Raw genomic sequence first — 60,948 nt, forward strand, 5'->3', positions numbered from 1 at the left:
ACAGTACGCTATCATAAAAAATAATAAAAGAAAGCAAGGCAGTCAAGGATAGGAAGAAATGAGAAGGGGAAATTGTTCACATGAGCTGGATGAGCATCTAAGTGCAGGTAAGAGTGAACGAAATGAGTAAAATGGGGTCGGCACACTAGGGATACAAGGAACAGCTAAAGCAGCTTTTGCCAGCCTGATGCCACCCAGATGGTTTGGACCAGTAAAAAACATCTGGAGGGCACACAGTTGACAAAGGTTGTACTAAAGCATTTTTGACAGAGGCGGAGAACCTTTTTTTCTAATGAGGGCAACGTCCTGGGCAAGGAGAAAACTTGCCAGGGTCACATGAGGGTGGAGTTGGCACCAAGAAAAATGGGAAGGATACCCCTTTCTCTCTTTTTCCACCATCTCCTTTCCTCTCTCCCTTTTACCACCCCATCCATCCAATTTTCCCCCACTGCCACCTGCATGAAATTAGACCAAGGGCCAAATGTGGCCCTCAGGCTGCCTCCACCCTCAATTTAGTGCTGTGTAGCTTAGAAAGAGACAACAGGGAGCAGGGAGAGGGAGAGATAGATCTTGGGTCACCTAATAAAGTTTGACAGGCAGCACATTGAGAATGAGACACTTCTTTGCACAGCATGTTTAACTTAGCAGAAACTCCAGCCACAAGATGTTGCAATGGCAGGGACCACTGCCCAAAATGGCTGGGGTGTGGGGAAGACGCAATAAATTCCGAGTTGGGGGGGTTATCAGAGGCTATGAGTCAGGATTGTTAAATAGAACCTCCCCGTCTAAGAGAGAAATAGCAAGATATAAAGCGGGAAAGGGCTGTTGAATTTGCACCCTGTTATCAGGATTATCAGGGAGATCTGAGCAGCATCTGTCAGGAATAAGACTGGGGTCGTCCTCACGTAAAAATAAGGCCCACTCGACTCAACGGGTCTTCCTTCCGGATAGATATGTACAGGATAGTATCACTGGTTGACCTTTTTGCAAGTTTTCTGCGACCCTCCTTAGATCCAGTTGTTGTTGCTGCTGCTGCTGCTGCTATAGACACAGGAGCAGAGGCTGCCGGATGCAAAGTGAAGTTCTCTGCTTCGCACTCCCCCCTGGTTGCTCAGGGAGGGGCTAGGAAGTAAGCAAACCCCACCGGCCGCTCTCCGCACTCCTTCCAGTAAACTCTCGTTCTTATGGCACACGCTGAATGTTGGATCCCCGGAGGGGAAGCTGGGAGATCCCGGAGCCAAGCTCTGTATCCTCCTTAGACACCCCGCGCCCGCCCCGCCGCGTGGCTCCCTAACCATTGCGCGCAGCGCCCGCCGCAAAAAAACACACACACACATCCCGTTCTAATTCATCTAGAATGATCTCAAACCCGCCAACTCTTGACATCTCCAAGGGGTAAGAAGCAAGGAAGTGAAGGCACCTCTAACGACTCAGGAGCAGCTAACCCAAAACAGCACCCCAAAAAACTTTCCACCCCGCCCAGTATATCTCTTTTAAAAAACGGTGTTCATACTTCGCGATTGGGTCTGTGCTGTAGAATGTGGAACGATCAACGCGAAAGAAGGGTCGGGGGTGAACAGAGTCGGGTACAAGGAAGAGATCCCCCGGTTAGATTTTCACCAGGTAGGAACTGCAACCCTGGGACCTCTGAACATGTGCAGAGTGCCTTCCCCAAATACTGCAAATCCTCCTCTCCCTACAACACCAGCAGCATAAGTTGGGCAAACCCTGAACCCCGGCATCTCTTCAGGGCGTTGTCAATGGGATGGATCCCCACCCAAGAGCCCACAATGATCTGGATCCCCATAACAAATACAGAGCCCCCCTAAAGATCTTGCGGGTCAGGGACGCGGCTTTTAACTAGGTCTCCCTCCCACCCCTGAACACTCCGTATTTTTAAAGGCAGTTTCCTCATTCTCCGCTCCCAATGCGAAGCCGTTTACTCACCCCAGGCTCGCAGCTGGGCGGCGCCGGCTGTTCCTTTTCCTGCGGCAACTGACGAGCAAAGAAGGAGCGAGCTCCACTAGCCTGCAATTGCCACCCACCACAAAGCCCCGCCTCCCCGAGACCACCAGCCAATCCAAGGCGGCTGCTCTGAGCCGCAAGCCCCGCCCTTCTCTCAGACTCCTCCCCTCGTCGCTTTTCTGCTTTTTTTCTTTTTTAAATTGCATATTGCAACAGTCTTTTAAGGAAGCGAAACCCCTAGGCTTGTTGTGACCCAAGAGCCCCTGAGCGTGTGCAGAGGAACTTTGATTTTCACTGCAGCCGAAGAAGGCTACAGTACAGTGGTACCTTGGGTTACATACGCTTCAGGTTACAGACTCCGCTAACCCAGAAATAGTACCTCGGGTTAAGAACCTTGCTTCAGGATGAGAACAGAAATCATGCAGCGGCGGCGCAGCGGCAGCAGGAGGCCCCATTAGCTAAAGTGGCGCTTCAGGTTAAGAACAGTTTCAGGTTAAGAACAGACCTCCAGAACAAATTAAGTACGTAACTAGAGGTACCACTGTACTTACAATCCCAAACTTTCCTCCAGAGGAAAGGACGATAGTTCAGCGCTGACCGCAGGGGCTTTTTGGGTTGCAGAAAAACCCAAATTCAAGTTCAGGAATCTCAAAATAGAAAATTATCAAGCAGCCTGTGATGGGAAAGACCCGTCTCTGTGATCCTGGATAGCTGCAGCCAGAAAGAGTGGAAAATCCTGAGCTATATAGCTTCCAGTGTGTCCTGTAGAAATACCAGCAGCTTGGAAATTCAAGAGGAGGTATTTATTTTCCTGCTTTCATGGGGTTTTAAGTTGCCTTCTTCAGCTGTAGTCAAAGTTCCTCTGCACATGCTCAGGGGCTGTGATTTGTTAAGCAGTAACAACCAAAACAAGATCCTTGAAAAAGCGTGGCACCCCCCCCCCCCAAAGTAATCACATCCTGGGTTGTTGGTTTGAGCTCCACGTTGGGCAAAAGATTCCTCCATTGTAGGGGGCTGAACCCTCATGGTCCCTTCCAACTCTACAATTCTATGAACTCCCACAAACATGAAATTCGGAGTCCAATCAGAATGCACTATTCTGGGTAGACGACATCCCTGATACGGCTCTTTCTAATCGGCTCTTTCTAATCGTTGTTCCCTTAACACAGGTGCCCTGCACCAGACACCTGATTCCTGTCCAGGAAAGAAAGGGAGCTCTGAAAACCCAAAAGCGGATACAGTGGTACCTCGGGTTACATACGCTTCAGGTTAAAGACTCCGCTAACCCAGAAATAGTACCTCAGGTTAAGAACTTTGCTTCAGGATGAGAACAGAAATTCTGCTCTGGGGGCGCGGTGGCAGCAAGAGGCCCCATTAGCTAAAGTGGTGCTTCAGGTTAAGAACAGTTTCAGGTTAAGAACGGACCTCCGGAACGAATTAAGTGCTTAACCTGAGGTACCACTGTACAATGAGGCAGCCTCACCCATGTTAAGTCAGGTTCAGACCAGGAGCCCTTCCACACTTCCACTTCTCCTATGATTTCACATGATGTCAAGTTACAGATCTGTTCGAGAGGGTTTGGGGTTTTTTTTTTGTTTGTTTTGTCCCACTGCTTTTGCCAGGAAAATCCGTTGTTTACTGCTGAATTGGAACAAATGTCAATCTGCAGAAAACCCGATGGACATTTGTTCCAATTAGGCAGTAAATAGCGGGTTTTCCTGGGGAAAGCGGTGGGACAAAAAAAACCAACCCTCTCGGACCCATGACTTGAAATCACGCTGGGATAGCTCAGTTGGTAGAGCTTGAGAGTCTTCATCTCAGAGTTGTGGGTTTGAACCCCACATTGGGCAAAATATTCCTGTGTTGCAGAGGGTTGGACTAGATGACCCTGAGGGTCCCTTCCAACTCTACAAATCGATGATTCTATGACAAACGGAAGCGTAGATGGGCCCTGAGTCATGCAACCTGTGCTCTAGCCGCTGACCGTGTTTCATCACACGGCAGGTTACTGGAACACCAAGGTGATCTGTGTCAATGGCTCACAGCTCACCATTCATTCAGCAGTGACACAAATGCCTCGGCAGGAGTGCCACCTATGTCTGCTGGAAAATCCCCTGGAGCATTCAGGAATCCATCAGGTTCCATCAAGGTTCTGTCCTTGCAGAATTGAAGTAGCTACATTCAGCACAAACATCCTCAACAGGCAACGGCAAGAGACTCACAGGAGCCTCCTGATCAGCAGAGCGTTTCAAGGGTTAAGTATATGCCCAGCTAGGTTTGTTGGACCGTTGATGTACTGAGAGAGCCCCATGGTTGACATAGAGGCCAGGAAGTCCCACGCTAGCCCATTTGAGGCAGCCTTGGGGGCCCCATTAACTACGAACCCCTAAATCTGGGATCTGCTCTAAACCTGTGCCAGAGTTTTGCAAGCGTTTTGCAGCAACCCCCCCCCCCACACACATTTTGCAGTGAAAACCCCGCAGCCTGGTCACCACAAAGCCACCCAGCCCACCTATATCCTCCTTCCATTGTCAGAGTCACAGGTACAGAAGCACCTTGAACTTTTGCAGAAGTGGGGAATTAAACTGGAGTTCCTGGATTCAGTACCGTACTGTGTTATTATCAGTTTAAGCCCCGATGCTATAGAACTGTGTTGGATTCAGAAGTGGGAAACTCACATTCAGATCCTCATAGTTATGCAACTCAGTGGGTGGCCTTTGGGGGAAAGTCCGTTTCTGGGCTAGACCACCCTCACAGGGCTGTTGTGAAGATAAAATGCAATTAAGGGATATGTTTTTAAAGCCCTCAGGATATTGGGTGTGGAAAGATCGTCTCCGTAAATAATATTTGGGTGTGTCTGAAGTTGCAGCTTTGTGGATCTAGAGTTGGTAACTTATAATCTTTCAAGTTAAGAATGGATAGGGTGGAAAATTACTGCATAGTGGAATCTAAGAGTCCGAGCCTGCAATTCTACACACACTTATATGGGAGTAAATCGCATTGAACGCCACGGGACTCACGTCTAAGTAAACATGCATAGTACACAACAGTGGTGCTTTTTCAACCTCTATTTATTCTTATGTAGATAAAAGCATTTATAAACCATTTAATATTTTTTCAAAATCCAAACCTCTCCACTTTCATTTTTGAAATTATTTTTATTAACAACTTCTAATAATATACATATGTACATACATATATAAAGAAGGAATATAATAATAATACAATCTATTGCTTTAATTCACAATCAGTGCTTATGAACAAAAAAAAATGAGTAACTATTAATAATTAATTTGCAAACTTATTATAATGCTATTTCTACAAAATTCCTAATAGACTATATGGTTCAACGTCTTGTATTTTGTTCCACTAGTACATAATAAAGATATTCCATTTTTGAATGTTTTTATCATGTTGTCTTCCTTTTCTCTGATTAAATTTGTCAGCTTTATAATTTGAACAATCTCCCATGCCCCAGCTGTTGGGGGACTGGATTCCCCCACCCCAGTTATAACTAATTACCACATTAATAAACGTGAAACCAGATGTCTGTCTTACAATAAAAACAAATCCTTAACAACAAAAAGGAAAGCTAATGGGTTAATTACACAGGAGGATGCTTGAAACTAAATATGGAATAGGCATGCCCATAAAACTGTATCTGCCAATGTCAGGGAGCTAACTTTAAAACTATTGCACAAGTGATACACCACCACACTGAGGAAACTGTTCTTTATGTGTCTTAGAACATTTTCTTCCTTTTTGGAGGGGGTGCCAACTTATTGGTACATATGTGATGGGAATGCTCTTGTGTACCAACATTTGGGGTGAGAGTGGTCCAGGAAATGTGCTCCATCACTCTTCACAGGGAGCACTGGAAGGATTTTCATGGGGTGGCATAAAATCCATAGCATCAGAGAATAGGGAAAGCTGCTCTTTCGGGAGGGGGGGATAATGCCAAAGTTGAGGGTGGCCTGTAGGCAGAAAAGGACACTTTTGAATCAGTTTGATTTCTGTATATTAATTTTGGTAATGTAGTGGAACACAGTTGCTTGCTGTCAAAAGCGTATGCTACCCTATTTTTCCTCCCTTACCCCCAAAACACAAGAGCCCTGCTGGATGAGGCCAAAGGCCCATCTAGTCCATCATCGTGTTCTCACCAAATGCCAGCCAGATGCCCCGGGAAGCCTGCAAGCTGGAGATGAGGAAACAGCACTCTGCCCACCTGCGATTCCCAATAACGGGCATTCAGAAGCCTCTGACAGTAGAGGTAGAGCATTGCTGTCATGGCTAGTAGCCACGCATGGACCTCTGAGGCATCTAGACTAAACCTCTGAACCTCCAAGCCACCAGAAAGCTACCTCATCTCAGGTCAGATCGCTGGTTCATCTGCTGTAATTTTGCCTGCTCCAGGGGTAGCCAACATAGTCTCTTCCAGATATTGTGGGCTACAGCTCTCATCAGCTCCAGCCAGCATGGCTAATGGCCAGGGATGAGATCTCTATGCATGGAAAAGGGAGAAAAATAGAAATGGTCCAATAGTGTGTGTGTTAGCTGTACATAGTCTTAAATTGACTGTGCTCCAACTTTTCACCTCCAGACAACTTACTTGCATTGTCTGTATGCTTTTGTACACAGATATGGTAAAGCGGTAATGTCTGGTTTTGTTTTGTTTTTGGTTAACCAGGAGAGCAGAGTTTAGTTTTCTTTTTTGTTCTGCTTGAGTTTAGTCGTATAATTTATTTAAAAATCCAATTAAAAGTTTAAAATTGGCAGGATATATACCCTTGTAACCCTCCTCCATTTCTCAGATGACTGTCATTCAGATGGTCAGCATCCCAGTATATGTTCAGCATCCCAGTGCAAATCCCTGAGCTCCTCATTCATTTCAAGGGGGCAACTGCTCAGTGGATTGGGCCACTAATCTTTGCATATTTCCCACACTGTTTACCCAGATGGCGGGAGGAGGGAAGGTGGAATTAAAATTGCTTTTTGCCTGCTTAATCAGCCGCCTGAAACCGATTAAGAGGCTGTTAATGCACATATTCACAGGGAGTAAAGGAGAAAGTGAGAGAGTTCTAATTAAAATGCTGCACGTTTTAAACCTGTGGTTAATGCATTGACCTGCTGCTGGTTCGCTGCCATCTCTTCTTGGTGTGTCAGTACAATAGAGGGAGTCAATGTGAATGTTGATAAACAGGCCCGGCCATGAGCAATAGGTGGATTTCCACTAGCTTGCCTGCTCTCTGTGGTTTCTCCTGCTCTCTTCCTTTTCAGCAGGGAGGGTCAATGTTTAATTGCATTTCAAAATTTCCCTTCCTCATTACAATTTCCTAAACTACCTAAAATGACCTTGTTGGGTCAGGCTCATGCTCCGTCTAGCTCAGCAACTACACACACTGCATGAGACGTAGCAGGGCAGGATGGCAATATCCTATTGACTAACTGTGTGAACTCAGTCCTCTGAGCATGGGTCCTTCTGCAGAATCGGGACAGACAAAAGAAAGTTATTCTTCACACAACTGTGGAATTTGCTCCCACGGTTAAAGAGAGGCTCTGTATAACAGGGAGGTGTGGTTTGCTAATCTTGTTTGTGTTTTTCCTTCTATTTATGATGGAACTTGGGAACCTGCTCCCAGCAGAGGCAGTGATGACCATCAATTGAGTGGCTTTAAAAGATGATTAGACAAATTCACAGTGGATATTAGGCAATCAGTGGCTATTAGCCACAATGGTTGTTTTCCCTCCACTGTAAGAGTGGGGATCATAAGTGGGAAGAGTGCCGCTGCACTCAGGTCTTGCTTGTGGGCTTCCTATATAGGGCATCTAATTGGCCACTATGAGAACAGGATGCTGGTGTAGATGGGCCTTTGGAATGATTCAGCAACACCCTTTTTATGTAGCCAAAATGGAAGTTCCCATTCTTAAGAGGAAGGTAACAGCAGGCTAGGGGAAATCCCACAGTTGTAGTACATTTTTTATGAAAGGAGGGGAGGGGAAACCATCCTAAAGTGGTGCAGGGGACCCCAAATGATGACTAAGCATGCTCAGTGAGAGCATATTTGGGGGGGTGGATAGAATACAGGAGAGGAGAATGTAGTAGAGTAGCTTGTAAAGAGGCATGGGAAACTGGCTGGCTGGAATTCTGAACAAGGGGACTCCACTCTGCAACATTTTGTTGCAGTTCCGAATTGTCCATCTTTGAATATTAATCCCCAGGGACAGGAGTATGAACACTATCTATCATGGTCACTGAAAGACCCAGCGCACGATGAAATTCTATTTCATTTCAATGTTTGCACTCAAGCTTAACCTTCCAAAAGGGAGCCCAGACCAGCTAACAATAACAGACGAAAACACAGAGAATATCATGAGTCACCAAACAATATGATACTATTTAAGTTTTAATTCAATACCTACGGGGAAGGAGGAAATATCAATTTGCAATGCAATCCTTTGCATGCTTACTCAGAATGTCTCCTCTTAAATGGAGCCTGCACTCATGTAAGTGTGTATATTAATTGGAGCCACTGCTTAAATTAATTTCTGTCTCTGCATAATTCTTCTGACTGATCCAGATAATGAGCTTCTCCCCTTCTCTGAATCTTTTCCCCCCAAGGGAAAACAGAAAAATTATATTGGTGCCTCTGCCCAAACCACCTGAAGAGGCAACCTGGATGGAAGGTGGCTGAAATAGCTTAGCAGCATGAGCTAGAGTAATAAAATACTGGCATTTTGGACAACGCACTTTGAACCTCTGCTCTTTGAGTTGGGATGAGCAAATACGTCAGTTTTGGTTTCTGCTTCCTCTCTTAAGTTCGATACTCCACAATTCCACATCAGTTCACAACATATACAGTATATATTTTTCAAGTTCTCATAAAAATTCCTCAGCAGCTGGGTTCAAATTTCTCCTGATATACACATTTTTTGTATGCAGTGTTGCGTAATGCACACATTTCTGCAAAGCAGTTTATCCCAATATGATACGTTTTTGTACATTATCTTCACTTATGTGTGCAATGTCAACTCATAGAAAACCTGTCTGATGTTTGCTCCGATTCAGCTGTAAAGAGCAGGTTTTTGTGGGTGAAAGCAGCTGGACAAGCGGAAGCATTTGCGAGCCCTGAGTCCAGCCATTGGTCCATTTAGCTCAGTGCTGTCTACACCAGGGGTCAGCAAACTTTTTCAGCAAGGGGCCAGTCCACTGTCCCTCAGACCTTGTTGGGAGCTGACTATATTTGGGGGGGGGGGATGAACGAATTCTTATGCCCCACAAATAACCCAGAGATGCATCTTAAATAAATGGGCACATTCTACTCATGTAAAAACATGCTGATTCCCAGACCGTCCACGGGCCGGATCCGGCCCCCAGGCCTTAGTTTGCCTACCCATGGTCTACACCGGCCGGTAGTGTAGAGACTCTTTTACAGAGAAAGTGCCTTTCCCAGCCCTATCAAAAGATGCTAGTGACTCACCCTGGGATCTTCCACATGCTGGTGGCTTTGCGTCTGTGTTACACCCTTTCCCTATGTTACCCCTCCCCCTCATTTTGCAATCTCAGATAAGCGTAGGAAAACAAGTTTATAGAGGCACTGGCAGGACACCATACATAGCTAGCAGGCTGCACTTAGCTTTTGCAGGACTGTTCGATATGAAACACTGCCTGCTTTTCCATGCCTGCTGTTGAGGAAATCTGCTGTCGGATAGCTTCCACACTCCTGCATCAAACCTTAAGCTGTTCAAGTGAAATATATAATTTCACCATCTGTTCTGTTTATTTCATGGATCATTTATAATTTGCTTTCTGCTTTTACCCAGGAGGACTTTAAATAACAAACCATTTCTCTTGAGCAGAGATGGAGAGCTTAGTTGCAATTTAAGGGTGCAACAAAGGGAGCCCCCGCCTCCATTTTCGCTTGACATGATCCACAGGAGAGGCCATCAGAACTTGGAAGTTGAATCCATACTTGGTCTGAACTTTCCTCTCCCTAAAAGCAAGCCAAGCCTATAATTTTTAATAATCTGTCAACGTGGAATCCTTCAGACTCGGGAGAAGATTAACGTCTTCTGCAAAGCACTGCATCTCAAGGCAAAACAGACTGTTATTCGGAGCTGGAGGAATGTGACAAAGATTCCTTTTCTGACACAAGTCAGATGCAACACGCCTCGAGGTGGGGCAGATTTTTATCAGTTCTGCTTGGGAAGGGTGGGAAATGAAAGGCCAATTAGAAAGCAAAGGTGGCCTTTGGTTTTTCTCTTTTTCATGAGGAGAGCAAGACAGCGGTAAGAAAAGTTACCAGGCTTAAGCAAGAAAACTCATCCAGGTGTAGGCAGAGGCGGAAAAAGTAAAATATTTGTGCCACTCAGCTGCAGGGAGTTGCAGACACTTCAGGATCAGAGCACTGGGGGACCATGGGCTGGCCACTATCTCTTAGCCTAACCTACCTCACAGGGTTGCTGAGAGGATAAAATGGGGGGAACCACGTAGACCTCCTTGAGATCCTTGGAGAATAAAGGTGACATATAAATATAATAAATGAATAAATAATAAAACCGATAGAGCAACAATACTTGATGTGATGGCCATACACTAGCCACTTAGATAGCTTTAGAAGGGTATAAGACAAATTCAGGAAGGATGAGTCTACTGATAAGAATATATGCAACTATCTTAACCACTGAGTCAGGCGATTGGTCTATCTAGATCAGTATTGTCTACTTTGACTGGAAGTGGCTCTCTGGGGTTTCAGGCATGGGGCATTCCCAGGGGTGACGAGGATGGAGCCTGTGTCCTTAGAATCACAGAATTGTAGAGTTGGGGGGACCATGGGTCATCTAGTCCAACCCCTGCAATGTAGGAATCATTTGCCCTGCATGGGGCACAAACCCATGACTCTGAGATTAAAAGTCTCATGCTCTACTAACTTTCTGTGTGCGTAGCTAATGCTCTCTACCACTGAGCTGAGGTCCTTTCTCCATAGGTGGGGCGGGGATTGGGGAATCAACAGAACAGAAACAAGGAAGCGATGGAACGGAAAGAAGCAGCTTAAGTGAACTAGAAATAAAGTGACAAAAAGAGAGAGTAAATCTTCCCTTGAACGTTGTCCAAATCTTGGATTTTCAGACCACCTGACGAGAAACAACAAACTGGATTAGAGGAAAGTTGCAAAACAAAGAGGTGGTGTGGCCAGTCTTGGGAGGTAAAAGGCACAGCGAGGCCTTGTGGATTAGCCCAGGAAGAGAAGGGAGCTCCTTCCAAGATCTGTTGCACTTCCATATGTTTTTGGCGTTGGCAAGTACCTTTTCCACCAAGGACACACCCTGTGACTGTGGGGAAGCTGTGCCAGGGCCTGCATGGTGGGTGCTGAGAGAAAGGGAGCTCACTTTGGCCTGTAAAGTTTAGGGGCTGGAATGAGAGGCTTGGGATAAACCGCCTGGAGCTGAGGGATGAGAGGCAGTTCAAGCTCACAGCTGCTCGTCCATTAGGGCAAAGCAGGCCCTGCCCCACCAACCTCACTTCGCGCCTGCTTGCCTCCTTCATACCCTCCAACATTTCTCCGATGAAAATAGGGACGTCCTATTCCACCATAATGATGATAATATTTTTATTATTTACACCCTGCCCATCTGACTGGGTTGCCCCAGCTACTCTGGGCAGCTTTCAACATATCTGAAACATAATAAAAAATTGTACATTAAAAAACTTCCCTATACAGGGCTGCCTTCAGATGCAACTGCCTTCAGTTACTTATCTCGTTGGCTCGGGAATCATATAACTCTATACCCTCCAACATTTCTCTGATGAAAATAAGAACATCCTAAGGAAAAGCAGGACAATCTGGGATCAAATCAGACCCATAGGAGCCAACTGCTAGGGGCTGAGGCCCGTTCGTGCCACCCCCACAACCTGGGATGTCCTGTTTTTTCTGCGACACTTGGGGTATGATAGGATAGCAGGCCGCTTTATATTGAGGGACCATTTGGTCCATTTAGCTCAGTATTGTCTACAGCTGCTCTGCCTCTGAGAAACACAGGCTCCTCAAGTGCTGGGGCTCAAAGATTATAATATCCCTCTACATTTCCCTACAACAGCTGGTTTGAATTTCCAGCCATGGGGGGGGGGGGGAGAGGACGTACATACAGGTGTGCACTTGCACATGAGTAACAATAGGTTGCAGCCTATGTTAATCCTACTCAGAGTAGACTTATGGACATGACTAACTCAGGTCAGCGAATCTACTTCGAGTACAATTTAGCTGGAAAGAACCCATTGTCCAAAGATGGAAACTCAACACCAAAGGAACAATGTGTTTATTTTATACTTATTATTTAAAAGTATAAAATTGTGGAGTTGGAAAGGATCACGAGGGTCATCTAGTCTAACCCCCTATAATGCAGGAATGTGGGGCTCAAACCCACAACCCTGAGATTAAGAGTTTCGTGCTTTACTGAGCTATCCCACTTATTTATATTCCCTCTGCTTTCCTCCAAGGCAGTGTGCAAGGTTCTCTCCCCGCCTCACGCCATTTTATCCTCACAACAACCCTGTGAGGCAGATTAGGCTGAGGTCATAGGCTTGAAAAACTTTATGGTTTAGTGGGGATTTGAACACTGGTCTCCCTGGTCCTAGTCCTACACCCTTTCCAAGAAACCACCCACCCATTTCCAGAAAAAGGACCCAGGAAATCTAAGTCTTTTCTGGTTGATGGGGAATGTCACACAGGAAGAGGGAGGGCCTACTCCGTATCTTTACACACATAAACTCTTTTTTCCCATGCGTGATTCATTCTGCGAAGAAATAAATAAATGTCATCAGCTCTGCTATCTGGCGGGTGGCCAGAGGCTGAGTTTTCCCTATTGTGAAATGCATTTCAGCTGAAATCTAAAACAAATATCCCCTTAACAAAGGACAGCCTGCCCCCCCCCTCTGTTCGCCCCACAACCCGACTCCCACACCCTGCAGCAACATTTCTGGAGAAATGCAATCAGTTTTGTTTTGCTTTTAAAAAAAAAAAACAATTGGCAGCAAAAATGTGGAGATTTCCTCCTTTCCCTTTACTAGCTGTGGCTGGGACTGGAAATTTTATCCCAGGCTTCAGCTGGGATGGGATTGCCAGGGAGTGAGGGCTGAAGCATTCAGATTGGCCTAGGCCAAAGGTCAACCCTAACAGATTAAGCCTGGGCTGAGCTTCTGCCATTGCTGATATTACCTCAGGTTATCAGCATTTATGACAGGGAAAGGTTCCCTTTGGAGGCACGTCTTCAGTGACAGTCACAAACTGTATTGCACGCGTATAAACGTCAATAGAGAGAGGCCAAATGCTCAGTGAGATGAGCTATCGCTGACTGAAAGCAACTTTTTCTTGCCTCAGGCAGAAAATCCACAATGGCCATCTGCATTTCCCTCTTATAAATGTATTGATTTCATTTGTGTCCCGCCTTTTCTTCAAGGAGCTCAAGTTGCCATACAAGATTCTCTCCCTCTACAAGAGGAGTGGAGACACCCCCCCCCCAGCCCACAGGCTAAGTTTGACCCACCAGTCCTCCACATTTGGGCCACGAAGCCAATTTGGGGAAGCCACACACACCCATCTTCAATGCATCCAACATGACGTCGCACAGGGTGCTGAGACCCCAATATCTGCCAATATCACCATCAAAGGAAGAGTCCACCTTCTGAGGGAGTCCATTCTACTGTGGAATGGCTCTTACCCATCAGAAAAGCTCTTCCAGAGGTTTAGATGGAATATCCTTTCTTGTAATTGGAATCCCTCTGGAGCTGCAGAAAATGAGCTTGCTCCATCTTCCATGTGACAGCCCACCAGGGATTTGAAGATGGTTATCATATCGCCTCTAAGTCTCTCCTCTCTTCTCCAGGCTAATCATCCTCAACTCCCTCAACTGTTCCTCATAAGACTTGGTATCCAGGCCATTGAGCATCTTGGTTGCCCTCTTCTGCACATGTTCCAACTTGCCAATGGGCCGGTCCACACTTAACTTCCCCCCACCAATGCTTTCTAGGCACGGATCTGCACTTTAAAGTGCCGTATCTGAGCTTTTTTTCATTTTCATCCCCCCCTCTTTAATACTGAATTGGAACAAACAGCAATTTATGAGCAATGCCTTGAAACTATGCTGTCGTAGAACATGAGTGTTTTTTTAACCTTATTATGTCTGTATAGTTTTATCTCAAAGCATCTTCTTCTGTGAACAGATGCCAATTTTATGTTTTGATTCATGTATTCCTGTCTTCTCTGTATGCCAGAGAAGGTTGATTGAATTGAATTGAAACAGCAATTCAGGTTTTCTGCAGATTGCTGTTTGTTGTGATTCAGCAGTAAAACATCGGGTATGGGGGGAGCACTCGGATAAGGTGTTTGAAAGTGCAGACCTGGATGAATCCAATAGCCTTCTTAAACTGTGGTGCCCAGAACTAGACACGGGACTCCAGGTGGGGTCTGACGAAGTCAGCAGTTCGATTACTTTACTTGATCTGAAACACTAGACTTCAGTTGATGCAGCCTAGAATTGCATTAGCTCTTTTTACTGCTGCATCACAGTTGAATCATACTAAGCTTGTGGTCTCCCCCATTTTTTAGCTGGAGAAACAACCTGGGTTGACGCTGAGAACTTTTGCATGCAAAATGGATGGCTTGGCCATGAGACCTGTTCCTCACAAGCACCCCACACAAAACTGAGATTTGTCTGGGGAGGAGGGTGTTTTCCCTAACCGGAAAACATGCAGACCTTTCCGCTTCAGCAATAGAGCTCCTACTTTCAGAGCTCAATCCTATTTCCCAAAATTCGGAAGTAAAATAATGCAAAGCAGCCCTGGCTTAAAAGGGGAGAATGACTTTCTTAGAAAGGAATTCAAGGCGGTTGGCTTCAGAGACAGCAGGCAAGAGAATCCCCAGAAGGGAGGGAGGGGAAGGAAGAGGAGGAAAGGTGAGGATCTTGAGGAAAAGGGGGGGGGCAGTACAGTATTGTCTCTTTGGGTGCAAGACTTTTTGTACACTCAAAATGCTGGCTCATTAGCTGAACCTCTCCCCCTTCCCCAAAAGACTCCAGATTTCTAGCTGGGGGGGGGGGGTTGGGGGGCACAGAAAAGGAGAAAGAAAAGAGCAGCTAAGTGAGGAAAGCAGTTGTATACCCCAGTGGAAACTTTCAGAGGAAGCCACCTATTGCTTTCAGTCAAGGATGGTCACATCTGTCAATTCTGGTTTTAAGTTTCTCAGCCTTAAGGTCAATTCTCCACATTCTCACATCAGCTTGAGATTTTTTGAAAGGAAAGGTTCACATGAAAATTACCGGCATTTTAATGCAAATGTAAACTGCCCCGTGATCCTCGGATGAAAGGAGGTATCTTGAGGTGCTGAATTCCACCCAGCCATTGGGGGGGGGGGGAGGCTCGTCATGTGATGTCACACGTGCAACATACACGTTGTCACACATGTTGGGAGGAAGCCGCAAGGCCCGACGAGGCCCTCCACCACCGCGAGGAGGCCGGGTGGGGCCTGACCCCTCAAGATTGGGGGAGGGCTCAATCCCATCCCCTCATACTTGTGGTGGGCTTATTTCAAAAAGTCTGAATGGGGTGGGCATAGACACCAACTCCAGAGGGCCCTAGCACCCACAAGATATCTGCTGTGGCTGCCCGGCCTCTACCACTGCTGCTGCTCACCACATCATCTGTCAATTTGGGATGTGCCGGTTAAATTGGGACACTTGAGGGGTATTCAGTCACTCAACAATCCAAATGTTCCCACAGGCCTAAAAAGGTTGGCAGCCCTTGACGTGGATATTTCTGAGCTAGAAGGGTCAATGGTACAGCTGAGTATAAGGCAGCTTCTTAGGAGCATAATTTTATCACGAGTCGATTTGTGGGGTCATTTAAAGCACTGGTAACAATTGGGGGTGCGCTGCCAGCAGAGGAGGGCGGACAAAATGCTTCTGAGAACCAGCCATTGCGCTGGGGGGGTGGGGTGGCAGCAGGTGGTCATTCCTGAACGAAGCGATCATGATAGGCTTGGGGTGGGGGGCGGGGGGAAGCGGAGCCAGCCTCAAGTCTGAGGTATGCATGGCTGAAGGCATGGGGAGTATCATATGTTATATACAGCATTTTGGACTGCACCTCAAGCGGCTAAATAAGAAGAATACATTGCAGTGGCCTTCCCCAACCTGGGGCCTTAGGCTGCAACTCGTCCCATCAGCTCTCAGGACAGGACAGTCAATGATCAGGGAGGATTCAAACTGCCAGCAAGTCAGATTTTCTGAGGGACACATGGTGTCACAGTGGAGGCACGGGAATGCTACCATAGGGGTTTCTACCACCTGAGGCAGCGGTCTCACCCCACCTAATGGTTGTGCCGGGACAGAACAGGAATGTTTGGAGGATTCAAATGGGGAGAACCATGCACATCACCTTAATATCCTTGAAGGAAAAGGTGATATGCAAATAAAAAGAAAGAAATAGAAGTCGTCATCCCCCCGCCAGCAACCTTTCCATATAGAAACACCTTGAATTATCGCCTTCGATCTCTTCCTTCAAATGCCTTCTCAGAATCATTTCCCTCCTTACCCCAGGAAGTATTAGCTTGACCCTCTCCCCGCAAATGGAACAAAACCAACTTCATGAAAGTTGTTGTGGGTGCTGTTTCTAGTTACTGCAGTAGCCTAACCAGCTAACCTAGCAAGTGAATTAGAAGAGACACTCAGTTACGAACACACTCCACGCCCTTCAGCAAGTTCAGTCGCTCACACAAAGACATAGGATGGGCAAGAGGAGGATAATAATTACAGGGTTGTCTCAACGAGAAGCCCTTAAAACACTGTCAAGACCAGGAATGGATGACGTGCGACCCTCCAGAACTGGGGTGGGGAACCCTTTTCAGCCTGAGGGCTGCACACCCAACTAGGCAACCTTCCGGGTGGGCCAGAGGCAAATAATGTGAATTTCATCTTTGCACGGTGAGCTAGATTCTGTACATTCCCCCTATCTATCCTGCACCCAGGCAAGCAAAGAGGCAGCCTCAAAGGTTAAGGGCACATTTCAGCCAGGAGGGTATAAAGCAGGTTCGCCAAGGGGGCTGTGGCCTGGGGAAAGGTCCCTCCATTCTCCCCCCAACTCACTCGCTGCCCAGTATTGCAAAGTGAACTACATAGAACCAACCAACACACATAGCAAGAGCCAAAAGGCAAAGTTTACTCCCAGAAGAAGCACTGATCTTATGGCTGGGGGCGGGGGGAGGAGGCTGGGTTGCCAACACCGAGTGCTCTAAGCTCTAGATCTAAGTATTATCACATTTCTTTTATTAGCTGCTCTGCACTTTGCTTTAATGGAGCAGTGTGGTTTTATAGGCGGGTGGTACTGGGTCATTAGCATGGAAGGCAGTGTCTCTCCCCGCCCCCCCCCCCCCCCCGTTTCCCCAAGAATGTGTGTGTTAATAGGTTTAACGAAACACATCACAGGTTCAGTGCAAAACAGGAGGAATACTTAGCTCATATCTTTCTTAAGCTCTTTGTCGGTCTGCCTTATTGAAAAACGAAAACACCATAGTTCAGTTGGTTAGAACAGGCTTCCTCAACCTCGGCCCTCCAGATGTTTTGAGACTACAATTCCCAGCATCCCTGACCACTGGTCCTGCTAGCTAGGGATTCATGGGAGTTGTAGGCCAAAAACATCTGGAGGGCCGAGGTTGAGGAAGCCTGGGTTAGAGCGTAGTGCTGAGAACACCAAGGTCGCAGGTTCGATCCCCTTATAGGACAGCTGCATATTCCTGCATTGCAGGGGGTTAGACTAGATGATTCTCAGGGTCCCTTCCAACGCTGCAATTCTATGATTCTTTGATCTTAACGGACACAGAAGCATAGAATTATAGAGTTAGAAGGAACCACTAAGGTCATCTAGTCCGATCCCCTGCAATGTAGGAATCTTTTGTCCGATGTGAGACTTGAACCCACAACCCTGAGATTCAGAATCTCATGCTGTACCGACTGAGCCATCTCCTAGGTGCCACAGCCACCCGTCAATCAGGGCCCACCTGGGTCAGGAACACCAAACCATCCATTTATAAATACTGTTTGAAGAAAAATGGAGCTACATTATTTAAAATATTGTCATGGGAACGTAAGAAGAGCCCTGTTGGTATCCAGAGATATACTGCCTCCGACATAGTGGCTAGTAGCCACTTCATACGCTTATCCTCCAGAACTCCTTTCAAAGCTATCACAAGCTGATGGCCATCACTTCATCAAGAGGGAGCAACTTCCACAATCCAACTCAGCACTGTGTGAAGATGCATTTTCTTTTGTCTGTCCAAAATATTCTAACATTCAGCTGCATTGGAAGGCACCCGCTGGGTCCTTGTGTTATGAGAGATGGCATCCGTAGTGTGCTCTGGAGCTCAAGTTCATAACACCCTATATGCATATCGCACTCAGGAACCCTTTCAAAATAAGCCTCTGAAGTAGATCACTTATGACCCCTCACACATTGCAGGCAGGGCCAAAGCTAAGCCTAAGGCAACCTGAGAGGAACCAGGGACTCATAATTCAATCTCTTTGCCCCACCTCTCAGGCTGGTGCACCTTGGACAACTCGGCAAAGAAGAATGGGGACAAAACCAGTGCTAGATGGTTCAACCTGTCCCTGGCCTCTCTACTTTCCACCACACTGGTCCCAATGGGCAACAGCAACCACTGAATATATCCAAGACTTGATAATAAGAAACTGCAGGAGAATTGTTTTTTTGTTTGTTTTAAATGTCTGCACCCCAGCTGCACGCAAGACCTGAACTTTCAGTTTTCCAAACTAGAGGTCAGTTTCACCACCAACTTTGCAGGATTGGAGCATTTGAGAGGGATGGGGGAGGGAGTTAAGACACCTCAAAGGATATCAACTTTGAAGCACAGAGGGAGACATGTTGCTCCCCCACTACCCAAAAAAATGCTACACACCAATGAATATAGCTAACTTTTTATCTGTCTTCTCAAAGTAGAAAGTGTTTTGTCAAAAGGACATTAGCGTAGGCAAAACCATTCTTCCCCACCCAAACTTGGGGAAATTGCAACAGAAGAGATTCTCTCCAGCTGTGTTGGCAGCAAAGGTAGAAGGCAGATTCCCAAACAGCTGCAGCTCTGAGAGACCCCTAGACATTGGAGGAGAAACCCGTTCCATCTCTTCAGTCTCATCCCTAAACAGTGTTTTGGTCCCGCTCCAGCAAAACCTCTGCAGTCCTCTCTGCTGGTGGGTTGAGGAGACGGATGCAAGTTAGATTCTCACGACCTGAGCAGCGATGCAAGGGCTCTTCCGCTCCTCTTGGTCCTTGGAGACCTTCTGCTGGATGCACAAACGCCCGTAGGTGCCCCCTACCTGGCCTTTTGTTAGCCGGCCTGGGTTCACACAGACACACCCAAGGACATCCTAGGGATGGGCAGGAAACAAGCGGAGGGGGGAAGAGACATTAAAAACAAGAATCAGGCTCTCTAGTCAGATGGGAAGGTATCATTAGGACAGACTGATTTTAATCTCCCTAATATGGGTGTAGGAACTGTCTTGCCAGATCAGAAAAATCTGTCTAGTCCAGCATCCCAGTTCCAAAAAATGGGGGCAGCCAGATGTTTCTCAGCACTCACTAGCTGGGTATGGCAGCAATGGCTACCCTTTATTGATCTTAAAGGGTGTCTCTCTCAGTATCAACCACTCTGGGACCTATGATCAGCAAGGGAGGCCCTGTTGGTGGTGCCTGATTGGTGGCAACCCGGACAGGGCCTTCTTGGTGGTGGTTCTGTTTGTGGAGTGCCCACCTTGCTGATGTGGGCCTGCTCCACTCATTATTAATGTTGCTATCCAACAGAGTATGTGGCTTAAAGGTTTTCAATGTTTTTTCTTAATGTAACTGCCACCCCCCCCCCCCCCCGCTTTGTTGTTTGCTGTTCTTGGGTGGGCAGGATAAGTAAGCAGCTTGCCCTCTAAAACAGACTGCCTCTGAACATGAATGGTATAATAACATTTTATCAATGGATCTTCAGTGAACTCATCTGTATTTCTCCCCCTCTATGCCTTACTCTGCCATCTATTCTCCACCCCAACTCCTGCTCAACAGGGCAGCATGCAGAGATCCTTGCAGTGAAGTGGTGTGGCTGTGTTCAAGAACCTGTAGACCGGAGGTCGAATCCCAATGCTGGAATTAGAGGGAAGGGCAGTGGCAGAGCATTCGCTTTGATTGCAGGTCCCAGATTCAATCCTGGCATTTCCGAGGAAGACTCGGAATATCTCCTGAGTAAAATCCTAGAGAGCTGTTGCCAATCAGTGCGGGCAATACTGAGCTAGACCCAGTCCCCTGTTTCTATATAAATCAGCCCTTTATTCAGCTCCATGCGGACTGGAATCTTACTTTATTTTTAGAGCTGTAGCTCAGTGGTCAGATCAACTGCTTGGCATGAAGATCCCTGGCTCAGTCCCCAGCATCTTCAGGCATAGCTGGGGGATACTCTCTTGCTCAAAACCCTGGACAGCCACTGCCAATTTGTGTGGAGAACACTGAGCATAAGACAGCTTGGAATGTGTCCCCTCCCTCCATCGCCCTGCGCCCAGACAGCTTCATTTCCCCCCAACCTTGATAAAGTATCTCAGTTCCGACGGAGTGATCAGCACGTCCGGCGTGACAGGCAGGGCTGCGTATTGGTAGAAATGTTCGTAATCAATGTTCATCTCTTCCGCGGGAGGGTAGAGTGGATAGTAACTGCTCAGGAATTAAAGAAAGAAGGAAAGATCGCGTTACCCCTCCCATTCCGCAACCCGCTCCCTTGCATACATTGACACGCCCAGCAGCTGTTCCTCTCCCCCTTGGGTACCCACAGGATGCCAAGCTGTGCTTTTCAACACTGCTGCCAATTTAAGTTTGCATGTGTGTGTTTCTGCAGTCTCTAAATTCAGCACCTTAAAGGCACCATGTTCCAAGGGATGTTATCTCCATGTTTCCAAAGTGTTGGGAAGGGGAGGAAAATAAAGGGAGTTTGCCAAATATCATAGAATCACAGAGCTGTAGAGTTGAAAACCTCCAAGGAAGGAGAGTTCACCACCTCTCATGGGAGTCTGTTCCCCTGTTGAACAGCTCTTACTGCCAGAAAGTTCTTCCTGATGTTTAGTCTTGACCTTTGGACTTGGTGTGCATGGCTTGACCCCCCCAGATTCTGGACTTGCCGCCAAGTAGGCCAGGGGTTCAGGACACATACAGCTTGGAAGGACAAAATACAAATGGCAATAATGTCAAGCCTGGAAAGATCCCAGCCAACTGGTTACCCCAGCCTCTGGTTTTTCCCTTCCTCTCATCTCCACGGCTACAGATGTTGTGCTTCTTTACAATACTACACATAATCATGCAATGAACCAACTTTATTTTAAGGGGCAAGGCCACAGCTCAGTGGCAGAGGCCCTGCTTTGCAAGCAGAAAGTCCCGGGTTCAATCCCCCCCAGCTTTTTCCTGGTAGGGCTGGGAAAGACTTTGCCTGAAACCCTGGAGAGCGGCTGCCAATCGGTGCAGACAGTACTGAGCTAGATGGACCAATGGAGTTGCTGTGATTTGAACCTAGGACTTTTGGGAGGCAAAGCAGGAGGCCTCACGCTGCCAAAGGAAGAAATGAGGTCAAGTCTTGCCACAAAAGATACCTGGGAGCAGGGAGGGTTTGTTTTGCTGCAACAAAAGGAGCTTACCTCCTCTGAGTCAGGATGTGCTTCAGAGTTCGGGAAAAACGGTCCAAAACATTGGAAGAACTAGGACAGAAAGAAAAGAGAGAGGAAGGTGGCAAAATTAAAAAGAGGGCGTGAAAATATATATTAAAAATAGAACCAGTACCGAGCCCCCTCCCATATCTGCTTCTCTAAAACAGACTCCCTTTCAGCCTAAAATAAGTCCTGAGTTGTCATGAGGATAAAATGGGTGGGGGAGATGGAAGATTTAATAATAGGACTGCTTAGTTGCATACCTTAATTATTTGTATTTTAATTTCTGTGTAGATGGGTTTTCATATTTTGTAAAACTGCTTAGAAGCCTATTTTGCCAAGTGGGATTAATTATCATCATCTTCTTAGAAATGACTGGCTGATGTAAAGATTTCATCCTTAAATGGCTTCAACACATTAAACCTTAATTAAAATCAAAAGGTTTAAACCTGACCCTCTTAAATCCAACCCAGACACGTACACATACCAGGCAACATCAAGTCAGCCACCCGCAGGAAATTTAGACTGCTACAAACAACAGCAAGGTTGTGGAACCTTTGCCCCCCGCCCATGTTGCTGAACTACAACTCCCATCAGCCCCAGCAAGCATGGCCAATGGACCAGGGATGATGGGAGTTGTAGTTTGGCAGCATCTGGAAGCCAAAGACTCCCTTTGCACCCACTCTCTCTCTCCACAAAATACAACGCAAGTCAGTTCTCTGGCATTTTGGAAACATCAGCAGGCTTGTTCCCAATGGAAGCTGCTTCTGTTCAGGAATATTCCCACCCGTCCCCTCTTGGGAAAATACTTAAAAGGTAAAGGTACCCCTGCCCGTACGGGCCAGTCTTGACAGACTCTGGGGTTGTGCGCCCATCTCACTCAAGAGGCCAGGGGTCAGCGCTGTCCGGAGACACTTCCGGGTCACGTGGCCAGCGTGACATCGCTGCTCTGGCGAGCCAGAGCCGCACACGGAAACGCCGTTTACCTTCCCGCTGGTAAGCGGTCCCTATTTATCTACTTGCACCCGGAGGTGCTTTCGAACTGCTAGGTTGGCAGGCGCTGGGACCGAGCAGCGGGAGCGCACCCCGCCGCAGGGATTCGAACCGCCGATCGGCAAGTCCTAGGTGCTGAGGCTTTAACCCACAGCGCCACCTGCGTCCCTTGGGAAAATACTTACTTGTTCCATAAAATTAATATACTGCACAAGTGTAAAAACAAAAAACAAACAGACAAACAAACAAAAACAACATCTGCAGAATTTTATCAAAGATGTATTATTATTTATCTGCAGTGTTAGCACCCCAGCCTTTTCACCAAAAAGTGTTTCAGAGTAGCTTGTAAGAAAATCCCTGCCTTCAGGCTAACAAACAAGATATGGCACATGAGGAAAAGGGAACAGGAGGGAGGAGGGATGCTCAAGCGAAAGGGATGTGCTTTGGGAAGAGGGGCTGCAGCTTGGAGGGTCTGTTGTCTGAGGGTCAGCTAGAGGCCTGGGGGGCTGCTTTCAGCTGCTAGGTCTTAAGTTCCCCAGCTCTGCCCCAGCTTGAATATGCAAAGGCTCCAGGCTTCCTATTCTCAGGAGACAGATTCAAGGATCTTGAGATTAAGCCAGAGAAGGGAAGGTCTACATTCTTTTCCCCCCTTTTTTATTTTTGGCGTGTTTATCTGCCAGTTCAGCTATTCCAAGCAGGATTTTTAAACAGCTTTTTAAAAAATCAGCTAAAATAGGCTTTAGCAAATTTTCTGCAAGCCGCCATTAGTATTTATATAGCTAAAAGGTGGGCTATAAAAATGCTTTCATAAATACATCAGGCACTGCCCTATGGACTCCCGCCACAATTTATCAGGGAAAGAAACTTGAGATTGGTTTGGGCTTGTAGTTCTGAACAGAAGCATTTTTAAAGATGCCAAATCAATCTTTCAATTGACTGGCCAGCCACATAAACAAACAAACAAACAAACAAACAAACAAACAAACAAACAAATCCTTCCCCAGCCACTCTGGGCAGCTTCCAACAAAAGATTAAAAATACATTAAAATGTGTATTCTGCTCTCTGTTATCATCATCATTATAATATTCTCTATCGTCGTCGTCATCATCATCATCATCATATTTATACCTCACCCATCTGACTTGGTTGCCCCAGGCACTCTGGGCAGTTTCCAACATAATAAAAAAGCCAGCAAAACATCAAACATTAAAAGCTGAAGAGTTCAAGGAGATGTATGTGGAGATTCCCTACCCCCCAGTTATCTTCACAAACACCCTGTGAAGTAGACCAGGCTGAAGAAAAGGTGGCTGGCTGGCTGGCTGGCTCCAGTGGAGCTTCATGGCTGAGCAAGAAGAGTTTGGATTTGATATCCCACTTTATCACTACCTGAAGGAGTCTCAAAGCGGCTAACATTCTCCTTTCCCTTCCTCCCCCACAACAAACACTCTGTGAGGTGAGTGAGGCTGAGAGACTTCAGAGAAGTGTGACTAGTCCAAGGTCACCCAGCAGCTGCATGTGGAGGAGCAGGAACGCGAACCCGGTTCACCAGATTACGAGACTACCACTCTTAACCACTACACCACACTGGCTCTCCTAAGCAAGCCCAACTCTTCTAAGATACTGCAGGGATAGGAAGGATGGGGAAACGCATGGGACTACTATTCCCATCAGCTACACTGGCTGGGGCTGATGGGATTTAGAGTCCAACAACATCTGGAGGTTCCCCCACTCCCTGAGATGAAGGACACACATACAGCAAGTGGATTTTATAACTGGCAAAGCAGGGGGGGAAAACAGAAAAGAGGCCTCTGCGTTCAAATTTTACCCTGCTGGTGTGGTCCATGTATGTGTGCAAGGGAAAGACTCATGTGCTTACATTACCTCAGAGCTGGCCCTCTGCCAGCCTATTGTAATATTCGAAACTCTGCTGCAGTTGAGAGGGTTTTTTGGCAGTCGCTGTTAAATCACCAACAAAACCAGCTTAACGCATCATGTTTTTGTACCCTCCCTCCTCCTCCCGTGGAGTCCCAGCTAATACTCATAAATTAAAAGCTCTCTGTTGTCTGAAGGCACGGCGACTCACCAAAACACAGAAACCCTGACAAAAGGGAGTGCGAAAGTCAGGCATGAAACACACACACACAGACACAAACAACACCACGTCATCCGTGTTTTGTATGCAATGGGCAAAAGAAAAACAAAGGCAACCCAACAAGTCCTCCCCGATATAATAAGGGAGAGAGCAGGGTGGAAGAACAACAGGACAGGATCAAACGCCTTCCCTGGCAGGCGAGAGATTGCTCACGGCACCTTTCGTTTTGCTGGTTTCTAGTCCACGTGATCCCAAAAATACAGGGCAAGGTGAAAAGGCAATAAAGTATTACCTTAAATTAATAGCTTTTCATCCAACTCCCATAATTTTTGACCACTGCCCATGCTGATGGGAGCTGTGTCTTCCTCTGCCCCACAGCTGACGCCAGGTGTAGGGAAGGTGGGTGCGGTATGGAAGAAAATGCACTTGTGGGCCAAATTAGGGACCATTTGGCAGGCCTAGCTAAGGGTCCAGAGGTCCTCCACCTTTTCTCTAACAGTTGTGCAGAAGTGGGGGGATTTCAGAAGCATGACAAGTCATAAATCTGTGGGGGCAGAGAGGAACTTGCTCCAGCCACAAAACCACTCTTTCTGTGCAGCAGCTGAGAAGCCCCCCTGCCCTTCTCTGTACCAACTCACTGTGGGAATATATATATTATTTTCATTTCACAAGATTTATATACCACCTAATTAAACAACAAAAAAGTCCTCTAAGCGACTTACAAAAGACAATCTAAAGTTTTCTTCAAAATATAACAATGAAAGCAAACATTACAAATTTTAAACTTCTTTTAAAAATCAGTACAGTGGTACCTCGGGTTAAGTACTTAATTCGTTCCAGAGGTCTGTTCTTAATCTGAAACTGTTCTTAACCTGAAGCATCACTTTAGCTAATGGGGCCTCATGCTGCCACCGCGCCACCAGAGCACAATTTCTATTCTCATCCTGAAGCAAAGTTCTTAACCTGAAGCACTATTTCTGGGTTAGTGGAGTCTATAACCTGAAGCGTATATAACCTGAAGCATATGTAACCTGAGGTACCACTGTAATTTAAAAATTATACCTATAAAAACCACGTATTAAAATTGCATGACAAAATCACACATCTGGGTAGGCTTGCCTAAACAAAAAAAAAATTTTTGGCAGGCACTGAAAACAATATAGCAAAGGTAACTGGCTAATATCAAGGGGCAGGTAGTTCCAGAGATTAGGTGTTGCCACACTGAAGGGTTGATTTCTTGCAGATGTGGAACGAACACAATGTGGCACTTGTAAAATTGCTACTACTGCAGACGGAAGCAGGTTGTGTGGGCACAGATGAGGTGAGGCGAGCCTTCAATATTATTGAATCATTAGATCCTAATATTCATCAGGGGAAGGGGAGGCATGGGGTGGAAAGAGAGAGGAGAGAAATGCAGCCCCCCCCCTAGAGATACAACATTGCTTTCCTGTCTTTATTCTGGAGAAGAGCAATCCTCTTTCCCCAAAATGAACAGTCCCTGGAGATCTAAAAATAATAAAGTCAGCACTGAGAAGACAGTTATAAGAGCCAACTGCCGGTTTTCCTGGTATTTCAGGGCAAGTTTAAGGAACTGGTTTCCCTGTTATAGGAAGTGGAGGAAAGGCAGCAGAATTTGAAGCTCCCAAGAGAGAGTCTAACTGGACTAATTCAATTAAGATATTTTTGGCATGTTTTGGCCTTTCTCCTCCAGTGAGGGAAGTGTTTGAGGTAGTTTCCTTTGAAGGAGGAAGTGTGAGGTGACATCTATGTGCCCCTTCCCTCTCTACAACATGGGACAGGGAGACAAACTCCTACAATCTACAAACTCCCCCACCCCAATCTCCACTATGCATCTAAAGTGGTGTGACATCACTTTAAAGAGTTATGGTTTCTACACACCCCACCAAAGTATCCTGGGAACTGTAGTTTATTAAGGCAGCTGAGAATCGCCAGGAGACCCTTATTCCCTTCACAGAGCTACAGTTCTGAGTGGCTTCATAATCAACCCCTCTTTCCCAGGATATTATTATTAATTCAATTTATATAGCGCCCTTTATCAAAGAGATCCCTGGGTGGTGTACAATGTTTACAGCACATTACAGAACACCAGTGATAAAAACATAATAAAAAGCATACGGACAGACAGCCTAATAATAAAATAGTCATCAAAATAACAGTCGTCTCTCCCACAAGTCATTGATTATTTAATAGCCATAAGCCTGGGTAAAGAGGAAAATTTTGGCCTGGCGTAAAAAAATATTGCAATGGTGGCGCCAGGGGGAGAGCATTCCACACTAGGGGAACCACCACGGAAAAGGCCTGTTCTCTTGTTATAAAGTAACATGACAGAAGACAACACTGTGAAGGAGAGAAGGCCTGGGCTGGAGAAAGAGAGAGATTCAAAATTTTTAACCCACTATACTTCCAGAGGACATCTAACTAGTGTACAGAAACAGAATATTAAAAAATACAGGTCATGAACAGTATTGAAGCATAAAAACCCAGAAGTTAAAAATTTCAGGAAACAAAAAACAGGCCAGTTTGGGACAAATGAATGGAAAGAGCCTAGCTGCAGAATCAGGCCCACCTGGTGCCGTATCCTGTTCTCATAGTGACGAACCAGAAATCCCAGTAGGAAGACCAAAAACAGGGCATGAGTACACCATGCTCTCCCCGCTTGCGATTCCTTGCAACTAGTATTCAGAGGAATATCAAGGTAGAACATAAGCTTATCCACCATTAATTTGTCTAATCCTCTTTTAAATTCCAAATGCAGTTGTACAGCAGGCTTGCATTAATCGCGTGATATAGGCAGTTTTAGTTTCAGCCCCTTTCTTAATTATCCCTAGCATGGAATCTGCTTCTTTCACACCAGAGACACCTTTGTCGAGTTATCCACTACACCTGAAGGTCTCTTTCCTGGTCAGTCACCACCGGTTCAGACCTCATATGAAATAAAGATTTTCAGTGACCGTCAGAATCATAATGTCGGGGCTTGTTTCCCTCCTGAGGGAAGAGAATTCCAGAGAACTGGTGCCACAAGGCTAAAAACATGACTTCGAGTCGCAGCATGCTTTTTGCTCAGATGTGTGACGCCACCAACAGATGACGATGGCGCTGACTGAGAAACGGGGAACTGTCTCCCCATAAAAGAAGAAGAAAAGAAGAAAAACACATGGTGAAGGGAAAAGAGAGGATGTGACACAAACCCTCAAGGCAGAGGATGACTGCGATGCTTGATTTACTTAATGACAGGCCATGGGCGGCTGGCACCAGCCGACCTCTGAGGCACGCCACTTGTCAAGAGATTTTCTCAGGAACTGCACTTTGAAGTGAGGCAGACTCTTTCTTTCTTTCTTTCTTTCTTTCTTTCTTTCTTATCTTGTCTGGAGATCAACCCGTCCAGATGATTGATTCATTGGCTAAGACAGAAGGAACTCTGCATGCACTCAGGAGAAATATATTTGGGATGTAGGGAGCCAGACCATTGCTCCCTCGGTATTGCCTATACAGCGGTACCTCGGGTTACATACGCTTCAGATTACAGACTCCGCTAACCCAGAAATAGTGCTTCAGGTTAAGAACTTTGCTTCAGGATGAGAACAGAAATCGTGCTCTGGCAGTGCGGCAGCAGCAGGAGGCCCCATTAGTTAAAGTGGTGCTTCAGGTTAAGAACAGTTTCAAGTTAAAAACAGACCTCCGGAATGAATTAAGTACTTAACCCGAGGTACCACTGTACTGCTCTCCAGATCTTCAGACAGGGGACCTCTCCAGCTCTTCACCTGGCACCTAAAAGGTTTGCCAGCCGAACCTCCCAGGGGAGAGCATTCTACAAATGGGGAGCAACTGCAGAGGCCTGTTCTTTCGTTGCCACCCTCCAATCTTCTCCTGGAGGAGGCACATGAAGGAGGGCCCCACAGAATGATCTCAGGGTCTGGGTAGGTTCATATGGGGAGAGGTGGTCCTTGAGGTATTGTGGTCCTCAACCGTTTAAGGCTTTACAGGTCAAAACCAGCAACAATTTGAATTGGGCCTGGAAACTAATTAGCAGCCAGTGCATTCGGGCCAAAATTGGTGAAATATGCTCAAATTGTCTTGCCCTGGCAAGCAGCCTGGCTGCCAAATTCCATGCCAGCTGAATTTTCCGAATTGTCTTCAGGCGCAGCCCTACATGTAACGCGCTGCAATAATCTCACCGCGAGGTTACCAGAACATAAACAGCAGCAGTTATCTGGACAGGGGCAGCCTAAGTGCCACAGCTGGACCACCAGCCACAACTGATGGAAGGCACTGAGGCCACCTGAGCCTCAAGTGACAGCAAAGGATCCAGGAATACACCTCCAAGATATGTACCCTTTCCTTCAGAGGGAGTGTAACCCCACCAAGAGCAGGCAATCTCCCAGCCATCTGGTCTGGGGAACCCCCACTAACAGTGCCTCAGTCTTAGCTGGATTGAGCTTCAGTTTATTAAGGACTGAAAACTTCTTCTGGACTTTTTGGCATGATAGAGAAAATGAACATCTGGATTCAAAGATTGAAAAAAAAATGGCTTATAGAAAATAGTACTATATTTAGAGGACAGAGAACTCAATGTCTGTCTGTCTGTCTGTCTGTCTGTCTGTCTGTTTCTTTCTTTATTTTCTTGTTTTCTCTTTTTTCTTCTGCCTCTTTTTAGATTATATTTTTAAAGCATTTCTTTTACAGTGGTACCTCGGGTTACATACACTTCAGGTTACATACGCTTCGGGTTACAGATTCCGCTAACCCAGAAATAGTGCTTGAGGTTAAGAACTTTGCTTCAGGATGAGAACAGGATTGAGAACCTCCTGCGCGGTGGCAGCAGGAGGCCCCATTAGCTAAAGTGGTGCTTCAGGTTAAGAACAGTTTCAGGTTAAGAAGGACCTCTGGAACGAATTAAGTACTTAACCCGAGGTACCACTGTATTTTGATGTATTATATTTATCTTTTGATAAGTATCAATAAATATATTTAATGTAAATACAAAAAGCTCATCCCGTACAGAAGTTACACGCAGCCTGTAGCACTATCAAAATTAATAACACGGTTTCACTGTAACGTAAGCATGCAAGTGCGCGCGCACACACACACCTCCAAAGGGTTTACAGCAGAAATGTGGACTGCACTTTGAAAGGCATTAGCAACTTAAGAGGGAATTTTGTGTGACATCAAGCCATGTGATTCCACAGCTCAGGGCTGACATTTCTTTCGCTCACAGAGCGATTACACTTTTTGGATTCTGAATCACGCCTGATTCATGCTGTGTCATTTCCCCCACCCCCCCTGCCATTATCACATCTTCCACGCTCACAGCTGTCTGAAGATCAGCAGATATCCTTTTAAAAAGAAGCAGAAAATTGCTCAAGGAACAATGACCACACCAAGGAGCTAAATCCAGCACCAAACCACAGTACCTCTCGGTATGAATGCAATCTCAGCCAGCAAATGGATGTGTTTGGGGGTGATTAATAATCCCTTCATTTTAATGCTGGAAATTTAAGGTTTTAGAACGGGGGGGGGGGGGAGAGACTCATGCCTGGGGCATGACTGCAGGCCTCTCTCAGTCCCCTTAGGCCTCTCCCCACGGCCCTCACTGGGCCTGCTCCACACCCTCCTTGAGGGTTTTGGCCTCACTGGAATGTGTCCATGAGCTATGACAGTGCCTTTTATCTGTGTAGATGGGGGATAGAAAAGGGAGTGTAAAATTTCCTTTTTTTTGCCCAATCCACTTTTGCCTCTGGCACCACCCAGCACTGTTGTGTGGCCCCCTGGAAGGTTGGCCAAGATGCAATGCGGCCCTCAGGCTGGGGAAAAAAAATACACACACCTCATGTTTTAGAGTTTAAGAGCATCCTGCATTGCAAGGGGTTGGACTAGATGTCCCTTGGTGTCCCCTTCCAACTCTACAGTTCTGCGAATCTACATCCCTGCTTGGAACATACCTGCTAATTTCTTCTGAGCCCATGTGAAAGACCAGGTCCACAGAAGTCAAGCCAAAAACCACACCGTTGATCTCCAAGGTGCAGGGGTCAGAAACGAAGAGAACCCTCTGGAATTGGAGAAAAGGGGAGAGAGGGTTTGTGTGGGCTGACCAAACAGCTCCCAAATCGGGCATTCAAGTAGAAAGCACGGCAGGAGATTTTTTATTTATTTTTAAAGCAGGATAAGTGTCAGGGCCTAAAGATATGAGGCAGTTACAAAGCTCTTTCCTCACTACTTTGAGGGGGGCGCAGAGAGAAGAGACACAGCACAGCCCAGGGATTCTCAGAGTTTGAATATCAGGTCAGAATCATACATTTTCAGGTAGCCTCAAGAGAATTGTTTTCATGGTCTTGGTCCACTCCCCAACTGCCTCACACTAAAAATCTGTAAAATGAGACCAACGTAGACTCTACCTTATAGATCACTACAAGTGTTTTGCTATTAACTCCCCTCAGTCACCATATTTACTTGAATGTAATGCGGCATCGAATCTAATGCGCACCCCAATTTTCAAAATCTTGAAACCAAAAAAGTATTTGTTGGTGTAAATGCACCATCAAACCTTATGCACGCCCTGATTTTCACTATGTAATTTGGCCAAAAAAGGTGCGCATTACATTTGGGTAAATACAGTATTTCTTTATCTGCCACATCAGTATCCAATACCACCAAGGGGGAAGAAATGGGGATAATCCCGGTTTATCCACTGTGGTGTAGTGGTTATGATGTCAGACAAAGGCTGGGGAAGACCTGGGTACAAATTCCCATTAGGTCATGAAATTTCCTGGTTGGACTTGGGCCAGCAACATTCTGTCTGCCTAGAGTCTCACAAGGCTGTTTTGAAAATAAAGTGTGTGTGTTAGAAGCCTACACACTACCCTATGTGTGTGACAAGGGTTAAGATACAACTCTGACAGAGGGCTTATTTTCTTCTTCCTCCTCCCCTTTTTCTAATTTTTCTCTTTGTTTCCCACCCTTCCTTCCTTTCCTTCCTTCCTTTTTTGCTTTGTTTCCTGCTTTCGCTTTTGTTTTTATTGAGATTAGTTTGGCTTTTATTGTATTCTAGATTGAAAAGTTTCAATTTTAAAAATTGATATTTTTTAAAATATTTTTTTTAAAGGAGGATTCATGGAGGATAAGGCTCTCTGTGGCCATGTTCAACTTCCACTGTTGGCGACAGTATGCCCTGAAGTATCCGACTGCTGAGAATCACAAGCAGGCAGCTCCTGCTTGGGCACTTTTTCCAGAGGCATCTGATAGGCTACTATAAGAACAGGATGCTAGGACTATAGTGGGCCTTTGGCCTCATCCTGCTGCAGCGCACTTCAGACGCTCTTATGCCAAGAGTAGGGAAAAAATCCTTCAATAAGCAAATAAGGCAAGTAAGGAGGTGTGTAAGGAAGGGACACATTCAGAAAGGCTATGGACAAATTTGGTTCCTGGTGGAAAAAGCTTAAGCTGCTCCAGGGAAACCCCCGTATTTCTGCTGAAGAGTAAATGACGCAGGACTTCCTGCCAAGGGGCTCCGACTGGGAATACGCTCTATGCTTCCTCGGAAAGCGCTATAACCAAAACACACACGCAGCTGGACTCTGGGATAGCTGAGAGGCCCTTTGCTGCCTAAGATTCTCCATCTCTATCCAGAGCCTTAGAACGACATAAGAGCCCTGCTGAGTCAGGCCAATAGGGGCCCCTCAACCCAGCATCGTGTTCTCAGTGGCCAACCAGGTGCCCGAAAGCAGGAGCTGAGCGCAGCACAACTCTCACCCCCCCCACTTGCAATTCCCAGCAGCTGGATTTTCATGAGTGAAGGGAGAACCACAGCCTTGCCTCGCCCTTCAGCTACACCCTGTTTCTCTTCACTTCTGTCCCCAAGCTCAGGGAAGGAGTCCCTTGTGGGAGGGAAGAGTAAGGCGCTTGCCTGAGTCTTTAGATCGCCGATTCTGGTTCGAGTACACAATACTGGGCTGATAGGGAAGGGCGGTAGCTCAGTGGCAGAGCATCTGCCTTGCATTCAGAAGGTCCCAGGTTCAATCCCTAGCATCTCCCCAGGTAGTATGGGGAATGCCCCCTATCTGAAACCCCGGAGAAGGCCAATCATAGACCTACTGCAATGAATGGACCCATGTCAATTGATCTCAGTGGGTCAGCTCTGAGCAGAGCATAAAACTACATATTTAAATGCAAATCACCTTTACCTATCATTGCTAGGTAGGTGACGATGGGAATCATAGACCAAAAACAGCTGCGGACCCAAGCACTGGTCTAAAAAGACGACTTTTCAGAGTGCAGCAAAGAGATCATCGGCTCCGATGAACACACTTTTTTCTTTGTGGGGAAAAGCCGTACAGGCTTCCAGGTCTCCCCACTACCCCATACCAAACATGAGAGTTCACTAAAAGCACCTCCAAACTCCCGTCAGGAGCAAGAGGAAAACACCAGGCTTTGCCCAGAAGAGAACAGCCTACAGCAGTGCAAACATGGTGCCTTTTTTTAGCTGGGAGCTCCCCCTTCTGGAAGATGGAGCTTTTTCACGGGATCCAGCTAAATGCTGCACATGCAGAATGCACCCACACAAGGAGTGTTAAAAGGAAAAGGGGGGGGGGGGGAATCCTTCATGTGTTTAGTGAAGGGAGGGGCGTGACCAGCAGGAACACCCTTGCTAGCCCCCCCCCCAATATACTGAACATGTGAGGGGACTCATTTGAAGCAGGAAAGTTCTTAATTTAGTGCCAGAGCATCAGCTTTGCCTAGCTTCTCCAGGTAAGGCTGGGGAAGATTCGCTGCCTGAAACTCTGGAGTGCTGCTGCCAGTCAGTGCAGACAATATGGAGCTAGATGGACCTTAATTGCCAGACTCAGTACCAGGTTCCTATGTAGACCTCTCAGGTAAAGGTGTAAGGCAGGCTTCCTCAACCTCAGCCCTCCAGATGTTTTGGCCTACAACTCCCATGATCCCTAGCTAGCAGGACCAGTGGTCAGGGATGCTGGGAATTGTAGTCTCAAAACATCTGGAGGGCCAAGGTTGAGGAAGCCTGGTGTAAGGTATACCCTACTGAAGCTAAGCCTTAATCACATGTAACTGAGTTAATCACAGGTTCTCCCCCTGTTTGTCTCTGTTTCACTCTCCTTCCTCTATGATTTTATGTTTATTTTCAGATTGAGTCCCTTGGGGCAGAGACCTGCATCATCATCATCATCATCATCATCATCATCATCATCAAAATTCATATAGTTGCAGATCTCAGGGCACTTTACAGAACGAAATCAAAATATAAAAACCACAAAATCCATTAATAAAAATAAAAACAACCAACTTAACCCCTCCCCCCCTCAAACCCCACATTTTAAAAGGGCATAGGATGTCAATCAAATCAACCAAAGATCTGGTTAAAAAGGAACGTTTTCACCTGGCGCCTAAAGGTGTATAATGAAGGTGCCAGGCGAATTTCCCAGAGGAGAGCATTCCACAGACGGGGAGCCACTGCAGAGAAGGCCCGTTCTTGTGCTGCCACCCTCTGGACCTCTCAAGGAGGAGGCACACAAAGGAGGGCCTCAGAAGATGATCTCAGGGTCCAGGTAGGTTCATATGTAAAGAGGCAGGCCTTGAGGTATTGCAGTCCTGAGCCGTTTAAGGCTTTATAGGCCAAAACCAGCACTTTGAATTGGGCCCAGAAGCTAACTGGTAGCCAGTGCAGTCGAATCAGGATTGATGTAATACACTCAAACCGTCTTGCTCCGGTGAGCAACCTGGATGCTGAATTCTACACCTGCTGAAGTTTCTGAACCAGCTCTACATATAACGCATTGCAGTAATCTACCCTTGAGGTGACCAGAGCATAGACAACAATAGTTAAGCTATCTCTGTCCAGAGAGGGGCGTAGCTGAGCCACTAGCCGAAGCTGATGGAAGGCACTCCGGCTAAAGTTGATGTCTTCAGACAGACAAGGCTGATTTCTGGCCTCACGGAGAATCTGAGAAACTTCAGGGTTCCTAACAGGCTTTGAAAGCCACCAACCTCCACCTGACAAGCCAAAATACAGATATTCCAGCTGTGCACACACAGACACAAAAACTTGAAACAAAGGCACTGCCTTTGGATTGTAGGAAGCACCTGTTTGTCTTCTTTCGAGAGCTCGCAAATCAAAGGCGGCTGGGGATAGATGCAGTGATGGTGGACGTCTCTCAGCGAAGGAACGATGACAAGGTGCGATCCAGCACTGTCGGGAAACAGAAGAGCTAAGGCCCCCTCCGCACTACACTTAAAATGCTCTTATACAGTGGTACCGGAGGTCTGCTCTTAACCTGAAACTGTTCTTAATCTGAAGCACCACTTTAGCTAATGGGGCCTCCTGCTGCCACCGCGCCACCAGAGCACGATTTCTGTTCTCATCCTGAAGCAAAGTTCTTAACCCGAGGTACTATTTCTGGGTTAGCGGAGTCTGTAACCTGAAGCTTATGTAACCCCAGGTACCACTGTACTTTAACGGCTTCCCCCAAAGAATCCAGGGAGCTGTCAGCTGACAGGTTGCTGCAGGAAAGCCCACAAGGGAAGCCCAAAAGCAACAACTCTCACTGCCTCCGAACCACTTGGTTTCTGTGGCCAAGAGATGGTGATGGGTCCCTGGTGCCACCATTCTTCCAGGTCTTACCCTCTACTGAAGCTAGGGGCCATCTTAAATCTAGTGGCAGTGAGTTCCAGAAGATAATTATTTACCGTGTGAACCATTCCTTTCCCATCGGATCCTGCTTCTTACTATTAGCCATGGGAGCTATGTCCTATAACCGCTGTCGGAGGCAGTCTCTCGCAGCATGCCAGCTGCTTTGAGCCACAAGTCAGGAGAGCGCCGTTGCATTTTCTCCTGCTTTCGGGCTTCCCAGAGGTATCTGATGAGCCCCTGCGAGATACAGGAGGCTGAGCTAGATGGGCCACGGGCTCTTCTCATGCTCTTGTTCTCACCTCCTTGTCCCTTCGACTATCATCTTCATGCACCTCTTGAAGATGTCTTCAAACGAGGCAGTGAGCTGAGAGTCCTTGGGAGAGAAGAAAAAGCAGAGGAAGAACAGGAACTCAGTGGCAGAGCATTCGCTTCACATGCAGAACGTCCCAAGTTCAATCCCCGGTGTTACCAGTTAAGGAGGATCCAACCACAGACCAGGGGGAAGATCTTTTCATGCCAGAGACCCCAGATCGGCAAGATCCATACAGGATAATGAGTTCATGGTTAGACCTCAAATATCTGAAAGACCACCTCCATCCTTATAGACCCCCATTTTGGGTGATCAGAGGGATGGGCCCTCTTGTTAGTTCCAACATCCTCGGAAGTGCAGAGAATGGCGGCTCAAGACAGGGCTTTCTCTGTGGCAGCCCCCAATGGTGGGACTCCCTATCTACAGAGGCGTGTCTGGCACCTTCATTGCACAGTTTCTTACCCTGGCCCTGGGCAGTTAAGGAATTTCCCGCCCCCACCTTTCCTTAGAACCCTGCTCCATTTGTTTCATCTACACTATTCTGTTTGGAACTGCTTTACTTGGCGTGTATGTGTGTATATATATATATAGTGTATGATCCCATTGTTATAAAGCTTGCCAGAGACCTTATGGCAAAAGGGGGCTAAGAAATTAATTAAATGTTAGTAGGGAGGATCAAATTAATTTTTTTAATACAGTGGTACTTTGGTTCTCGAACTTAATCCGTTCCAGGAGTCCATTCGACTCCCAAAACTGTTCAAAAATCAAGGCACGGCTTCCAATTGGCTGCAGGAACTTCCTGCACCCAAGCAGAAGCTGCGTCAGACGTTCGGCTTCCAAAAAACGTTCGCAAACCGGAACACTCACTTCTGGGTTTGCGGCGTTTGGGAGCCAAAACATTCTTCGGGAACCAAGGTACCACTGTACAATTAACCTTGCATTTCTTTGTTTCCTAGAGACTTGGGAAAGAATACTGGTTGCATATTTTTATTATTATTACTACTACTGCTACCTTTATAATCCACCTTCCCTCCAAGGAGTCTCAAGGAAGTGGACATGGTTCTCCCTGTCTACATCTTATCCTCACATGAACCTTGTGAGGTAGACCAGGCTGAGAGACAGAGATTGACCAAGCAGGCTTTTGTGGGTGAGTGGGAAATCTGAACCCTGGCCTCTCCCAGGCCCTAGTGTGGCGCTCTAACCACTACACCACAGCGGACCTCTTTTATGCCCCTGCCAAGGAAAAATTCTAGATTGCTGCTTTTTAAATGAAATCTGAAAATTAAATGAGAAGCTGGGGAGTTCCTCGAGAGAAACCTTTCTCCTGCAAGTCCTGCTTTCCAAACTATGGCCCTGGATGTCTCCCAAATAAATGAAAAAACTCTCCCTTGGATATCTCTGGAGTAGATCTATGGAGTTTGTGAACAAAATGTACATCCGATTTTAATCTAAGGAAAAGGTAACACACACACACACACACACACACACACACACACACACACTATTTGTCATTAGTTAGGAAAATACTGTGTTAAGCACTAGACGTTTGCTTTAAGAATCAGGGATCCCCATACACAACTGGTTTCCAAAAAGGAAAGTGTGGGACACACAGTCAGCAGGGTTTCTAAAGGAAAAAGGAAAAAAGAAGACATGAACTTTCAAATCCATTCCCCATTTACTGAACTTACCTCAACTTGCTTGTGTTTTGCATCAAGGAAAGGCCCAAGCTGCAAAACAATCAAAGGAAATGAAGGTCATCAAAGAGGGGACGACAAGGCCCTAATTAAGCACCACCAACATTTCTGAAAAACCTATCAAGGTCCCTTAAGAGCCCCGTGGCTGCTGAGGAGAACACAGACGGGCAACTAGCCACTTATTGATAATCTAAATAATAATAATAATAATAATAATAATAATAATAATAATAATAATAATAATAATAATTTATTTATACCCCACCCATCTGGCTGAATTTCCCCAGCCACTCTGGGCGGCTTCCAATCAAGTGTTAAAAACAATACAGCATTAAATATTAAAAACCTCCCTAAGCAGGGCTGTCTTTTAAAAAGAAGATAGCTGCTTATTTCCTTCACATCTGAAGGGAGGGCGTTCCACAGGGCGGGCGCCACTACCGAGAAGGCCCTCTGCCTGGTTCCCTGTTACCTCACTTCTCGCAATGACGGAACCGCCAGAAGGCCCTCAGTGCTGGATCTCAGTGTCCTATATAGAGCAGAGGTCAGGGCCCGGGGGCCAAATGCACCCCCCTGCCTCTTCATTTGGCCCTCAGGACACTTCTCGAGGCCACATCCTCCTTGAGTGTTTTGCTTGGCTGAAATGTAACCTTAAGAGCTTCACCCATTGCTCTGCCCGATTTTTGCCACCAGATTCTCAAACCCTTATTGGCATATGTACAAGATTCCAGTAGGGTTTAATACAAAAAAAAAAAAAAACCAATTAAGAAAGAGAAATAAAACCCTGCATCTAACACTTAAGTTAGTGTTGTATAGCATTCACAAATCCTCATTGCATGTTGCAGAAACCTAGCTAGTATCTCCGTCTTAGCCCCAACCTGAGTAAACATAAGGAAGGCTACCTTGCATTCGCTTAAATGCCTCTCCCTGTTAACAACCAACTGATTCATGAACTTAGATCAAATTGTCTGATACCAGGGGCAGTTCAAAACAACACATGCAACTGATTCTATTTGTGTCTGTCCATAGGGGAAGAGTCTCTCTACAAGTGGAGTTTTCTAGAACCTCCCCTTTATCACTGCCAAGGGCAACACATTTTGTCTCTCCAGCATGTGTTGATTCAGGCTGGTCAAAGGGGAGAGAAACGACGCCATTGGCTGTCCACCTTGCCCACCCCTTGGCTACTATTGGTATGTGGCTCCTGGAAGTTTGCCCACAAGCGAATCAAACCCTCAGGCTGAAAATGGGTCCCCTGCCCTTCCATAAAGCAACTACAGACGCTTTGCCCTTACCAGAATGCAAACATCTGGCTTGTCTCTATTAATAACGTCTATCAGGTCCAACATGGGGTCGTAGGTGATGCTGTCCGAGGTGGTATAAGGACCACAGGCAATGAGGACCATCTGCAGCTCTGGACCTGAAACGGTTAACGGGCTTTGAAAACAGGAACTTCACTTCCATTACTAACCAACCAAGTTCCTACAGTGAACAGATCCTGAGCTATGAATTCCATACAAGAGCAGAATCAGGTACAGGATACAAAGTTTTATCTTCCATTTGTGAGAGGGGGGGACAAATTAAATTTCTAGTCCTTAGGGTTGTGTGCAAGAAGGTGGGCGGGAGGGAGGAGGGAGGGTGAAAGGCTGGTGATAATCTCAGGAGCCAAACACAAGAAGCCAATGAGAATTTCAGCGAGGTACTCTAAATGGATAGGCATATACCTATCCAGTTCATAAAGAGAAGTGAAACTTTTTTCCTACCCTTTTAGTGGATTCCGTGCACTTGAAGCTGAACGTTGGAAGATGCAGGACTGTCGTGGAGGGGTCATGGAGAAAGTGAACAGACCCCTGAGGCGGAGTGGCATTTTTCCACCTGGCCCAGGAGGCCGGGGCCCGGACTGACTCCAGCTACAGAAGCTGAGGTTGCTGAACAGACTCTCAGGCTGGGGTATTGTTAGATTTTTGTTGCTGTTACTGGTATTTTTTTGTATATTTTTAGATCTTATTGTTGTGTACTTTTTGGTATGTTTTATTTATGGTTGATGACATTTTCATGCTGTAAACTGCCTTGCACATGGTTTTAACTACGGATAAAATGGTGATGGTCATGAATTTGGGGAGTTAGAGCTGGAGGACCGTGACGAGTGTCTCCGTGGGATGGGGATAGCAGATTCTGAACCCCAAGAGATCCCTGATCCCTGGGAGGGTCCCAGCAGGCTAGAGGGCAAAGACCTGCCCTCTGAAGGAGGCTCAAGGGAGCTCTCAGAAACACCTCCTGTTACCTCCCTGACTCCTCAACTTTTCCAGCTGAGCAGCTGCTTCTGGAGCCAGCTTCTGGTTCTAAGTATCAGGTGAGGGCAGGCTGCTGGCATGCGGCCCCCAGACTGTTGCCCGTGAGGTTGAAAAGCTTTCCCACCCGTTTTGGGCAAGGTTGAGACCCAGCCCCTCTCTTTGAAGCACTAACTCACCTTCTGCTTGATCCACAGGCTGATAAAAAGGAAGCGGTACGCCCTGAGGGAGGGTGGGGGAGGAGGAAAAAAAGGGGGAGTTAAATGTGCTTCCATCTTCCTTTAAAAAGAGAGAAAAGATCCATATCTCCATGATGCTTGCAACTGTCTCCCCCCCCCCCTCTCTCTGTACCAAGCCTCTGCAAATAATGTGGTTCTGAGAACAGAATAACCTGACTTCAAGGTCTTGAAATGTGGTAGTGAAATGCATTGAAAAATAATAATAATAAAAATATCACCTCATACAGCCTGGACGCAACCAGCCTCTCCCCAGTACTGTTCATGCCTTCCATAACCACAACCTGGAAGATGTAAGGGGGAAATAAGACAGGCAATCAACGTCAACCTTTGTTTATTTTCACTGTAGGAAAGAGATGGTGGCAAAAGCAAGAAATGCGTTCATAATTTATTTACTTTTCTCAAGGCAGGCAAGTCTTCTGAAAGACAAATTCATGGGCGATAAGGCTATGAATGGCTACTAGCCACAATGGCTACATTTCATCTCCACTGTCATCTTGGCTGTGAGTCCTGGAAAATCTGCTCCCGGCCTTGCAGACCTGTTCCCACCTGGCCTGGGAGGGAAGGGCCCAGACTAACTCCAGCTACGAAAGCTGAGGCGGATGAACAAAATCTTGTGCTGGGTATTGTTTAGGGTCTTTTGTTGGCTGGGGTGGGGGGTTAGTTGCCATTATTGACATAGATTTTTGGTATCTTTGTTTCAGATCGAATGATAATTTGTGTGGAAATTGTTCAGCTTGGCTGTGTGCTTTTTCTGTTTTATTTATTATGACTACTTTTGTTCTCTGTGGAAAGGTGGTTCATAAATTAACAAATTATCATTATCACTTCCCAAATGCCTCACCTGTCCTGGGAAGAGCGAGTACTCCTGCAGCTCAGATAAATCCACAGGTACCAGGCCTCCCGAGGAGTGCTCCTGATCCCCTTCCAAGATGACGGACTTGGCGTTCAGCTTCCCGTTGGAATCGCAGCCAATCTGGCCCAGGACAGTGACTGGCTCCTTTCCCAGCATCATTCAAAAACAAACAAACAAAGGAACATTTTTTTTAAAAGCACTAAAATCCTGAGCACAGCATATCTCCATGCTACCAAGCGGTTGCCTTAGAGTCCATCAGATCTAGCCGACACTATAGGGCTGTTGTGAATGGAGAGGGGGAAAGTGGGGTAACTTCATGGGCCTACATCATCCATAGGCAAACTAAGGCCTGGGGCTGGATCCGGCCCAATTGCCTTCTAAATCCGGCCCGCGGACGGTCCAGGAATCAGCATGCTTTTACATGAGTAGAATGTGTCCTTTTATTTAAAATGCATCCCTGGGTTATTTGTGGGGCATAGGAATTCATTATTTTTCCCCAAAAATACAGTCCAGCCCACCACAAGATCTGAGGAACAGTGAACAGGCCCCCTGCTAAAAAAGTATGCTGGCCCCTGAACTACATTAAGGAGAAATTAGTTTGATATAACCCAGTAAAGTCTAATCTGGTTCACAAATTGGAAGGATTGCAATCCTTTCCTCCCCAAACAGGACCAGCATGGTAACAATAAGCTAACTGATGGCACTTTTGCAAAGCACTGAGTGGGGATTGGAAGGGGCCAGCGATCAGGAAAGCCACCGTGTTCACAACTCCCGTTTGGCCCAGCCACATCTTTACCTGCCCCACAATAAACATCAAATGTAGAGTGTTAAGGGCATGGGCTTGGCAGAAATGGCCTCGCTGGCCAAATGGAGAGGCCTGGCAGTGACATGAAGGCTTGGAAACCTGAGATTCTCCACTGCTAGTTTAAAGTAACTGTTTCTCTGAGCATGTGCAGAATGCTCACAAACCCCACTGGATAACTTTAGATATACTCACCCATGTAAATAATTAAGCACTAGCACCCATAAGATATTAGCACAGAGGTTACCTGCACAGGGATGATCAAAGAAGAAAATTCTTCTATTTTGTAGTGTTCCTTCAGTGCCGCACCAAGGTCTTCCATCTTGCAGGAAAGCACTTATTTCATTTTTAGAGGGAGGGAAAGAGGCAGATAAAGATGAATATTTGTATATTCATCTTTGTATTGTATAACAAAGTCCAAGTAAAAACTATCAACATTGTTAGATCATCAAGTATAGTTCCAGACTACACCTTAAGCTGGCCTGGTGACATGCAGGCAGTTAGCGCAGATCCTAAAAAAACCAGGAGTTCTGCAAGTACCTGTCAGTGCACCAGCAAACACATTCTGAACTAGTTGGATCATGTCCAGTAGATTTTCCATATACAGGTAGAAACAAAAAGGGGTTTTTCTAAAAATTACCTTCACGGTTATCCACAAGTTCCTGGAACATGAATTTGTAGGGCTTGGTGAGGGAATCTTGGGGGGAATGGAAGAGGTTCACAGAGGTGATCAAGCCGCCATTTCCCCTCCAGGAGGTTCCCTGCACAGAGCCGAAGGAGGTGACAACCTCTCCGCGGTTGCTTCGAGAACCATACTTCTGTGAAGGGGTAGCTCTTGAGAGGAGGCAAGCAAGGGGAAGAAGAGAAACAATTTTTAAAAAATCAGGAAAACCTGGTCACTTCCTTGATTTCAACATCAATATTTTACAAGTATTGCCCAGTGTTAAATAGTTTTATCCAATTGCAACTGGGTCTTTAATCTGGTAAAAGGTAAAGGTAAAGGGACCCCTGACCATTAGGTCCAGTCGTGATCGACTCTGGGGTTGTGGCGCTCATCTCGCTTTATTGGCCAAGGGAGCCGATGTACAGCTTCCGGGTCATGTGGCCAGCATGACTAAGCTGCTTCTGGCGAACCAGAGCAGCGCACAGAAAGGCCGTTTACCTTCCCACCGGAGCGGTACCTATTTATCTACTTGCACTTTGATGTGCTTTCAAACTGCTAGGTTGGCAGGAGCAGGGACCGAGCAACGGGAGCTCACCCCGTTGCGGGGATTCGAACTGCCGACCTTCTGATTGGCAAGTGCTAGGCTCTGTGGTTTAACCCACAGTGCCACCCACGTCCCCCTGAGTAATCAACAAAAACCTTAGTAGGGGTATGAGATATGAGGTATTTTGGTAGGTTACTGCAGAAAAGGAATGGAACAAAAAGTAGAAGGGGAAATCTGTCTTTAACAGCAGTTTGCACTGTATTTAAGTGTCTAAACAGATGCACCATGGTTTATGATTGACTAACAGGCTAAGACCAGGAGCTATGATTTGAGTTTGCGCCAACCAGAACTTAGTATCACATCTGAAGGGACAAACCACTGTTCTGTCTCTGAAGGCCGCAGCACCTGAAGCATTAAAGTAGGTGGCAAATAACACAGAGAAAAGCAGACAAGCTCAAAGCCATTGTTTCCTCAGTATGTTGTTGGAAGCTCTGAACCATGGTTTGGGGCATGCTCTCTGAAATGAGCAGAGGAGTAATAAGCAATACGGTTGCGGACAATTAAGTCATGCTCAGAGTGGTCCTATTGAAATCGATGGACTTTAAAGTTATTCAGGTTTTATCTTCATTTAAGAGAAGCACTGTTCAGGTGCCCAGCCTAATCAAAATGTGACTGGAAGTGCGCGAACCAACTCCCCCTGCAAGGTAGACACAGCCACTCCAACTTTTAAACGTTTTCGGAATAAAAGTCAAGGCGTAACCAGTACAGAGGAGATATTGGGGGTGTGGCTCCCATGCATGCACCCTGCCCCCCTACACACATTAAGCCTCCACCCAGCGACATTTCCCAGTGATTTCTGCAGCAGAGATATGGGCTCTTAATCCTGTTTAATGCCTGTGATGCAGATATGCTGCTAGGGTTTTACGGCTGCAGCTAGGATTAGGGTTAGGATTGCCTTTTTATTCACACGCAATACTAAAAACTAGTTTAGAAAACACAGATTCTTTTTTTAGGCTTTCCCTGTACAGTGGTACCTCAGGTTAAGTACTTAATTCATTCCGGAGGTCCGTTCTTAACCTGAAACTGTTCTTAACCTGAAGCACCACTTTAGCTAATGGGGCCTGCTGCTGCCGGAGCACGATTTCTGTTCTCATCCTGAAGCAAAGTTCTTAACCTGAGGTACTATTTCTTGGTTAGCGGAGTCTGTAACCTGAAGCGTATGTAACCTGAAATGTATGTAACCTGAGGTACCACTGTAATAAATCCAGCATCTAAAACAAAAACAAAAAATCCCAATTCACCCAACCAAGTTGGCACACTAAGAGGACCTCCGAAAAATTCAGCATGTGGCAAATGAACCCAAGGATCAGCGCCACCACAGCTAGACATGCATCATGCTCAACTGGCAAAGTGAAAGCAGCAGTTACTGAGCTACTGCACCAAGACTTGGTTTGCTGCACCTCAAAGCTCCACCAGAAATGGGTCCATTTTCAGCTGCAATGCATTTGTGCAGCAGCCGGAATGGGCTCTCTTCTTTAAGGACACTTTGACATCTCTGAACAAGAGGCAGGTTCCGAGTCCTTCGGAGAAGCAACGCTGGCTAATCAAAGAAAGAGGTGGGCCACACATTTACGGGCTGCCTCAAGGCATACCTGGGCGAGAAGCTGCTGGGGGAGAAGGCCAGGCGGGGACTGCAGTTGGAGACAGTCCGCTTGGAACGTGGGTTTTCCGGTGTGGTAATCACCCGCTTCTGAGATCCCTGCAAGACAGTAAAGGGTAGAGCAGCTCATCCTCACAGAGAGCCTTGTTGGAAGCACAGGAGTTAGAACATTGGTCCATGTAGCCTAGTACTGTCTACACTGGCTGGCAGAAGCACTGCAGTGTTTTAGATGGGGGATGATTCACAAGTCTACCTGCTTTCTGTCCTGAATCTCCCATCATCCAGCATCACTGGGCTCTAGTGTTATATGAGAGATGGAGAAAAACTGGCTATACACTGTACATTGTTTATGTCAGTGTTTCCCACACAATAGTGTGCCGCGAGACTTTGCCTGGTGTGCCGTGAGAGGGAGGCGGGCTCCATGTGCTTAGAGCAACAGGCTGCCGCCCCAAGCCTCGCGCGCCCGACGGGAGCTCCTGCCGGGCGCGCAAGGCTTGCAGACACTCGCCCGAAGCACGGGGAGCCCTCCGGAGGGCTCCCTGTGCTTCGGGCAACAGGCTGCCACCCCAAGCGGCATATAGTCAATATAGGCACAGAGTTAATTTTTTAAACATTTTCTAATGGTGGTGTGCCTCGAGATTTTTTTCATGAAACAAGTGTGCCTTTGCCCAAAAAAGGTTGGGAAACACTGGTTTATGTTTTCTCACCTTCCTTGCCTGTTTTTTTTTAAAAGAAAGACTAAACTAAAAACATCTGGACGGCTGTTTTCTGCTCTGATTGGCAGTGGCTCACCAGGATCTCAGACGGCAGTGTCTCCCAGCCCCAGATGAAGAAAATTCAGGACACAGAACGGAAGTCCTTTGCACAGCACACAAACTAGGAAATTTGCTCCAGCGAAAGGCAGCAAGGGCCAAAAGAGGGGTAGACAAATTATTGAGTCGGTATAGCTCAGGTTGGTAGAGCATGAGACTCTTAATCTCAGGGTTGTGGGTTCAAGCCCCACGTTGGGCAAAAGATTCCTGCACTGCAAAAGTTGATCCCTTCCAACTCTGCGATTTTGTGATTCTATGCAGCTAATCAGTGGCTACTAGTCACAATAGCTAATCTAAGTTCTCCTTCCACAGTCAGAGGCAGTATGTCTTTTGCTACCAATTGTTGGTGCTGCTGCACTCAGGTCCTGCTTCCTATAGATATCCGGTTGGCCCATGTTAGCTCTACTTAGAGGACACCCAGTGAAATTAATGAGCACGACTAACTTGAGCCCATTAATTTCATTGGGTCTACTCTAAGTAGAACTTAGTTGGACACACCCCTGAGTGCTGGACATCTAGATGTGCCTTGCCCCAGTAGTGCTCTTATTGATACAAATCAATATAAAATGCAGATACAAATACACCATACAAAAATTGTCCCAGCACAAAAGCAGGTCTCTGCCTGAAAGCGTTAAGAGTTGCCACAAGCCAGAGAGGATAAACATTGGACTAGATAGATAAATAGTCTGATGTGATTCAAAGGTAGCACAGAGGCAAGGCACCTTCGTTGAATGCAGGAGGTCACAGGTGCACGCAGCTTTCTAAGTTGCAATGTTCCTGCATCAGCCTACGTGTGCAAGATGTGTTGTGAGCTCGTTCCTATGCATGTTCTTCAGAACTTCCTTCCTTCCACATACTTACTTTTGATGGCGACGTGTAGGTATCTAGAAGGTTTTCTTCCTCCTCCTCTACATCGAGACTAAGAAGAGTCAAGGGAGCCAAACACACACAGAAAATGCATGAGCTAAAATTATATGAGCCATCGTCGCTCACTGGTTGTCCGACCCCCATTGGTCCCACCCAGGAACAGCCAGTGGCAAAGCATGATGGCAGATGTGGTCCACGACCCATGGGGTGCTATTGCACAAGGTGGAGAAGACTACATGGGTGCGGAACATAGGTTACGCTGGTGAAATGCACTTTGCACATGTTTAGATGCTTCTCCTCTTCAGTATTAGTGTGCTATTTCAAGGCAGAGCACTGAACCCCATAATAGCAGCCACCACAAAAAGGGAAAATTGCTCCAATTCACCCCATTTTTAAAATTAGATTTTTTTTTTCTCTCACCCAAACATTAGAAGACAACAGTGGGATACAGAGAGATAAAGCTTGCATTTGATTAGTTTTACCACTAGGGCATTTTGCTGCCATGTTCAAAAGGGCCTCTCTGTTTGAGTCACGCTCAGCTGCTTGGGAGGATACAGTTCTTGGATGCTGTTGACATCTCTGATTTTAGGGTAATGGCTCTCCTTCCTCTTCTGAGGTTTCGTGGATCGCTTGTGCAGCACCTGAAAGAAGAGCACAAGCAGTCAAAACCCCAGGGAAGCCAACACCTCCCAGAATCACAGCACTTTTGGCTTAGCCGGCACCAACAGGGCAAACATGGGCACTGCTATGTGCATCAGCACCTGCTATGGCACCCGTAAATATCAGCAATGAAGAAAAGACTGCTTGCTCCTCCTGCAAGTCCCATTAAACATGCCCACATTTCATTGGATGACACCCTCCCTTCTGTTCTGAACAGAGAAGAAATGGAAAGAGCATCTCTCTTTGAGCAAGCACCTTTCCCCCATGCACCTGGACCTGGCAAATTTCGAACGCTGACCCTGATTCAAGGGACTGGATCCATAGGCTGGCTAGCACTGCTACTGGCCACTCCCCCCCCCCCCCGCCCCATGCCAGCTTAAGGATCCACTGCTTTTGCCACTGCTTCCTAGCAGATCCTGGCTCCCTTCATCCTTCCTGTGCTGTGATGACTCTTCTTCCTAATCAACCATGGGGCAGTGACAGCATGAGATGGTCCAAGCCTTTTGTAGTCTTCCCTGCCTTTCTGCTCTGCACCTCTGACATCAAGGGGAGGGGGTAGCAGTAAGGGGGTGGGTAGGCGAGCAAAGTGGGCAGGGGCGGCAACCTCTAGCAAAACAGTCATAACATGAAACGTTAAAAACAAATTGGCATGAAATGTATCAAAATGTAAGTAAAATCTGCTGTTTTAAAATGAACATACACGGTTAAATTGCATGCAAGATAGCATTCTAAAAGTTTTTAGCCAGTGCCAAAAACAGTACAGCCCAGGAGACTGCCTAACATCAACAGGCAGGGAGTTCCAGAGGGTAGGGGCTGCCGCCTATGCTCCATATAACGTTATGCTCCACTGAATGTACCATAGCAGAACTGCCTTTATAGTGGATCTACCTCAAATAGGCAAATCAAAACATCCATCTCCCGCAATTCCTTCCAAAAGCTCACTTACTTCATGTTCAAAGATGTGCAGGGACTCTGCCGTAAGCTTAATGAATTGCTTCGTTATAGCAAAAGCAATTATTTCATTTGCAATCTCGTTTTCTTTCAACCTGTACAACGTGCAAAGTTCCACCACTACGAGAAAGAGAGGAATTATTAAACAGCGGTAGTTTATCAGTTCCTCAAGGACATCCCTCTAACAGACAGCGAGATCCACCTCAGTGAAGTGCGATGAAAAATTTCCACCATTAGATTTTTCTGCAGAAAACTTTCCAGTTTTTGAAATTGTCTCATGTAATCAATGAACAGAATACACACAATCCAGTTCAAAATGGGCAATACAAACCATACTAGTGAAATCTAAAAACAAAGTTTAAAAATATATTTATAACTTTTAACACCTTTGTTGTTTTTCTTAAAATCTAAATAACTGAAGTATTTTACATTGTATTCCATTGAAATGTCAAAAAAGTTACAAGTATTGCAATAAAAATTATTTCCTGACAAATTTCCTGGATTTGTTTGAATGGGGACGCAGGTGGCGCTGTGGGTTAAAGCCTCAGCGCCTAGGACTTGCCGATCAAAAGGTCGGCAGTTCGAATCCCTGCGGTGGGGTGCGCTCCCGCTGCTCGGTCCCAGCGCCTGCCAACCTAGCAGTTCGAAAGCACCTCCAGGTGCAAGTAGATAAATAGGGACCGCTTACCAGTGGGAAGGTAAACGGCGTTTCCGTGTGCGGCTCTGGCTCGCCAGAGCAGCAATGTCACGCTGGCCACGTGACCCGGAAGTGTCTCCGGACAGCGCTGGCCCCTGGCCTCTTGAGTGAGATGGGCGCACAACCCCAGAGTCTGTCAAGACTGGCCCGTACGGGCAGGGGTACCTTTACCTTTACCTTTTAAGATGTAAAACACATTAACAGTTCAACCCTAATTCCCCTCGTCTGATCCAGGGAGGCAACCCTTCACTATAAGGCCCCAGTGCTGGGTTACAACGATATTAAAGCTAGCCAAAAACAATTTATTAAGGGGCAGCATTTCAAACAGGCAAAGCTCACAGCCACATTCTCCTGTAGACAGCAGCTACGAGAGTCACACTGAGCCTCCACATTCAGGGACAGTCTACCTTTGAAGACCAGGTACAGGGAACAACCAACCGTTTCTTTCAGGCCCTGCCTTCCCAGAGGAATCTACAGCTGCTCACTCCTGGAAATAGGATCCTCGGCTAGACGGATCTTCTGGCCCGATCCAGGCAAGTCTCATTTTTAAAACTGCCCATCTCTCTGAATCCGCCTCCCTCTTTCCCCCATATCTTCTTTCCCCACTTTCTCTCCACGCTTCTTCCATCCCCCAGAAATCCCCCCAAGTCCACCGCTCTTCCCCACATAGGCAACCGCCTGCTTATCCCAAATTAAGCCCCCTCCAAATAAAAAGCTCCTCAATGAGAACTAGCGCCCTTCCTAGTAAATAACCCCCCCCCCCTCAATTTATCGCCTTCGCCGTTCTATACGCGGCTCACATTTGTCGGTAAGGGCAGCCCCGTCTTCACCCTCCTCCAAGTCCAGCCCGAAGAGCCTCAGCTCAGCCAACACGTCCTCAACTACAAGCGCCGCCATCGCAGACCTCCTTTCCCGCCACTTTTCTTGGCGGGGTAGGCGGGGAGCGCGCAGCTATTCGGTTATTTACGGCGCCACTTTCCTCGCCTGCAAGAAGGAGGAAAGAGCGGGAGGGGGCGGAGCTTCAACTCCTGAATGGGCGCATGCCTGTTCTACATTAATGGGAGGAGGTTGCAGAGGAGCATAGAGATGTGTCGTTGCTGCTGCTGTTGCTTGAAACTCCTAGAGTGGCTAAGAACGCCGGGATACCCTTCGATGCTTTGCGGAGTGAAAAAAGGACGGCTGCTTTATAAAGAAGGGTTCTTTTGCCTGGCTTTGATTGGCGTGCGCCGTGTAATTCCCTCCCTCGCCCCGCCCCTTCTGCGCCAGAATAAACAGATCTCCTGCTCTTTATAAACGCAAGTATTTTTATTCCCCGCCAAATTAAATAACAGGTCATCATCGGTATCATTCTGATACCTCCCATTACTTTGTGATGGTAAAGCCTTCCCTGTCTTTAATGCTGTATTTTGACTTAATTAATATTTTGACTTAATTAATGAATGAATGGTGGCTGATGAGGGACGTTGCTGATTGGGCTGAGGCTCAACAACCCTGCAATGTAGTACGGTGGGATTATTCTCACATTGGGGACATCATCATAATTTTATTTATACCCCATCCTCCCCAGCCAAGACCAGGCTCAGGACGGCTAACACTGAATATGAATACAGTAAAAACATTTTTTAAAAAACAAAACAGTTGATTGAAATATAAATCAGAATACAGCTTAAAATGCAGCCTCGTTTTAGTGGTAGCCCATAGATCAAAGCCATAAGGGGAGAAAACATCAAATATTCACTGGGGCCAACTATCCATGCTGGTCCTACATGGGCCAGCAAAAAGAGCCGAGGGAAAATTTATATACAAAATCCCATATAAGGTGTTCCATAAAAAAAAATGAGAGAGGGGGGGTTAGACTGAGTCTAGTCCAAAGGCTCCGTCTTGCAGGCCTTGCTTGCAGGCTGGGGCCAGAGCTGCAAAGGCCCTGGCCCTGGTTGAGGCCAATCTAACCTCCTTGGGACTTGGAACTTCCAAAGTGTTGTTATTTATGGACCTTAAGGTCCTCTGCAGGGCATACCAGAAGAGGCGATCCCATAGGTACGAGGGTCCTAGTACCCACAAACTTACCTGCCCGATAGATATGTTTTGGATATGCAGAGGTCTTGATTTATCGGCTTTTGGGTTTTAGGGGGGAAATGCATGATTTTGTTTCATTTACTTATCACTGCCAATATTACGTTGTGTCAGTTTGTTTCTTTGAAGTGTATGGTATTTTGACAGCAGCAATACATTTTTTCTTTCTCTTTTTAAGTGGTTTTAAAATGTAATAAAGATAAGGGTTTTTTAAAAAAATAAATCAATAGCAGCAGTGGTGCAGTTGGGTACTTAAGAATCTGGTCCTTAATGGACTTCTAGACTGCAGTGTGTTCTATTTAGATGGTAATGTGTATTATTTCATTTACTTCTGAATGAGGTGAATTGCCCACTCTCCTTTTTGGAGCCCTCCTGCTCAGTCTGTTATGGGGACTGTGGACCTCTTTCCCAAAGTCTGACCTGCATGGCACCACAGGGCTTTATTATTGACACAGCATTTCTTCTTAAAGTGTTTGGGTACAACAATTCCACTTAAAAAACACATCACACACTTTCCCTTGGTTAGGAAAGTGTTGAGGGAGATGCACTAAAAGGTTTGGGCTAAAGCTGTATAGGCTCCACCCCAAACAAATCAATAAATAATGTGGGTCATATAACCTTTCTGCAGGTTTTTAAATCTAATTTGATGTCTGCGCTTACAAACAAAAAAGTTATTGAGTCTCACATGGGGGAAGCTCCCAGCTAAAGAACATTTCAATGAACAAGTGAATTCTACAAATTAAGTGGAGTAAAAAGAAGTCATTTAATTTTGTATGAACTGAATCTTACACCAGACTTTCCCATCATCATCATTACATTTATATCCCACCAGAGGGGGTGGTCCCAAGCTTTCACTCAAAAATCTAAATGTGCCCACAGATCTAAAAAAGCTGGCGATCCCTGAACTAAGTATCAGCCTCCTGTTTCTCCAGTCTTCTCTCCAAGGAAGATGTTTGGTTTTAGTGCTACCCTTTTCCAGTTCTTGAATCACTTTTTCCAGAAATGTGTGGTTTGTCAAGGGATTCTTTCTCACAGGGAGAGAGAGAGAGAGAGAGAGAGAGAGAGAGAGAGAGAGAGAGAGAGCTATTGCTGTGCTAAACAGATTCTTTGAAAAGAGATCTCTCCACTTGTTGGAGGCCAATTTCTTCTACTGTTTCCATCGAGGATACATTTCTAGACCTAAAGGAACGCAAACACCAGAATATTGATTAGAGCCATGATAATTTTCATTTTATGGACAATGTGCTATTCATTCATTCATTCATTCATTCATTCATTCATTATCTGTCCCTCACCACAACAGCAGGTTACTGAAACCACCCTACTGTATAAAGGTGAAAATTGCATCCATTGCTCTGCTCACTTTTGTTTTTGGCCTTGCCAACTGCTGACAAGTGCCCCCCCCCAAAAAAAATAGGTTGATCATAGAATAATGTGGTGCTCAAACCGAAAATGGTCTCCCCCTCCTCCACTCCATATATGCTAAATGGCATAAAAATACTCTTTGGGTCGGTCTCATCCTAATCGTTTTTCAACTCCTATCAGGGATGGGAAAGAAAACTTACCTGCGCTCCATCTCTGCGATGGTTTCCAGGAGGGGTAAATGTCTCGTCTCCATCAGGAAGCAGGCAGAGACCCCCGCGAGGAGGGGAGCAGCTCCAAATATAATTGGTGGCAGGACAGGAAAGGAATCCCTAAGCACGTAGACCAGGGGTGCAACCATGGCTCCAAGACGGGCTTGCATTGACACAAATCCCATGCCTGTTTGCCTGGCAAGAAGAAACACTGGTGTTTATAAGACTCTAAACTGCTTGAACCCTGTAGCCGTTTATCTGGCAGAAATCATCCCTGACCACTGGTTCTGCTAGCTGCGGATGATAGGAGTTGAAGTCAAAAAACAGCTGGAGACCCGTTTGGGAAACCCTGGTTTAGATGATACTAGCTTCTCACCTGATTTCTGTCGGGTAGAGCTCCCCAGAATACAGATATGCACCAATAAAGGAACTGGCGAGGCACCCTTTCCCTAGTGCTGCCTGCACAGTACGCAACGTTTGCAGTTCTGCAGGAAGGAGAAATATATAGAATGAACGAAACCTTGTTGTTTACAGCCATGGGCCGTCACAATATAAATACAACAAACTGTCTTTTTGACCTATCGAACAGGCAGTCACACACACACCCCTCATGTACACACGCAAAATAAAACAGAAAAATAATACTCCCGCCACCAGTGTAAATCACATAATTGCTCATTTATAACAAACTATAAAGCTATTAGGCTTTATTAGGGGACGCAGGTGGCGCTGTGGGTTAAAGCCTCAGCGCCTAGGACTTGCCGATCGAAAGGTCGGCGGTTCGAATCCCTGCGGCGGGGTGCGCTCCCGCTGCTCGGTCCCAGTGCCTGCCAACCTAGCAGTTCGAAAGCACCTCCGGGTGCAAGTAGATAAATAGGGACCGCTTACCAGCGGGAAGGTAAACGGCGTTTCCGTGTGCGGCTCTGGCTCGCCAGAGCAGCGATGTCACGCTGGCCACGTGACCCGGAAGTGTCTCCGGACAGCGCTGGCCCCTGGCCTCTTGAGTGAGATGGGCGCACAACCCCAGAGTCTGTCAAGACTGGCCCGTACGGGCAGGGGTACCTTTACCTTTACCTTTATAAAGCTATTAAAATTCATTAGGCTAGTCCTACTCAGAGCAAACCCACTAAAGTTAGTGAACCTGACTACCTTAGCAGCATTCATTTCAGTAGGTCTGCTCTGAGTAAAACTAGCATCCAAAGGACACACAACCACCTCCCTTTGCCTTACCTTGGGCTCTAATAATGCGTCTTATTTTCCTGGATGGAGAGGGATGTGTGTGGTTGAAGAGGCTAGCAGACCTACTGTACAAGGGCAAAATTCTCACTGACTGCTCCAAACACTTTGGGCTCTGGCCCTGCCCATCACTAGTATATAGCTCCACAAGAGGATGCTCAGAAGGGACTGTGTTCCTAAGTCTGAAAATGTTTCTGTACCCCTGAGCTAGATGGACCAATGGCCTGGGCTCAGTCTAAGGAATCTTCCTATCTTACTATATGCTGCCATTCCTCCAAGGAGCTCAATTCACACACCCCTTCTCCATTTTAACCTCAAAATAACCCTATGGGGTAGGTTAGATTGAGGGTGTGTAGCCTGAGGTCACACAGTGAGCAAGAGCGGTGGTCTAGGACTGAAGAGAGTGGGGTTCCCCCTTCAGCCATGGTGCACCCTGGGAGCCTGTGGGCACATTTACCACCCTGAGAGACTATGTGGGCACCACAGGCAAACCCACAAACAAGCAGACACTGTAACCTGTTTTATAGGCTACCATGGAAGCGTCTTTCAAGCCTAATTTCAGCAGGGGGCAGGGACCCTATGGAACCAAGGAATAGTTCTAAGGGCACATGTGTGCCCAATGGAACTGGGATGGTACCCCTGCTCAAGCCGCAAGACTGCATGGCTGATACCAAGGGTGACAGCAGTACAGCTCACAGGTTGATAGGATGGACTGAGCACAATATTCATGTGAAAACTGATTAGACAAATTCCTGGAGGCTATCAGTGGCTACTAGCCATGGCTGTGTTTTACCTCCGGCGTTGGAGGCTGTGTGTATCAGAATGCCACTCACTGTGGATCACATGTAGAAGAGGAGTTTGGATTTGCTATCCCGCTTTATCACTACCCGAAGGAGTCTCAAAGCGGCTAACAATCTCCTTTCCCTTCCTCCCCCACAACAAACACTCTGTGAGGTGAGTGGGGCTGAGAGACTTCAGAGAAGTGTGACTGGCCCAAGGTCACCCAGCAGCTGCATGTGGAGGAGCCGGGAAGCGAACCCGGTTCCCCAGATTACGAATCTACTGCTCTTAACCACTACACCACACTGGCTCTCTGTGGGAAAATGATTGCTTGTACATAAGAGCATGAGCAAAGTTCTTATTGTTGCAAGGTGATTTCATAGCAGGAGGCCCGCTTGGAGCATGATCAACGCGTGGACAGCTCATGCTGTCCCAAATGATTGGCCCACGTAACATAGCCTGATCGACTACGTGGCCTGGTGTGATGGCATGGCATTGTCCTTATCTGCTGGCTGAGAAAAAGTTGCTTTCCCTGTATTTGTATCTTTTTGAGTTCACACAATAAAATGTTGACTGCAGCAGCAGCAAGAATTCTTCAACCCATCTCTGTGTGAGACTGATTATTACTGATGGTGTGCAGGTTCTCGTCAGCTCTCGGTGAAGTTGTGCTACTTTGGGCTTCCCTTAGGCATCTGGTTGGCTACTGTGAGAACAGGAGGTTGGCCTTGATAAGCCACTGACCTGATCCAGCAGCCAGACTCTTTCTGATGTTTTGATGAAAACTCATAGCATGGAGCATCAGTAACCCAAGCAGATGCAGGTCAAAAACCCATAAAGCAACTTGCCGTCTGGCACAAACATGTTGACGAACACCAGAAGCCCAGCGAGGGATAGGAAGCCGGCCATGGTAAGGCGGCGCCCGATGAAGACCGTGGCAAGGGTGGACAGCAGCACAACGGGAAGGTCGATCGCTCCAAACAACACCTGCACCACAAAGATGTTCAGGCCAAATTTTTGCACGTCCATCGCCAAGCCGTAATAAGAAAAGGAACTGGAAAACCTAGGTAGAGTGGGAAGCAAGCTTAAGTTGCAAATTTAAAGGCTGGATTTCTGCAATGGTGGATAATAACTAATGATTATTATTAATAATTATATTTTTATTATTTATATCCCAACCATCTGGCTGGGTGTTGGCAATGCATATTATGCACAAACTATTATTATTACTACTGCTACTAAAGAGTGATCATAGCTGCTGCAGCTACAACTCAGCACTTACAAAGCACCTAAGCTGTTCTAAATGCGGCCCTTTAAAAAAGAGCAGCTCCACAGCCTCTACCTGCTTATTACAATGTAATAGGCACAATACAAAATTACTATGATTAGTAGTATTTAACGCATAAACCACCTCATATGTTCTTGAGTTGCCATCATACTTCCGTGTTCTGAGAAGAGGCTCAAAGCATAAGAGGAAAGAAAGGGCAATCCTTGACTTGTCTCCTCTATTCAATTACCGTTTCCCTCTTCAGATAAAAACAACAGAGGTCCTCTTGCACTCACCAGACAACCATGAGGCAGCAGGTGACCCTCCGCAAGATTGGACTGCGAAACAGGTCGAAGACAGTGCGCCGGGATTTCAGACTTGCAGCTTCCATCTGCATGTGGGAATGCAATACCTGTGCAAGACGGTGGAAAATGAGTGGAAGGAATGTGGCAGGTCTGGGGGGGGCCTTAATCCAGAAGAAAGAGTGCAGATTGAGGCTTTGGTGGTCTCAGGTTGAACCCCAACATACCTGTCACCTTCTGTCCTAGCCTAATAATAATATCCTGCTCATCCGGCTGGGTTTTCCCAGACACTCTGGGCAGCTTCCAGCAAAATATAAAAACAATGAAATGTCAAACATTTAAAACTTCCCTCTAAGCAATGCCAGGCCTCCCTTTTAATTTCCCAGAATGCTCTGGCTTGTGACCCTCTGTGGCACTGTGGGGGGAAATAGCTAAACCCGGCTGTCTAGAGCCTCTACTGCTCCCTCTTGCCCAGGGGGCGTTGATAAGGGTCGGTCTATGAGAAGTAAGCCTCAGTTTGCTGCACTGGCAGCTGCCACTTTACATCAAATTACACTGATTATATAAAACGTCTGAGTCACCCTTCAGGGAAAGCCCTCTGAAAAAGATATGTTTTCAACATCTGCCTAAAAGCAAAAATACCAGGTGCCTGTTGCTGGGACCTTCCCCTGAGTTGGACCCCTGCAACTCTCCAATCTGCCCCCACTCCTCTTCTTCATTTGACCAGCCTCTCCACAAAGTCTTCATGGGACTCGTGGCACCTAGGGCTTTAAATACTAAAAGCAAAACTGAACATATTATGTTATTATATCATATTGGCTAATCTCCTATTATAGAAATTATTATTATTACAAAAAACTAAAGCATTGGTTGATCTCATGGCTAAAAAGGTAAAGGTAAAGGTACCCCTGCCCGTACGGGCCAGTCTTGACAGACTCTGGGGTTGTGCGCCCATCTCACTCAAGAGGCCAGGGGCCAGCGCTGTCCGGAGACACTTCCGGGTCACGTGGCCAGCGTGACATCGCTGCTCTGGCGAGCCAGAGCCGCACACGGAAACGCCGTTTACCTTCCCGCTGGTAAGCGGTCCCTATTTATCTACTTGCACCCGGAGGTGCTTTCGAACTGCTAGGTTGGCAGGCGCTGGGACCGAATCTCATGGCTAACCTCTTTGTTAATTTTCTCTCCCTCCTTGCTTTTGCCATTTATTGCGGCAACTTTCCTCAGATTCTGGACTGCTACCTGTGCCTTGTTATGAAGCAGGAGCCAGCGTGGTGATTCTGGAAGTTTCCTGACAAGACAGAGATAGATAGATATTATTAACAAGGGGGATGATTAAAAGAAAAAGAAAAAAGTTTGTGTAATGGAGTGTTCTTCACATTTCCAGCCACTCCGTTCCATCCTTCTCCCAGGTGGAACATCTATCTCCCCTCTTCCAAAATGCACTCTGCATTCCATGGACTGTTTTGGTGCTTCTCCCCCTGCTCCCCAGCACACATACATACACACTGTATTCTTTGTTTTGTTTTTCTGCCAACCAAGTCTGTTGACACATCCTTCTAGGTGTGGATGGTGCCATTTTGTCTACATAAGGCTGCCTGAACATCAGACATGGCAGCCATAGGGTCTTGGCCTAACACAAAATGGCTGCCACATCTACATAAGCGGAAAAGAGAGACACACCGAAGCAATACCACAGTCGTATTTGGCGCTATCACCCCCTACCATGAACAGACAAAAATGATGAAAAATGGTGCCGAGACGGAGAGTTGGAGCCAGCGCCAGTTTCTGACTCCATATGCAACTCCTGCCAAGACGATCTGCCCAAAGGTGACAAAATAACCTAAGAGGGCACCTGCCACTGTCCGGCCCTTGTTGGGCATCCACTCCAGAACTAGGAGAGAAGCAAGAGAAACTGTTAAAAGGACTTGCAGTAAAAACCAGGATGAACATTTTTTTATGGGCACATGCAACTGTTTGGCTTCCATGCAGAAAACCCCAGGCACCATAGGCTGACTGCTGATATAAAGCTGAAAGGACATTTGTATCTATAGTGCCTTGTCTGAGGCTTATCCACACTTCTCTACTCATTCCAGGCATAGGCCTAGTGGCGTAGCAAGGTCAGGTGGCACCCGGTGTGGAAAATTTCTTGTCACCCCCCCCCCCCCACAAACACGCATTGAAATCTAGTTGGACTCCCAAAAGGCTGCCTGTGATCTACCCATTGTCATTGCCAAGAGTTGTTGAGCTTTCCCTGCAAAATCCACACTTTAAATTTGAATTGGAGCAAACCAAACTACTTACTCAAGGACAGAGAATTTAGCATGATTCCTGAAAATGTCATGCCAGCCAGGAAGCGGAAGGCGCAGTAGCTGCTGAAGCTGGGCAGGAATGCTGTGATGGTGCCAGCGACGGCGATTTGCAGATATGACCAGATTAGAGGTTTGCGCCTGCCAAACCTGTCCCCACCCCCAAAAAAGGAGAAGTAGGATGCATTAATTAATATATTGCCTGGTGGTGAGTTATGGGGACAGGATCTAGCTGGGTCTTAGTTTCCTTGGGTCTCCAGCTGTTTTTGGACTACAATCCCCATCCCCTCATCCGGAGACTTCAGGTCAAACCTGGAGGTCTGGCAACCCTACTCATCTAACATTCATCACAACAACCACCCACCTGTCCGATAAGACTCCAAACACCCCAGCCCCAACCAGCACACCAGCCATGTAGAGTGACTGGGCTACATCTCTCAGGTTCTGTAGGTCACACACCAAATTCCACTGGAAGGGAGAGACAGGAGAACTGAGTCAATTTTCTCTCCATGGCTGCAATACACACGCACACACACATACATATATATATATATATATACACAAACATATATGTGTGTGTGTGTGTGTGTGTACATTTGACTTAGCATCATGTGAGTCTTATTCCTTTAAGCTTCCTTCTGCAAAGGAATAATCAATACTAGCTGCATAAGATCTGTATTTTTTAAGATTAATATCTTTTAATATTAAAAACTCAAAGCACAAGGCTACATGCATGCCATCTTGAATCTAATCATTCCACTAAACAGTATAACAAACTCCATTTTAAAATAAATCTGTTATCTTCCTGTTGACCCTTCTCAACAGCCATGTGTTAATTTCACCATCCAAACCACACCCCAAACTATCCATTGCAAAACAGAGACAGTGTAGGTTAGACTAATGGAGCAGGATCTGGGAGACCAGGGTTCAAATCCTGACTCCATCCAATATCTCTCAGCATAATCTACCCCACAGGATTATTGTGGGAATTAAACAGAGCAGAGAATTCTGACCAGTTGCCATCTCTCAGCCTAACCTACCTCACAGGGTTGTTGTGAAGATAAGATGGGAACCCCATTGCCTTGAGCCTCTTTAAGGAAAAGCAGAATGCGAACATAACAAACACATTAGAAACAAGAGGCCCTTTTCAGATCTTATTGTAAAATGGCAGGATTTACCATAAATAGCCAAAAGGTACTACTGCGGGGTATAATACTAATTCTTCCCCAGTTAGACATGATCTTAATATGATAAATGCAGTACTGTATATTCTCTTTTAAAAATTAAATCTAAGCTAAACAACCCCAAACGAGTTACTTCATTTGTTATTGGAATGTTTAATTTATATCCCTGCCACTCTGTGTTTTAAAACTGCCTTCCCATCTTTCATTTCTTGTTGATGATGAAGAAAGCTCACCTCCGTCACAATGGTAGACTCGAACACACTCACATCATAGACCCATCCACCTGTGCAGAGTTCGGTGTGCACCTGTGTGTCAGAGTCCCCAACCTCCACAGTCGCATTTGGGCTCAATAGACGCCACCAACTCATGGCAAACTGGAGACACTTCTCCGGCTTCCAATTCTGGTCTATGGGAACAGGTGCCTTCAGCAAGACCCCTTCTGCTGTGCTTTGGGTGTAGCTAGAGGGCAAGGTCTCGTTGGTGGGCAGCACAGGCTTGCAATGGTGGTCTGGAATAGCGGCAGTGAAGTTCTGCAGGAAGTTGTGGCAACCAATGAGGCAGACGGAGATCAGCAAGAAGGTGATTTGCAAGATCTGGAAGCGGCCAACTCCTCCGATAGACTCCAAGACATCATTGAATGCCATAACAAAAGTTGAGGATCACTGTGCAATTGGATACAACAGGCGAGGTTACCTACTTTTCTGGATTTCTCTCCACGTAGGCCAACTTATGGGAAAGCCCTTTGGAGTCAAAGCTTACCCAAGACGAGCAGTTAGCTGTTTTGAAGTTTCCAAGCAGTTTTGAACGCTAAAGCCTTGTAATTGAATCTGAAACGAAACAATAATCTCAATATTTAAAAAACCCAACCTATTATTTCTTTCCCCAAATCTAAGTCAGAAATCTAAACACTGAATAACGCAACAACTCCCACTTGTTTTTTCAGACAGAGGAAAACAACCTGCCACTTCTAGTGGTCATTTTAGTCTCCCCTCCCATTACTATTTCTTGCACATTCATCCAGATATGCCTGCACAAAGCTTGTGTTAAGGTCCAATAAGATCCTGTCTTTATCAAGTTTTTGTTCTGATTTGATTGCAGGGAGGTTCTGTTTGTGCAGAAGTTATATGTCTTTCTCTGAATTCCACACTTTTTAGTGTATTTTCCCATCAGTTTCCTAACTCCCCTTCCCAAAAAATTGTTGTTTATTAAAAAAGTTTATCCACTTGAATTGCATAAACTAAGGGCTCATTCACACTTTTGCTTGCTCTGTATTTTGATGGGATTTTATACCAATAAATTCCCCAGGTGTATGAGAGCTCCTTTTGTTGTTCCATGGCTATGCCTTTGGAAAATCTGATCTTACCCACTGAATCAGAAGCTTGCTAAGCAAAATCTCTCTTCAGATTTTCCATACATCTGATAAGATCCGATTCAGCAAGTAAGAGTGGATTTTTGCAGCAGAACAAGGAGAAAAGCTTTCAGATCCAGGGGAATTAATCGGTGCACAATATGATCAAAATTTCCCTTCTGGGCAGGTAAAAGCAGTGCTGGTATAGGGGGCAACTGGGGGTGGGAAAGACTTACCAGGCACAGAACAGGTTCCAAATATCTGCATGGGCAAAGATGGGATAGGCTTTCTGGATGCAGGAATCCTTTAATTAATCCCTGTGATGCCCTAACATGCAACAGATTTTGAGGGAGCTTGAAGAAATTGCAGCATCCCAAATTGCCAAAGAGGCCTGAATCTGTTTATTG

General features: G+C 46.3%; 3 protein-coding genes across 7 annotated transcripts in view; all 3 read right to left on the reverse strand.

Annotated features, from left to right (window-relative positions):
- CDC42EP2 (CDC42 effector protein 2) overlaps positions 1–2,049 on the reverse strand; it is a 15,646-nt gene extending 13,597 nt beyond the window's left edge. The window contains exon 1 of one of the 2 annotated variants that reach the window (XM_083716558.1): positions 1,948–2,049. The gene's annotated coding sequence lies outside the window, so the exon portion shown is untranslated. The remainder of the gene's footprint in view (positions 1–1,947) is intronic. The other variant, XM_083716559.1, reaches the window with a different exon arrangement.
- A 16,881-nt stretch (positions 2,050–18,930) lies between these two features.
- Positions 18,931–49,484, reverse strand: POLA2 (DNA polymerase alpha 2, accessory subunit). Its single transcript, XM_083716473.1, has 18 exons — positions 49,275–49,484; positions 47,773–47,897; positions 46,722–46,807; positions 46,161–46,218; positions 44,480–44,586; positions 42,260–42,453; positions 41,867–41,955; positions 40,806–40,961; positions 40,183–40,245; positions 39,905–39,947; positions 38,730–38,854; positions 37,435–37,473; positions 35,736–35,809; positions 34,890–34,995; positions 30,737–30,843; positions 21,682–21,741; positions 20,584–20,710; positions 18,931–19,389 (listed from the first exon to the last, which is right to left on the reverse strand). The coding sequence occupies exons 1-18, from the start codon at positions 49,369–49,371 to the stop codon at positions 19,237–19,239; spliced, it is 1,809 nt and encodes a 602-aa protein (XP_083572599.1). The 5' UTR covers positions 49,372–49,484; the 3' UTR covers positions 18,931–19,236.
- A 1,809-nt stretch (positions 49,485–51,293) lies between these two features.
- LOC310833091 (solute carrier family 22 member 20-like) lies at positions 51,294–60,313 on the reverse strand. Of its 4 annotated transcripts, XM_083715436.1 has the most exons (11): positions 59,953–60,311; positions 59,427–59,855; positions 58,374–58,477; positions 58,005–58,159; positions 57,426–57,594; positions 56,868–56,991; positions 55,698–55,813; positions 54,983–55,197; positions 52,498–52,606; positions 52,113–52,316; positions 51,294–51,726 (listed from the first exon to the last, which is right to left on the reverse strand). In XM_083715436.1, exons 2-11 carry the CDS (start codon positions 59,835–59,837, stop codon positions 51,642–51,644), a joined length of 1,692 nt encoding a protein of 563 aa, XP_083571562.1. In that variant the 5' UTR covers positions 59,838–59,855; positions 59,953–60,311; the 3' UTR covers positions 51,294–51,641. The 4 variants fall into 4 exon arrangements, 3 of the variants coding, with proteins under 3 accessions (XP_083571562.1, XP_083571561.1, XP_083571563.1); XM_083715435.1 differs by having other exon boundaries at positions 59,427–60,311; XR_014558558.1 differs by lacking the exon at positions 55,698–55,813 and having other exon boundaries at positions 59,427–60,313.
- Positions 60,314–60,948: the final 635 nt, after the last annotated feature.

The sequence above is a fragment of the Podarcis gaigeae genome (assembly GCF_964106915.1).
Source record: "Podarcis gaigeae genome assembly, chromosome: 16".
Taxonomy (NCBI): domain Eukaryota; kingdom Metazoa; phylum Chordata; class Lepidosauria; order Squamata; family Lacertidae; genus Podarcis; species Podarcis gaigeae.

What these genes read in the sequence shown, in the direction of transcription:
- POLA2 (XM_083716473.1), bottom strand. Translation starts at nt 49,371, where the DNA reads ATGGCGGCGCTTGTAGTTGAGGACGTGTTGGCTGAGCTGAGGCTCTTC. An exon ending in TGCACATCTTTGAACATGAA is followed by an intron (nt 46,808 to 47,772) that starts GTAAGTGAGCTT and finishes CTCTTCTTTCAG; the next exon opens with GTGCTGCACAAGCGATCCAC. An exon ending in GGCTCAGAAGAAATTAGCAG is followed by an intron (nt 21,742 to 30,736) that starts GTATGTTCCAAG and finishes TTTCTGTCCTAG; the next exon opens with TTCTTCCAATGTTTTGGACC.
- LOC310833091 (XM_083715436.1), bottom strand. Translation starts at nt 59,837, where the DNA reads ATGGCATTCAATGATGTCTTGGAGTCTATCGGAGGAGTTGGCCGCTTC. An exon ending in AGTCTACCATTGTGACGGAG is followed by an intron (nt 58,478 to 59,426) that starts GTGAGCTTTCTT and finishes TCTCCCTTCCAG; the next exon opens with TGGAATTTGGTGTGTGACCT. An exon ending in GCTAAATTCTCTGTCCTTGA is followed by an intron (nt 57,595 to 58,004) that starts GTAAGTAGTTTG and finishes CTTCTCTCCTAG; the next exon opens with TTCTGGAGTGGATGCCCAAC.